The sequence below is a fragment of the Bidens hawaiensis genome, unplaced genomic scaffold (assembly GCF_021521415.1).
Source record: "Bidens hawaiensis isolate Kalapana, Puna unplaced genomic scaffold, B.hawaiensis_p1.1 tig00011744_1, whole genome shotgun sequence".
In the NCBI taxonomy this organism is placed as follows: Eukaryota; Viridiplantae; Streptophyta; class Magnoliopsida; order Asterales; family Asteraceae; genus Bidens; species Bidens hawaiensis.
In genome coordinates, this window is record NW_027491930.1 from 67,242 (window position 1) to 139,330 (window position 72,089).

The 72,089-nt window shown below is 34.0% G+C and overlaps 2 protein-coding genes and 2 pseudogenes across 2 annotated transcripts in view; 3 read left to right on the forward strand and 1 right to left on the reverse strand.

Annotated features, from left to right (window-relative positions):
- The first annotated feature begins 6,336 nt into the window (after nt 1-6,336).
- On the forward strand, nt 6,337-8,295 carry LOC143538873 (pentatricopeptide repeat-containing protein At5g66631 pseudogene; annotated as a pseudogene).
- A 7,961-nt stretch (nt 8,296-16,256) lies between these two features.
- On the reverse strand, nt 16,257-24,727 carry LOC143538852 (vacuolar lysine transporter YPQ1-like). The gene is made up of 13 exons (XM_077032306.1): nt 24,459-24,727; nt 24,029-24,071; nt 23,922-23,948; nt 23,720-23,830; nt 23,502-23,614; nt 22,883-23,054; nt 17,350-17,442; nt 17,173-17,268; nt 17,062-17,082; nt 16,932-16,990; nt 16,772-16,862; nt 16,553-16,680; nt 16,257-16,370 (listed from the first exon to the last, which is right to left on the reverse strand). Exons 1-12 carry the CDS (start codon nt 24,725-24,727, stop codon nt 16,579-16,581), a joined length of 1,197 nt encoding a protein of 398 aa, XP_076888421.1. The 3' UTR covers nt 16,257-16,370; nt 16,553-16,578.
- A 30,511-nt stretch (nt 24,728-55,238) lies between these two features.
- On the forward strand, nt 55,239-55,849 carry LOC143538853 (putative calcium-binding protein CML41 pseudogene; annotated as a pseudogene).
- A 12,712-nt stretch (nt 55,850-68,561) lies between these two features.
- Nucleotides 68,562-72,089, forward strand: part of LOC143538874 (uncharacterized) — a 13,726-nt gene continuing 10,198 nt past the window's right edge. The window contains exon 1 of the mRNA XM_077032324.1: nt 68,562-68,567. Coding sequence (XP_076888439.1) covers nt 68,562-68,567 — 6 coding nt within the window. The remainder of the gene's footprint in view (nt 68,568-72,089) is intronic.

Genomic DNA, 72,089 nt, shown 5'->3' on the forward strand with positions numbered 1-72,089 from the left:
TCAGATATGTTTAATAATTAGTATATAAACTTATATAAATCGATTATTATGGCCAAACCGGTTTGAAAACAAAAAAAATTATGGAGTTCAGCCTAATCCGAATTCAATTTGGGTAAGAACCAGAATTAGATTTGGTTCAAATTTCATATTTTCTCAAGTAATATTGGAATAATTAATAACACCACAATTTGATAACACCGATAAAAAAAAGGTCACCTAATCAAATATAGTGTTAGTAATACTAACATTAAATTTTCTATGCTACTTATAAAGCATATTGGAAGAACAATAATGTAATTTTATATAATTTTAAGACATTTAAGACAAAATTTAGCATGTAAGGTACAATCATATATGCAAAAGTTTCTAATTTACTTTAATAAATTTCACCCATATAGTCTTGAACTCAAGACCTCGTATTTTAAACTAAAGATGTTTAGCAACTATTCTTAAATGGTAATTATGCTAGATTTTTTTTACTTAACAATATAAATATTCATTATCTTCAAGTATAAAACTAAAATCATATTTAATGGCGACTTTTCAATAATTCGCATATATACAAATTGTATAATGTTCAAATGATTTATATCTTTTATATCTTATTCTTATTGACCAAGTCAAATAATTATTATGCTTTAATTAAATTTATGTATGTAAAATTATCCGTTCGTATAAATATGACATTTACAATTAATTAAAATATATTAAATACACATATATATTATGTCTTCTTTGTTTTTTTCACCTTTGTGTAACACGTGTAACTAACCTAGTATATATATGCATATTTAATAGTAATTGTTACTATTACTATTTAAATAATATTAATAATAACAACAATATAGTACCCAAATATAATCAGGTTTTAAAATAAATCGTTTAGATTTAACTCTTACGTACCTGTCAGTGAAGCGTATGGAACCCACTAGTATTGATGTTATTCAAATATGCAAAATAATTAATAATCAATAATATCAATTCCTATGTCCACTTTTATTTTTAGTGTAGAAAATTGGATTAAAAGCCCAAATCTGGGCTTATTGTTTCCCATACTCATGTGCTTGTTGAATTACTTGTTCGGCCTAATACTGACATTCTAGGCCCAAGTGCCCGACGCTACATAATTTTTTTTTCTTTGAACTGCACTCATTTTAATTGTATTGCCATATTGGTATATTATAACTATTAACTAATTCATATTCTTTCACTTTGTTATATTTAATTAAGCTATAAAATTGATTCTTTTAGTTTTTTAGGTATATTAGTTTGTTTAACAGCCAAGATTCTAAGTATATAAATTTAGTTTTATATTGAAAAATGGAAAGTGAATTAATTTAACTATTTTCCCGTTTTTTAAGTATATAAATTTAGTTTTGTATTTGTATTACAAAAGTTCCTTCATAATCTCAATCTCTATGAGTGTCTTTAATAAATTTCATAATCTTAAGGCTGTGCCTTGTGGTCTCGCGACCACCAACTTCAACAGGTGGCGCACACCACGGCCAGCCGCGAGTGGCGCCACGAGCGAGTGGTCACAATAATGCAATTGTATCTATCTATCTATCTATCTATCTATCTAAATGCCTAATCCTATGTGTCACTCTCTAGTTATTCTTCACCCATCTCAAGCCACAGATTGCTTGATTTGTGATTTGAAGCTTCTCATTCGTTTAACCGAAATTCACAGGTATGAATCTCACTAAACCATCCCCTCTCAAGCCACCAGATTGCTTGATTTGTGATTTGAAACTTCTCATACGTTTGACCCGAATTCACAGGTATGAGTATCACCAAATCTGGATGGTTGTTAAATGAGTTATAGCATCTAATGTATTTGTGAAACTCTTTCATAATCAAACAATAATTTCCGTGGGCCATGAGTCTCACTAAACTCAGATAGCCCTTAAATAAGTTATAACATCTCATTTATTTGTGAAATAACCCTTTAATCATCAAACAATAATTTTCGCGTGTCATGGGTCCCACTAAACCCGAATAGCTTTTAAACGTGTAATTATAACATTTAATTTATTTGTGAAGCTCTTTTATCGTCAAACCCTAATTTAATTTCTCTAATCTATATATTTTCCATCACCGGTGTATCATTTCCATCACCAATTAACTACCGATTATCACCCACCATCATCAACCTCTCATCTCATGCATCAACTACCATCATCACATAAATAAACTCCTGTAACACTTGGAAGAGGGCCAGGGGGTTAAGCTAATATTTTATATTTGGAAACTTATCTCTATTAACATTTTTTACCTTAAATTAGTTACTCACGTACCACTAAAACTTTAGGTAGCGTTTGGTATGCAGGAATGGAATGATTCATTGTGTGGGAATGAGAAAAGTGGTGTTTGGTTGCTCAATGGAATGGAATCATCTATTACACATGGAATCTCATTCCATCAAAACCATTCCTTCCCACCCCCTTCTTTTTTTTCATTTCATTCCTCCTTCACCCTATTTTCTCAACACCACCACCACCTAACAACAACAACCACCACTACTATCGCCACCACCAACACATGTCCGTAACTGTCGCCACCACCACGGCCTCTGCCACCACCACCTTACCACTAGTGCAACCACCGCCACCTCTGCCACCATCGTCGCCATAACCACCACAAACATTGTCACTGTCGCCACCTGACCATCACCGCCACCACCACTGTCGCTGCCTGACCACCATCACCGTCGCCACCACCCTATCATAACCATCACTACCAATGCTACCACCGCCACCCCCACCACCACCGTCATTTGCGTCTCCAGAGCTAACACCACCACTGTCACCATTGCATTTTTTTTTTGGTTAAAAAAAATATTTTGAGATATGAGTGTTTTTTTTTTGTTAAAAAAAATATTTCTATTCATTTCATGCATACAATTTTCTTGGATACCAAACAACATAAAGTAATAATTCATTTCATTCCCTTAGGTTAACCAAATAAGACAAATGAATGATAATGATTCATTTCATTCCCTTGTCCATTCCATTCCTTCTCTCATTCCATTTGTCACACCCCAACCTAAGGAGGAATGCCGGGGCGTGATCCGATTGCTCACAGCTCGAAGATACTATCATAAATAAAATGTGACAATATCTAATTAATTATTTTAATTCAAATGTACACACAATAATCAAATACAACAAAACAATTCAAATAAATAAATACAATCAATTAAATTTAAGTTTGTCTCAAATATAACCTATGGTTTTGACTACATATCCATACTTCAATCTAAGCAACCTGCATATGCGTAGAAAATGGAGTTTGTCAACAAAACATGTTGAGTGAGATGATCACCAATTTTGAAACATTAAATAATAGCACATATATATATATAATTGATAAATGATAAATGACAAATGATAAATGCGCAAACCAACCATGTGATATAATCAATCAAATCATAACAAACATGCATATAACCAAATCGCGTGTGCCAATGAAATCGTTGCCAAGCGAATCGGGCATTGATTACAATAACTAAGGTTAAGCGAATCGGGCTCCGGTTATTAAGACGGTCGTATGATCATACCAATGAGAACCCTCTACAAGGGGATATGTTGGACCTCTCTGAAACGTTATCAAGTAAACAATTAAACATGTAGCAACTAGCAAATAACATTCAACTGATATTCACACAATGATTATATTTGCGATTTTGTGTATATATATAGATAGAAAATATGAATAAGTACGCATATGTCCCCAAAACGTTTGAAAACGGTAGATAAAAAGGGGAATGATCAAACTCACCTTAGACGGAAGGCAAGTGATTAATAAATTCGACAAACGAACTAATGATTTAAGCGAGTCGTCCAATACACGTCCAACGAGATTAATGATCAGAATCCGAAACTTTGCGATATGAAACTATAAATAAAAACAAACTTAATGCCGCTGGAATCAATCCAAACGGATGGGTAGAACTCTAGTTATGTTGATTTTAATGTTTAAACGAGTAGAGTCTGATCAGAATCCGAACTTCGAGTCGGGAGTCGGGTTTTGGGTAGAACCCTTAAAATTTAATTACGAGAAGAAAGTCTTCTGGACCGAACATTGAATCCGACCAGAAGTATGAGAAAACGAGAAGTCAAAGTTGTTGATTGTTTTACCCTTTATCGGGTTTTAAAGCACTTGACCAGTCAATACCCTTCAATCTCAGAAATTGATTGAAGGTTATTGACTAGGGAATATGTATGAACAATTTTACAGTTTACAACTTACCCGGAAAGTGAAAGGATCAAGAGATATAACGAGTCAAAGATCAATGTATAAACAAAGTCAAACGTCAAGGCTTGTGTCTTTAACGAATATGCAAAAACCGAAGGGTTTGAGAATGAGCAGAGGTAGGTGACGGCTTGAGGAGATGTAGTAGGGTTAGGTTAAGGTTTACAGCAGGGAATTATGATGTGTTTATATAAGAATAGCTAAAACGAACAAAATATGGGCTTTTTGGCTCATTTAAGCAAGTATATGCGATTTAAGGAAAGAATCTTCGATTTATTCACAAAGATCTGATCTTGGACAAAGAAAAACGAATTAGGAATGGTATTTTAGTTGTATGATGTTTACTTGGACCTTAATTCACTCTAACATGCCTAAAATAAACGATTTTATACCTTAAACGAACTAGAAAATGAACTAAGGCTTAAACGATCTGTGCAGGTACCCCGTCGCGCCACGCGGCCACCTAGGGTGGTCCCGTCGCGCAGCGCCCCGGGCCACAATGCGGAAAATTTCATTTTTTGCATTTTTAGTCCCTGTAGTTTGATATTTGGTCCATTATTGAACTTTTTATATTTTAAATAAGGATTTAGACATTATATAAAGTATGAGAGGTATAAATTGAACATTAGAAACTTGAATATATTATTTTTGTTTAATAATGAAAATCTAAATTATTCCCGCTCGGTTTAAACGTAAACGAAAAATCCGAAATGTTACACAATTCCCCCTTCATTCCATTACCTCCAACCAAACATACCCTTAGACTTCATAATAAAGCAATTTTAAAATAATGATAATAAAAGAAAACTACATTTTAATAACTGATCGATAGTTAACTTGACATTATGTGGCCTCATGACATTGAAACCTCATGAGAGTATTTTCATGAGTTTTTCATGTGTTTGTCGTTAGGAAAAACACACTGATAATCTAACTAATGACACTCTTCTTTCAATTATGTTGCAAGGGCAATCTAACTCGCATAGTTTTTACAGATTTAGCTTGATTTCCACTCTGCTTTGCTCACATGAATAATTATATGTAAAATAAAAAAACGTGTATTCAATTTAAGCAAAATCGAATAGAATCAACTATAGTTCAATTATAAATCTACGACGCATATGTAAGTATAATTAATGATTAAATTGTCGGTAGAAACTGCTATCAACCGACGAATTATATTTTAAATTATGGAAAATTCCCAAAATAAGCATTTATGAAAATAAATTTCAAGTTTTAGGTACCATTTGCAAAAAATTCCAGAGTTTGTAGTTTGTCGTGACGAGTAGTTTGTAGAACTAATTAAAACTTGCCGCGTGTCCTTAAACTAGCCGTAACGAGCATGCTCACTAATTATTTACTCACCATGACTAAATAAGTTTCATGCATTGTAATCAACGCCCACCGAGTAATTCATAAGTCCTTTAGTCGCGACGACTAGTTTACCTGGTTTACATTCCCTACACGAATAGTTTATTAGTAGTTATCTCGTTGCAACTAGTTTAATCTTATAATCTACTCGTCGCGACTAAAGGACTTATGAATTACTCGTGGGCGTTGATTACAAGGCATAAAACTTATTTAGTCGTGATGAGTAAATGACTAGTGAACGCACTCGTTACGGTTAGTTTGAGGACACGTGACAAATTCTAATTGGTTTCTACAAACTACTCGTCACGACTAGTTTACAATACTTATTTCTGAAATTTTTTATAAATGATACCTAAAACTTGAAATTTGTTTTCATAAATGCTTATTTTAAGAATTTTCCCTCTAAATTGTTAGAATCTACTTTGTTTAAAATTATTAAAACTCAATGTATTTTAAAAGAACAATAATAATATGAGCATATAGTTAATTGTCACATTAGCCATTCCTAATTTGATGGGGTTGTAAGGTGTTTACTAGGCTATTAACAGAAGGTCAGGATTCAAATTTAAAATATTTAGTCGTTACTGATCCTCAACATTACGAACCGGGTAAGTCAATTTTGATGTCGTTACTAAAGAAAGCAGGATTGCACACCAAGTGTTCGACATAAGTCCTATAAACCTCCCGCCTTTATAACTTGTTCAAATCATCATGCCCATACATCACCTGCTCAAATTCTATCGTATTAATATCGCCCCTCATAATTCTCTCGTAAAATTTGCTAATCTTCAAGCTCACAACTTTTCAAATAAGCCTTCGAAAAACGCGGTATCCCTTTACCTGGAACGAGCAACACTCATAGACCGAATCCGTGTTATCCTCCGATCAGATTCCCAGGATTCCCTCGTTTCGGTCTTGAACGATCGTGCTCTAGACTCTTTTGTAGTCACCAATGCGCTTAAATCCGCCCCGTCACCGGACTCAGCGCTTTCGTTAATCAAATCCCTTAAAAAAATCCCAACTTTCAATCATACCCAAAATACCCTTTACGCGTTAGCGAAAGTCCTTGCGAAATCCAAACTAACCGGGAAACTAAAGGCCCTCATATACGGCATAAACTCGAAGAAATTCAAGAATGTTGCTAGCATCGGCTTTATTGTTCAAATGAAGCTATTTGCAGCTGCGGGTGATCTTGATTCCGTTCTTAATGTGTGGCACGAGTGGAAAACATCGCAAAAATCCCCGAATGTTGAGTCGTATAATATTATTATGAACCTATGCGCACAAACGGGTAAGGATTATGAGGCGGTTAAGACTTTTAATAGGATGATTGATGAAGGATTGGCTCCTAATTCAAGAACGTACACTGTGATTATCGAACATTTAGTGAGTTCTCGAAAGTTAGATTCGGCATTGGAAGTGTTCAACATGTTGCCATTGATGGGTGTGAAGCATACGTCAAAGCAGTATTCGGTTTTGGTTAATGCGTTTTGTGGTGATGATCGGTTCGACTTGGTTCAAATTTTGCTTGATAAAATGCAAGCGGATGACGTTTATCCTACTCGAGTAATGCTCTCGTCACTACAGCGTATGCACGATGCGGGATACGTGGAAGAAACGTTGGAATTAATTAAGGAAATGTTGCCTGATAAGAGGATTCAAAATGTAAAATTGTCTTTTGATGATGATGATGTGGAGGATGATGAGGCGGCGACTGATGAGGTGGCGAATGGAGTGAAGTTAAGACCATGGTTTGACCCGACCGTTTTAGCTAGCTCGCTTCGTTTTTGGAGACCAGATGAAGTGTTAGCACTCGAGGATGCAAAGTTTGTTTGGACCACGCGTGTGGTTTCAAAGATGGTTAGGAGCTTCGGGTCTGCCGAGTCAGCATGGGATTTTTACTGTTGGGTTGGTAATCAAGATGGATTCCGCCATGATGTTCATACAATGTCTAAAATGCTTACCAAATCAGCTCGTGAAGGACAGATTAATATAGTCGAACAACTCATATTTGAAATGAAAAGTGAAGGTATTTGGTTGTCATATACTACTGCAAAAATGGTTATTGATTATCTTGGCATTTCAAAGAACGGTGAAGCTGCGTTTAACGTTTTTCAAAACGTTAAAACCCTTTGTGGGACGTTGTCAAAACAACAGCTTTTGTGTCTGTATTCATCTTTTTTGAAAGCATTAGCTAAATGTAAGATGGATTCTAAGATGTTAGATACACTAGACGAGATGATATTATCTGGAACTCTTCCAGATATTCAAATGTTTGGTTCGTTAATGAATCATTTTGCGGCTTCGGGGGATGTTAAAACGCTTCAGAGGCTGTTTGGGATGGTTAAACAGAGTGGTTTGGAACTGGATGGTTATATGTTTAAGGTTTTAATATGTGGTTATTGCGACTCCAATAGAGCTGTTTTGGCATTTAGAGCTTTTGAAGAAATGAAAACGTTTAATGCGAGGGTTGATGGTTCTACAAAGCGGTTGCTTGTAAAGAGTTTGTGGAAAGAAGGGAAGTTTAGGGAGGCTGCTGAGGTGGAAGAAACATGTGCAGAAAGCTATGACGTTTTTAAGGTTAAGCTAGGGGGCGCAGCGCGTGCTGCGGATATACAGAGAGTTTATATGGTTTATTCTGGAAGTTTTCCAACTATTACAGAGAGTTAATCGTGTCAGTGTTAGCGGGTTAGCAGAATGAAGGATTTCAAGTTGACGGGTTTAGTAGATGTACTCGAACACAACGTTGCCATATGTTTACTTGTGTCAAAGACATCAAAACTAACCCAGACACACTTAAATTCGCGTTGTTTTTTAGGTCAATTTGTTTAATGTCCATTTGTGAAAACGAGTAATATCTGGCGACTTGTTAGCAATTTTAACAACCAATCAGTCGATACCACACAATAATTAGCTGACGAAGAGGATCTACACAATAACGTTGACAACGACTAAAAACTCCAAACAACGCCAATATGACGCTTAGAAATTCTTTGTTTTATGCTTTTAAGCTTAGAATGTATTGCAATTTCTCTTTTACTTTTCTTAATTTCCAAAATAAAAGAAAATACAAGAACTACAAACAGTTTGAACTCAATTTCGTTTCACTCGGTTTGGATATTTTTTCTAGAAACCGGTTTCAAAGTGAAGTGGTTTGGCCCCAGCTCGGTTTTGACTTACAAACCAGTTTTAAAACTCATCCGGGTTGGCCCAAACTCCGGTTTGTGCACCTCTACCAAGAAAGAATCAGTATGATAGATTCATCTTGATTCATATTGTAGACGGTTCCTTCTTACGTGATACAAGCCGATTTGAGATGGCTAATTTTTCAAGGAAAGTAGATCAGAAAGACTAGACTTGGGAACAATTTTATGTATTTTTTCCTTACAATACATTTAGGAGCTAACTTGCTTAAAAAATTAACCAAAAGAATTGCAGAACTAAAAATATGAAATATCAGCAGGGAAAGAAGGATCCGTATATGTTTTTAAACAACTCAAAAGTGGAAAAGTAGAGGTGGGCATAAAACCCGTTTCCGGAGCCGACCCTGAACCGGACCTTGCTCTACCACCACGGGTACGAACCAGGTTTCAGTTTCTCCCCGAAACCGTACCTGGACTTGGAACTGACCCGGACCCACTCTACCCGGTCAAAACCCAATAAGAACTCGGCAAACCGGTCAAAACCCGATAAAAACCCCGACTATATCTGGAACAGGTTCCTATCCGACCCGTTTTCTGACTTTCGTTCATCAGACCCGGTACCAACCCGGTTCCCCCGTTTGCCCACCTCTACTAGGGGTGTTCTTCGGGTTTTGGGTTTTTCGGGTCGGGTTATTCGGGTTTCAAAGTTTTAAGTCCAGACCCGAAACCCAACACAAATCTCTCACAGTTTCTTCGGGTTCGAGTTTTTTCGGATTGGGTTAATCAGGGTTTCGAGTATCCTAGAAAAAAAAACTGGATTGCTAAATTTAAATGTAGCATATTCTTCTTTGCTAGTAAAGTAAATAAACCAATAACAAAACAAAATAAACAGATAAAACATCATAAAAAGAGTCAATTTGAGTAAGAGTTTTTTCAGGTTGGGTTTCGGGTAAAAGTGACAGTCCGAACCTCTATGCAAAATAGTCACTGTTTCTTAATTTGAACACTTCAGTTAATGGCCCAAATTAATAATCTTATGATTATCTAGGTGAAATATTTGTGTAGCCCATTATAACCCTTGTAACTTGTAAGTTGCAACTAAGTTACAATTTCAAGTTTGACTCGAAAATAACTATTTTATTAATTTATGTCCAGTTTATTCGTGCCCTGTTAGAATCGGCTTGAATCAGTTCGAAACCGGTTTGGGTATACAAACTGGTGGTCTGATTGATTTGAAACCTGTTTGAGGAGAACCGGTCAGGTTACGAACCGGATTAGGTGATGAGAGGGGTACTAATATGTATAGTTTGGGTCCGGTTGGAATCGGTTTGGCCAGAGCAGGATTTGAGAATTCACGTGCCCCGGTCGAGCCGGAAATAATATGCCCATTAAGTCTTAACGTATTGAATAACGTAAACACATATTTTTATACGTCGATTAAATTTATGGTAATAAACATAACAGTTAGCAAAATCATAATATTAGATTGAGTTTTGACATACTGAAGATGCTAATAGCTAATTGATAATTTGTGAAGCTCTCCCTAGCATTCTTGATAGCAAACTGGTGAATAACTTTCGCAGTTTATGCTCTTTAATATTCCGTTTTCGATAGCTACCATTGCCAACACGCTAAGTATTTCTTGGGGCATCGTGGATCGTATATAAGATTTCAGTAACTATAATTTCAAAAAACTCCTTTCTGCAGATACTACCGTGACTGCTGGTGTTCAAAGTTGACTTTGTTGTTATCCTGCTAGCTATTCGTTTCTTTTTTTTTATTTAACTTATATTGATCAATTAGAAGTAATAGGCCTTTTTCAATTTATACTTGGCAAGTCTTTGGGTAATCTAAAGAGGAGGTCTAAAATGTGTTTAAGTATTATAAAAATAGTGAGATTATAAGTATTCGGGTACTCTCTCTCTCTTTCTATATATATATATATAACATCAAAAATTTTTAAAAATTTTAGTGCCCTCCAAAAAAACATGTCCTGATCGGGCGCCCATATAACACATCCTTAAAGCCATGGCTGAGTTTGGCTGACACCGGTTTTATGTACACCTCTAATATTAACCATAACCATTATTCATCACATAATAAATACATATATTAAACAAAAAAGTATCATGGTTATATAAATAATAGTTTCGCTAGTCTAATCAAACTTGGTTTATGGGCTTAAAAAAGAAAAACTAAACTCTTTCATAAACTTTTTTCCCTTTTGTTTTTGATGATCTGAAAATACTCTTTCGTTACATAGTTTTCCGTGAGTCATGAACAAGTAACCACTAGCCACAAGCTAATATAAAGTACAGAAAAAAAGATCATCAATTAGTTCAACACCAACTGCTATAATATTCTACTTTTAGCCATTAAAACAACCGAACGCAAACATGAACTACATGCCAAGAACATTGTTAGACGTTTGATCTATTTGTTTGACACAACAACAAAGCAACAAGCATTGCAATCTTCATCCGCAAGTAACCCCTCTTCTTAAGCAAAAACAACTTGGTCTTCTTAATCAAGGTTCTATTGTCAGGCGTTAACGGGTAACTTCTGAGGTATAACTGTCTGGCTCAAATCAAATCAGCGTTGCATGGTGACGCCATTGGCTGCTCATGTCCATCAGCCATCAGATTCTTCAAGAAGAGTTTATCTGCTTCATACAACTTGTATGTGTTTTCCACGTGCATGGTGATCGATCTCGGTGATTCGACCTAGAAGAAGGTTAAGGATTGATCTGGTTATCTTTTGTTTTGTGCATTATGAAACAGGAATAGGTTAGGTTTTTATAGCAGGTTGTAAGTCGGTAAAAAAAATAATTTAGTTGGGGGGGTTCTGTATAATGACTAGATTACCCTTGATTAACACAAGAAAAGATAAAGATAATGGATGATCATAGGGGTAAATGGGTAACTAATGAAAGAATGATGAGGCACGAATATAGGGTTTGGATGCAGTTTCCTTTCAAATTTCGAGTTTATACTAGGAAAATATATTTTGAAATCAAAGATTTATTATTATACTTTATCGTATTTTTATCCGATTCACTAATAAAGTAAATATATTTTTATACCAAATTTATATCAAACTTTAAATTTGAAGCTGCTTTGAATATAAAGAAAGACCAACGACTTTAGATCGTCAATCACCTTAACATGCAACTCTTGTTGGAGAAAACAGTTTCTTTCCGAATTTTCCAAATATAACTATACAATGAATTAAATTAAGTATAATCCCTACCTTAAGCAATCACTCGAGAATGAGAACAAAAAAGGATCAGCAACTCGTTGTATGGCTTTGCTTTATAAGATGATTGGACATTAGCAGGGCTTCGGAACCTCGTTTCTTGTACAAACTCCGAGAAAACAAGCTGTCGAAAAGCCGGAAAGCTTAGGGCACGGAAATCTAGGTTAAGTGTGTGTAAAGACAGTGTTTTAGGGATGATTTGGTTCAAACCCATAGCTGCCCTATTTAGCCATGTCAAAGCACGTGGCTTGTACAATCATGCCACGTGTTGACACGTAGTTGAACACGTGTATCAAATTACTTAGCGTGGTTTCGCGTAGCGCGAAGGACGACTTCATGCAACGCGAAACATCCTTATCTCGGTTTTTGTTCCAGCTATTCGCGTAGCGCGAAATAGATCACCTGTCAGCTTCGCGTAGCGCGAAGAATTAAAAATTCAGAATTTTCATTTTTGACCTCTATCTTTTAGAATTGACATTTTTAGCCCAAACTTAGATGGGGTATTTTCATGGTGTTACAATCCTTACATGCCACTCACTGTAGTAAAACGATGAAGAATCTTAAGTTTGGGGATTTTGGAAAGGTTCGACTTACAAACGATGATATTCTAAAGGTTACGAGTTTGGGAGATGTTGATTTGATAACTTCAGCAGGTACTTCCTGGACTTTGAAAGACGTGAGGGTTATTTCAAGTTTGAAGAAAAGTTTGATTTTAGTCGGGCAGGTAGATGACTAGGGGCATAATGTTAGGTTCGGGAATGGGTAGTGGAAGGTAGTAAAAGGGAATCCCGTGTTGGCAATAGCAAGAAAAGAGATCGTTATATATGGCCGATGTATCACTGGGAGAAGATGATCCAGTTCCGATAAAAGATAAAGTCCGGTTCACAGAATCTCGTGGGCAGAAAAAGGTTCATTTTACAAGTAATAAACCCAAAGCCATAGCGAAGATTCAAGATGAACGAGCTAGGAAGTTAAATCGGTCGGAGGACATCGTGGCAGTGGGAGCACAGGTCGTGTTTCAGTTACGGCTCTAGTTCGACAGTGGATTAAGAAAACCAGTATTCCAGCTGAAAAAGTCTTTCCAATAGATTACTTGCTGAATATGGAGAGTATTTGTTTTCAGAATATCTCAGGATCCGTCAATTCGTTACAGTGAGAGCCGGTAGGGACAGAGAACGATTCAGGGACAGTTTTTGCCATGATTGATGTGTTGGAGCTTTAGGGAGCTTCAACGGGCCATCAGGTTAGTTGATGAGAGGCGGTGACGACTAGAAGAAGTTTAATATTCAAATTACAAAAGTACTCAGGAGCGCAAACGAGTATTCAAGGGCTTTGAGTGGAAGATTGTTGGGTTCATAAGCTTTGTTTGGCCCGTTTTATGCAATAAAGTTAAAAGAGGAGACGGGTGCGGATAACAGGCCCAACCCTAGCCCGGTTTAGATTTCTTGGTTAGTAAGAGCAAACCCAAGACTAGTCTCCCTCCCTCTCTCTCTCTCTCTCTCTATATATATATATATATATATATATATATGATGTTATATACTTGTAATCATTTGTCACTCAATAAAAATACCTAGTTGTCACCCGTGGACGTAGATCATTTTAAAACGAACCGTGTTCATTTATTTCTTTCATGTTTGTGTTCAGTTTGCGTGTGTTTAAACCTAACTAATATAAATTCTGAATCAGAATAATATTAATATATGGGATAAATTCACTAAGTATGATATAAACTAAAGGAAAGTATAAATTCACAGATAATTCAAAGCTAAATAAACATTAATCTAAGTATATTATTAAAGAAATAAATATTTTGGATAAATGGCCTCTTTTGATTGGTCAATCCCTATTACTTCCATATATATATTAAGCATTTTTAGATTTTCTTTATAATTAAATAATTCAAAAAGAAATTAAAATACATATCAATTTTTATTTATTGATAATTGACTTCTTATTATTACTAATAGATTTAGCTTGTAACTTATTTCCTATGATACATTGTTTTTTTCTAAATTAATTTTTTTAAGGAAACCTTTTGATTACGTACATTTGAATTGTACATGTTGTCTTCATTTTTTTTAATTAAGTTAAAAAATCACGAAACATACTTTTCATTTTTACTATATCTATTGAAATTCATTTTAAAATAATTTCATAACATTTTATAGGCTCCATCATGTTATAAATGCAATACACTCATTTAAACATTAATTCGTTTTGAATCATATGTTTTGTGATAATCCATTAGGTTTATCAAAACAATCCCAATATCCAGGTACATTATGTTGTTCCATTCATTTTGTAATGTATTCGTTAAAATTTTTTTTAAAGATTTGTGATTTGTTTATAATTTTGTAAATTATAAGTGTAAATTAAAGTTACCACTTATATAATTTAAATAGTTTAACCCATGTAAGTAGAAAAAAATTACTTAAGGTCTTAAGTATAGATTTAATGGTTCCTTGACTCTTTCAATGTGGTCATCATATTTTGAGTAAAAGTGTCAATTTCAGCCCGTTTACGAACGTCCGATTTTGGTAACATGTTGATGAGCCAAAATAAAATATCTATTACTATTACTGTTTTTAAATCCGCCAAAATTGGCTCATTCAATTTTAGGTTGGGTTGGGTCATGTAGGTTACTTCGGTTACGAGCCTGCTTTGGTTTCATGCACATCTGCCAAAATCAAAATCGTTCCATTCATAAGTAAATCAATTAGAAAACTAAAATACTATCTTATGTTCATTTATATTTTTTTATTTTGTTTTTTGCAGCATGCTTTTATATGGTCAAGTTAATCACTTGTGATAACGTCAACATTCGACTATTATTTTAATAGAAATATCAAGGTATTAGGTTACATTTTGTTGTAGATGACGGTCTTTACCCGTCCTTAATACATTTTAACGCTTAATTCCGAAATCAAAACTTTGGTTGTTTTTGTTAACCTGTAATAAATAAAAGTGTAACATAAGATATAATAATGCCACCAACTTAAATCCAACTAAATTATTATGTTTATTTAAGTGAATGTGGTGAATACTAACTATTAAAATTTTAAAGTACATGGTTTAGATATTTCTATTTAAGTTATGAATTTTTAGAAATACATTATGTTCTACAGATTCTAACACCGCATTAGTTTATTTTCCTCGATACAATCGACAACATTTTTTAGGTCCATTATAAATACTTAGCCAATACGTCTAAATCCAATTACATTATAATTTCATCAAGTACATGTATCTTTACCTATTAACCAATTTCTAAACACTCCGTTAAGTGTTCCGGTCGGTGGAGCGACTGAAAAATTTCAAAGGTTTTTCCTGAAAATTCACTTTGATTCTCTATCAACCAATAATGTGGGACCATTAACATGGTTAAAGCTAAACTGTTTGTCTAGAAATGTCTGCGATTGAGTAAATAGCTCTAAGAATGAATGGATTGGACCGAGTTGGAAAATGACGCTTTATGCCCACTTATTACGGATAACGCTTGCATCCTCTGTATTACCGCGACCCCTTTGCGCAATTCTTTTGAATTTCTAATATTTATGTACTTGCTCATGATCATTATTTAAATGGATCGATTTTGTTGGAACTTATATAACGTGTACGTATTTTTCGACATGATGCTTCGCAAGAACGACCTACATGATACGTTTCAGTTATCTTTTTGACAATAAAATTTCTTATGTTAAGTCCTTAAGTTTTATATTATAGGGTTGTTTGGGATTCCTTATTTTTTACTCCTTATGACTTATAACTTATTAAAAAGTTAAAAAGATGTTTGAGCTTGCTTAATATGCGAGAGAAAAGTTTAATAAGTCTCAAGATTGTAACTTATAACTTTTACATAAGTCATAAGAAGGTAAACATAAGGAATCCCAAACACTGCCTATGTGTTTGCAGTATTAGTTACAATATTTATTTGTGAAATATATATGTTTTTAAATGTTTTTTCATGTTTCAATGATTTTACATTACATTTAGTGTATTTAAGTTACATACGTAATAAAAATCATGTTGTCGTCCCAAAAAATATACTACAAATTATTGTCATTTAAAATTATATATGTATGTCAGACGATTTCTATATTTCCACCTGTCGTTCACGGGTCAATAACCTAGTTTATAAATAAAGCAAAGAAGTTCTTCACATGTGAATTTACCGTAAGTTTTAACCACAAGAATGCCACATGTGAATTTACATAAAGTTTTAACCACAAGAACGCCACCTACAAGTTTACATTTTAACCACAAGAACGTCACCTACAACAGTGAGGCAATGATGGCAGATGATGGAGTGACGAGAAAGCTTAATACTATGTTAACGTGGATCAACTATTTCAAATTAACAAAGAACCAAATGTAATAGATTAGCCATTGAAAGAGTTTTGATAATAACTGACGGTTGATATATACATACCCAATAAATAAGTGAAGAACTCGAAAACGATATAAGTTATACTTCCTAAGAGTTCCCAGCCAACTTGTTTTGTTACAAGCAAGTGCTAATGGAATACCTGAAGAAACAAGGCTCTTGTTACATTCAAGACACTTGGTTTTTGTTGGCTTCTGAATAGTCACCATAGTATTCGACATCATCGGTTCTCCTTCGCATGTATCTATAGTACACATACTGCATAATTATCTGTACAAATTACATCCGTTAAGGTCAAGCCGTGATTGGTAAGCATTAATGGTTAGTCTTTAGTCCAATGCAGTAAATGAGAAAAGGATACAAATAAATCAAGTGCCACACACACAGCCGCGTCAAGTAGCCAAGGCAAGTTGGCTTTAATCTTTGACCATTCTGTACTTCTTACAAGTATGCTGCACTCAAATATATAGCCCGTCAGTACACGCGACGAGAGAGAGAAAGATGTGCATTAGAGAGAGGACCTTCCGACATAAGTAGCATTCGCAATAAGAGCGAAGATGAACATGAGTGGATTCAGACCCTGAAGGTAAATTTTGAGAAGTTAGAAATTTTTTAACAGATGCAATATAATTAGCCTCTACATGACCTCACCTCAACGCTGCCCCGTTTAATCTGTCAGTAAAAAAACAAAAACAGAAACGAAAAACAGTCACTTTAAGATTGATCAGATAACAATCGAGATTTTTAAGAAGCGCGGCTTACATTCAATACAATTTGAGGAATTCGACCGCCCATATAAATAGCTGCCATCATCCAACCTAACCACTGCCCATACACAGTGCTACTTCCACCACCCTCCTGCAAAACTAACTAATTAAGCAACACATTTTCTTGATTTATTTTGAAGAAAATGATTGGTTCAATTAGCAGAATTCATACTTGTAGCAACTTCCTGCCAACATAAACTTGCATCAAAGCCTTCGTATGCGAAGGCAAGTTCAACGAGGTCGCCAAGAACGCTCCGTAACCCGCCTGCCACATTTCAAAAACATAAAAGTTTTAGATTTTTTTTACACTAATATATATTTTCTTGACTTTTAAGTCTATAATTGATTAGGAGTTGATCCAAGAGCTGAAAGACTCTTTCTTATTTAGACAAGCTAGACAGAAGGAAATATGACAGAAACAACACAAATTTAAAAAGAGCATTACTTGGGCAACAAGAGGAGTTATGGGGCCCACAAACAACGGAAAGAAATATCTCAATGAGCCAGATTATGTGGCAAAGGATGTGAAGTATTATGTGCCACGTGTATATAGTTAGCTTAGTTGTTAATCTTAGCCAACCGATTATTATGTGTATTAGGAATAGATTATGTTTAGTTATTTAGAGATAATCATTGTATTTATTGTATATATCTTTTCCTTATTTATTGGTTGTATTCTTCCCTATATATAGGGTGATTATTTTCTTAATAAAGATCATCGAAGATTTCAACCATATTTGCTTTCATGGTATCAGAGCCTTCTCCTTAATTTTTTTCCGATCACACCCTTCCCGGATACGTCCGGCCATCGTCATCATGACGAAAACCGACTCCGCTGAATCATCGACCACCAAACCCGAACCCCTTCATCCTGCCTACTCCGTATCGAATATTCAATCCAAGATCCGGACTTTGGACGGAATCAAGGTTACTTATTCGGCATGGGTCCGGCTGTTTCGCCTTCATGCTGTTGCATATAAGGTATCCCACCACATCGATGATTCAGCCCCTCCAGCCGAAACCTCACCCGAATACGCCCAATGGAAAGAACTCGATGCATTGGTTCTTCAATGGATTTACAGCACCGTTTCGGATGATCTTCTGAAACGCCTTATCAATACGACTGTAGCTCGGGCGGCTTGGACAAAGCTCGAAAAGATTTTCTTGAGCAACAAAAAGGCTCGCGCAGCGGCGCTCGAGACAAAGTTTTGCACTCTCACACTGGCAGCCTGTTCATCTGTTGAAGACTACTGTCAACAGCTGTCAGATTTAGCAAACCAACTGGCCGATGTTGATCAGCCCGTTTCTGACTCCCGACTCGTTCTTCAGCTTGTTCGCAGTCTTCCGGTCGAATATAACACCACTGCATCTCTGATTAATCAGCAGGGTGTTGATTGGGACCAAGCTATCACCATGCTTCAGGACGAAGTTATTCGGATCGAGGCTCATAAAGGATCTCAGAACACTGTTTTGGCTGCTACTGCAGCAACACCCTCTGCCGGCTCCATTCACCAACCAACAGACGCCTCCTACTCCTCCAACAATCGACGTGGCAACAGAGGCAGAGGCGGGGCTTCAAACCGTCGGGGCAGAGGCAGGGGTCGCTTTCAGCAGCAGCAGCCCTGGAATGCATATCAGGGACAGCAGCCTACGTTTCCTCCGTGGGCTTGGTGGACACCTCCACCATGTCCGTACCCGACCCAGCAGTAGCAGTGGTCTGCCAACAAGCAGCCTGACCCTCCCTCGGCTCCCCAGGGTCAATTCACAGGGTTTACCTCGGCTGCCGGGTACTCTCCGGCTTAGTTCACCCCACCCGGCTTCAACCAGCCCGTGTATAACCCTCTCTGCCCAACAGATTTAAGCGCAGCAATGGCTAATCTGCAGGTTAACTCTCTTAATATGGCCTGGAACGCAGATGTTATGGATACAGGAGCCGAGACCCACGTCACTAAAGACCAAGGTAAAATTGTTATCCCTGACTCTAATCCTGTGTGTCGTAATATATTGGAAGGTAATGGTATGTTTTTACCAATTAACGGATCAGGTACGGGCTTCCACTCTTTACCAAACCGAACTTACATCCTCCCACATATCCTTTATAGCCCTCAAATAATTAAAAATATTATTTCCATTAGACGTTTTACTCGTGATAATCAAGTGTCTGTCGAATTTGACCCGTTTGGTTTTTCTTTGAAGGACCTCAAAACTAAGAAGACACTATCTCGCCACAATAGTACCGGGAATCTTTATACATTCACGCCGCCTCAAGCCGCCTTTATCGCTTCTCACCACCTACCTTGGCATGATCGTTTAGGACATCCCGGGGCGCAAGTTTTAGATATTTTGAATCACAAGTTTAATTTTCGATGTAATAAAAGTTACAATCTTTGCAATTCCTGTCAACTTTCAAATAATAAAAGATTGCCTTTTTATTCATCTAATACATTTACTTTTGCACCGTTTGATATTATTCATTGCGATTTATGGACTTCGCCAATCACGAGTACAACAGGATATAAGTATTATATGGTGCTAATTGACAATTTTTCACATTTTGTGTGGGTTTACCCCCTAAAATACAAATCCGAAACCTTCCAAACTTTTGCCCGATTTCATCAATTAATCTTTACACAATTTAACCGCAAAATAAAAACCTTTCAATGCGACTTAGGGGGTGAATTTGACAATTTATTATTTAAAATGTTTGCCCAGCAAAACGGTTTGCTTTTCCGGTTTTCTTGCCCTCAAACATCCTCTCAAAATGGAAGGGCAAAACGTATTATTCGACGCCTAAATGACATTATTCGTGCTCTGTTAATTCATGCGAATCTCCTTCCTTTATTTTGGGTTGAAGCCCTACACACAGCCACTTATCTTCATAATATATTACCAACCAAACGCCTAAATTTCTATACACCCACCTTTGCCCTTTATCTTCGTCACCCAGATTACGAACACTTACGTGTGTTCGGATGTGCATGTTACCCTAACACATCCGCTACCCAGCCTCACAAACTTCACCATCGGTCTATCCGATGTATTTTCCTTGGTTACCCACCCGACTTTCGTGGTTACCGCTGCTTTGACCCCACCACAGGCAAGGTTCACATCTCCCGCCATGTGACTTTTGATGAGCACGTGTTCCCGTTTACACTCCCTAATCCTCCTACCTCTTACAATTTTTTGGAGGACCCCACCCCACCAGGTTTTACCGTTTATAGGCCCATTACTCAGCCCACTTCTAACCCGGTCACGGCCCCATACACATTCACATACTCGCGTCGTCCTCGTCCTGCCCCACCATCGACGACCCAATCTACCGGCCCATCCATACCACCACCTGCCCCCACACCTATTCCGGCCCAAGCCCAGCCTACCCAACCACTCCAGCCCACCGTTCCAATTCTTAACCAACACCCCATAACCACTCGTTCCAAAGCTCGCTCCAATCCTTCGGCCATACATAACACTCTTTCCCTTTCTCTGATTCCTACCTCTTATGCCAAAGCTCTAACTGATCCTAATTGGTTGCATTCCATGCAAACCGAGTATACGGCACTACAGGATAATGAGACATGGGAGCTTGTTCCCCGTCCACATGATCGTCCCGTGATACGTTGCATGTGGCTTTTTCGGCATAAATTTAAATCAGATGGCTCATTGGAACGTTATAAGGCTAGGTTGGTGGTTAATGGAAATTCACAAACAGTTGGTGTAGATTGTGACGAGACATTTAGTCTTGTGGTCAAACCGGCCACTATTCGCACGGTTTTGTCTCTTGCTGTGTCACGGGCTTGGTCTATTCATCAACTAGATGTCAAGAATGCTTTTTTGCATGGGGAACTACATGAGAGGGTATTTATGCATCAACCACCGGGTTTTTATGATAAACGCTACCCTAACCACGTGTGTCGTTTGAAGAAATCATTGTACGGTCTTAAACAGGCACCAAGGGCATGGTACACTCGTTTTGCTAATTTTATTACCTCAAAGGGGTTTCGTAGCAGCACATGTGATCAGTCTTTATTTGTTTATCAACAAGACCCGTCTAATATTGCCTACTTATTATTATATGTTGATGATATAGTTCTCACAGCCTCTAATGACCGTCTGTTAAACAACATTATTGATACACTCTCGAGGGAATTTGCCATGACTGATTTGGGCCGTTTACATCATTTTTTGGGAATTAAGGTTACTCAGCAGAAGAACGGTATTTTCTTGTCACAGACTCAATATGCCAAGGACATCATCGCCCGTGCTTCCATGTCCTCGTGCAAACCATGCTCAACCCCGGGTAATCTTTCATCTAAATTAAATGCTACAGATGGAGATGTATTCTCGGATCCGACATTATATCGGAGTTTGGCGGGTGCATTGCAATATTTAACTTTTACTCGTCCAGATTTGTCTTATGCAGTTCAACAGGTGTGTCTCTTCATGCATGAGCCCCGAGATCCTCACTTTGTTTTTATGAAACGTATCATCCGTTATTTACAAGGCACGGTCGATTATGGTATAAGGATCATGTAATCCGCGTCACATGACTTAATTGCTTATTCCGATGCTGATTGGGGCGGTTGCCCAGATTCGAGACGCTCCACCTCGGGTTATTGTGTTTTTCTCGGTGACAACCTCGTATCATGGTCTGCTAAACGACAGCCTACTGTCTCGCGATCTAGTGCTGAAGCTGAGTATAGGGGAGTTGCAAATGCCGTTGCAGAAACAACTTGGATTCGGAATCTACTACATGAACTTCACACTCCCTTAACGCGCGCATCAGTTGTTTTTTGTGACAATGTTTCAGCGGTCTATTTGTCCAATAACCCGGTTCAACATCAAAGGACAAAACACATCGAGATCGACATACACTTCGTGCGAGAAAAGGTGCGTCTTGGGCACATTAAAGTTTTTCATGTGCCATCTTCTATGCAGTATGCGGATATATTTACAAAGGGATTATCTCGTGAACAATTCCAATCATTTCGGTCCAGCTTGAGCGTCTGTCCTCCGCCCGCTCAAACTGAGGGGGTGTCTTAGCCAACCGATTATTATGTATATTAGGAATAGATTATGTTTAGTTATTTAGAGATAATCATTGTATTTATTGTATATATCTTTTCCTTATTTATTGGTTGTATTCTTCCCTATATATAGGGTGATTATTTTCTTAATAAAGATCATCGAAGATTTCAACCATATTTGCTTTCAGTTAATACTTAATTAATATCATAGTGATTAGCTAATCATTGTATACCGTAGGGCTTATCATGTTCAGTTCGGTTTAAAAACAACCTCTCACGAGTACAAAGGCCATGGGCGATTTGGTCCAACTGTCATATGTGAATTCGATCAATTAAGGTGATTTCATCGCTATTCTTAAATTTTAGTTATTTTCAATTATATCATTTTCTTAGCTTCAAGCGTGTATATCACATCACTAGTTGTCTTAAATTACAAGTTTATTTTGTCATTACTTCCAATATTTACATGATAGGTTGTAATTTCGAAAATTTGGCAACTCGCATAAAAGGGATCCTCACGTGAAATTGAGAAATTATTTTTGTTTTTATTTGCGCTTCCCGTATGCTTTTTGCGCTTAGCCTTTTCTATATAAGGATACAAACAACAAGTGAGCCAAAAAAACACGAAAACAAACAAATTAAAAGACACCATCAAATTAAAACGTATAAAAACGAACTTACAGAGCGTGGGATAGGCTTTGGTTGGGTCGCTGGCTTGGGTATTTGAACAGCTGACTCATCTTCTGAAGATGAATCATCCTCAACCACCATTGCAGAAGCTGGACCGCTTCTTGGTGTCCACAGATAAGACCGATTCGGAGGAGTTGCACTTCCAGCCATTGATCTTGCTGACCTGTAAACAGACAGACCTCACATTCAATTCTTTCATCCAATGTTTTCAAACCCGAGAGTGAGGACCGGTGTTTATAAATAATATATATATATATATATATATAAAGAAGAAATTTGATGTTTATTTATGTTTTATGTATTGTCTTTTAAATATATATGATTTATGTTTGATCAATAAAGACATTAATAAAGCTTGGTTGATTCGCTCATGGAGTAATTACTAAAGCTTTTATCTTGGAAATGACCAAAGTTTGAATCCCGGTATGCGCATTTCAATATGGAGTTAATGAAAAAATAGGTTTCACCTGTTCACCTGCCGGGTCCGGGCCGACAGCCAACCGCAAAACCCGGTCGGGTTTTTAGTTAACGGCCCAAATACCCTGACCAACCCGGTATAGGTAAAGAAATAAACATAAACATGAGCATAAACATAAACATAAATACATACGTAAAGAAATAGTCCTGTCTAGGAGACGTTGATCGGATCGCATAACCTCTTGAACTTAAACCGCGCGGTTCCTCAAAACTATGCGGTCTAAGAGGTCTCTTGACTTCTTCCACCTAAAAAACTCATAAATTTTGGTTCAATTTAATATGTAAAAAAAGAAGATACATATGGTGAATTGGTGGAGTTATTAGTTATTAGTTATAGATTATAGTGCTAACCTCTGTGTTGGCATTAGCATTAGCATCAGCTTTCCTAGACTTGAACCATGTGTAGATGTGATCATAATACAAGCTTTGCAACACTAAGATTATCGTACTTATAGTGTAAAGCTGTGTTTAAACATGAATTATACTCCATGATTAACGTTTAAAACATGCTACAAAACTCATTCAAAAGGGTATTAATTAATTTAAATATTACCGCAGCTGTGTAATACTGAGTCGGCAACTGCAACCACAAGAATAACAACGTTCAAAGTTTATACAAACCGTAAGAAATTGCAAACAAGACATTAATTAAAGGTTTACCGTTGCGGGTTCAAGAAGACACCCAACAAGATTAAAGATATCCCTGCAAAACATCAAAATAACCAAAATAATAATAATAATAATATATTCAAAATAACATCAAAATTTTCTAGTACACAATAATAATAATAATAATAATAATAATAATAATAATAATAAAATAAAAATATTATTATTATTATTATTATTATGTACAAAATTTGTAGTACAAAATAACCAAAATCATAATAATAATAATGACAAAATATAACAAACTTCATTAGGCATTAATATAAACACCGGCAAAGCTTGACTATGGGGCGGACTGAATACATATAAATATTTTTGAACGAAAAACGCTTAAGTTTACACTATTGAGAGAAAAAGAAAAGACGGGTGGGGCCCGGGTCTCTTAGAAGCTTCGCCCTTGAACGTAAACATTAACACCTACCCCGCAATCCAAGTGAGGAGGAGCAAAAGCGAAACGCCGTGGCTGGATTTAGTGCGAAAGTTGGTGATGATTTGCGGGATTTCAGCAACACCCCAACACACAAGACTCGCGATTCCTAACCCGAATGATATTTCATCACTGAGGTTGCACAAACAGTCCTTGAAGTACTTGTCAACCCACCCGATACATGGTTTGCTTTGTTTCACACAGTATGATGTTGAGCTAGAGCTAATGCTTTCGGTGTTAGTGTTCATGAACAGCAGCTTCATCTCTTTGATGGTGGTTTGGTTGGTGTTTGACCCGGATCCGAAAGCAGGTTGTGGTATGGGATTTTGTGTATGTGTGTGTATATTATATGTGTGTGTGTATATATAGAGCCGGGAAAGAAGGAAGATATAGATAAAGATATAGGAGAGTAGTTGCACTTGCAGTACTGGTTAGTTTTACGAAGGGGAGTGAAATTACGAAAATAGCCTTATGTGAAATTGAATATGCGGTGGTCCTTGAGATCTTGCTCGAATTATTCGGACCCTGACTTTTTAAATAGCATTATTTTTTATTTTTTTTTATTTTTTAATTTGCTTATAAGAGTGAGTTACAAAGAGGACAGGACCAATGATTTATCCATATTTCATTATTCATCCTTGTGTATTATAAGTTACGGATGTCGTTTGCATTGTTTAAAAAGTCGTCGTTTTATGATCAGTAAGTTATATGGTCGTCTGTATTTTACGTTAGATTTATAAATAAATAAGTTTAGAGTTTAGACCCTTACTTAAAAATTAAGAAGAAAAACGGAAATCAAACGACTGTTCCTCAAACTTTCCCTATCAGTACTAGTCAGTGGTCACCATCTTCGATCATCAACTCCAGCGCCCTATTTGGTTGTCTTCTCCAATCATCTTCTCTAGCAAATCAAGAAAATGAAATCATTGGTTATTCGCGGTAGTTATTTATTTAAAAAAATATGGCTAGTGATTTGAATCCTTCTCCCTTTGCCTTGGCATCATTGTTGATAAATAGATCTAAGAATCATTTGCATCTCTTTTTGGTGAGTGACTTGCAAATCAAATGGGAAGTCATAAGTACATGACTGATGAAGTTATAGCTTGAACAGTAACAATACAAATTGTTGCATTCAAATCAAAATAAAATGTTTCAGATTCTCTCTAACAAAACCAAAAATAAATTAAAAATTTAGAATACATTTTATATCAAATTCAATAAGTGATTTGAGTTAAATGTAGAAATTGAGGGCTGTATGGATGACGATTTGGGTCAAGATGGAAAGTTAGTGGCAAAAACTACATTTTTGGAATTGATGTGGTGGTTGTTGGGTGGCCAAAAAATGGTTGTACCGGAGGTGAAACTAGTCGTTGGTTAGATTAGTGTTGCGATGGAATGGATTAAATGTATTACATGTTTGAAAGCTATCACGTGTTTTAGCGTAAATTCGGTATCAGTTGAATTCGTCATGATAAAAGTTTCGTTATCAAAGTTGAGATAGCAAAATATAAATATGCAGATTGAAAGATTAAAAGTTATATTACCAAAATTAAGGGACCAACAAATATATATGTGAAACATTGTGGCAGAAGTTTAATTAACTAAACTTTGTAATTAAAGTAGAGGAATAAAGAGTATATTTATTAAACATGTGTGACACAAAATTAATAAACTAAAATTGGTTAATGGTTAATTAAAGTAGGAGGCAAAAGGTATATTCTTTCAACTTGGATGGCAAATGCTTGATAAACCAAACTTGCGATGCTGCCTTTTAAAATATTTTTAAAACGATGACTAACTTGTATTTAGGCTACTGCACTCTTCAAATTTGGAGAGTCCTGATGTTCTACTATAGGCAGACTATGGTGTCTTAACCGGTCCCATGCAGGCTTCAAAGTTTGGCTTGGGCGTTCTCCCGGGAAACATGCCGCCGATGCCAACTGCCACACGACAGTCATTGTGCCATCACAAAAGCAGAACTCCCTGACGTAACACACGGTGTGACGAAAGCCCGGGAGGACTCTGGGTTCGAACTGACAACCTTTGCACAAGGTCTAACTTAAATGAGAGATTACCTAAAAATGACACAAGTGAGATTTTGAACTTGGATCTCCACTGGAGAACCCAAGCCTCCTATCACTAGGCTATAAGTGAAGTATTGCCTTTAATAATAATAATAATAATTGATGGACTGCCTTTTAATAATAATAATAATAATAATTATTGTTATTATTTTTGTTATTGTTATTACTATTATCTAAAATCCTATTTTACAAAATTGAAAAGTAAAAACCTTAAACATACCGATTTTAAAACTTAATTTTGAACTTAAATTGACGACTAAAATTGACAATATAAGAAAAGACAAAAAGATAGAGTCGAGAAGCCTCGTCTCTGAAATAGACTTGAAAAACCACGTACGCCACTGACCACCAAATTTATAAAGACACAACCCTTGACTAGTTGACTCCATGTATTCACTCTCTTCGCTACAGATATTATTCGTATACACGTGAATTCATAAAAACATCAAGGTGAGTCAAGGACATCTGTTCACATCTTGAATTTTCCAGAAACACAAATAAATAAATTCATAATATATCATATTTCTTAGTTAAGGTAAATAGAAAAATAGTTACTTTTGAAAATGAAAAGAGGAAAAATTCTCAGAATGATTTTTTATGAGAGAGATCTACAAAATGTCATTCAATTTTAAAAATTCTCAATTTGTTCCCTTTAATAGACTTGACGATGTGTTTTACCAGTAGGGCGACGGAACTTCAAATTCAATTAAAACCTGGCACGTGGCAAGAAATCCAGCGACAATGACTGTACTTCCAAAAGAATATGGCGACGCGTTTGGAAGTTGATCGGGCGGCTAGGGACGACGATGCCCAATTCCTCCTTTTGGTGACCTCGAATCAGTTGTAATAACCCTTTTGATATTTCGTTCGAATTCAAAAACCCATATCATATATACAAGTTTTTTGAATTATTGTCCCAATTTGTTTATTAGTTGCACTAATCGGACGGTTTGGAACAAAGGTGTGAAGGTTGTTTCCGAGAAACCCACGATTGAAGTTCCAAAAGAATTCGGTTGCGGAGACAATGCCTAATTCCTCCGTTTGCTGACATTGATACTTATTGTATATACAAGTTTCTTGAATTGTCGTCGTAATTTGTTGATTAATTAAAGTAATCAGATGTTTGTTTCCAGGAAACCCAATTAAAGATTACTTGCAAAAAACGTTGTCATGCCTTGTTTGGCTTCCAAAATCTTAGCTAGGCCTCGTTTGGCTTGCACACACGTCAGCATGCAATCTTTGGTATGCAAACACATCGGCACCACGAGTTTGAAGCGGATATTTTTGGAATTTGAAATTTTGGAGGATAAATTTGGATTCTCTCTACCAAGAGAATATTTTGGGAATTAGAGCATTCTCAATCCATCTTCTAAATTATGTGAGTGTGGTTCTTCATTTTTTGGAGGTGGTTTTGTGTGATGGATAGAAAAAATGTTACTGTTTATGAGTTAATTTGGAGAAATATTGTCCGTGCTTTATAAGTTTTTAATGTTTTTTTTAAGTGGTTGCAAGTAGGGATGAGCTTGGGATGGTACCGGTACCGATCCCGAAAATTCCAATCCTGAAATTCGGAAATAGTTGGTACCGGTACCGTACCGTATCGATACCGAAAACTCAAAACTTGGTATCGATTCGGTACCGACGGTACCAAATCGGTACGTACCGGTACCGATCCCGAAAATTCCAATCCTGAAATTCGGAAATAGTTGGTACCGGTACCGTACCGTATCGATACCGAAAACTCAAAACTTGGTATCGATTCGGTACCGACGGTACCAAATCGGTACCGAATTCGGTACTGATACGGTACCGGTACCAATCGGTATCCGTACCGAAAACGCTCATCCCTAGTTGCAAGTTGAAGCGAGAGAAAAAAGTAATGATAACGGTAGAAATATATTATTTAATTGAAAAAAAGATAGAAAAAATTATGTTTTTAGTGTAATTTAAGCATCCCTAGCAGTACCGATATCTCCATCCCTTTGATTACACTAAAAAAACACTAAATTTTATCTTTTCATTTCAACTAAATACATTCTCTCTCTTTTTCAATTATATAATATATTTTTTTATCTTTACGTTTTATATTTCCTCCACTCACAATCACTTTCCATAAACATTAAAAATTATAGACAGTTAACAATTTTTTTTTCAAATTTACTTATCACCAAAAAAGTTTTTATATTCTCCACTTACAATATTCTATATAAAATAGAGAACTCAAAGATAATTAATTGAGAATACCCTTAGCCAATTGCATTAATTGTACCTCTTCCTTGGATGCATCTGCTAGGTACTACAGAGTTCAGAGTACGAGCGACAGGGAGAAGCATCTACCAAATAATATTCGTTTACTTAAGAGAATATGTTTTACATATTCGAATATAAATTTTCTTCCTTATTGACGACAGTAAAGTATTTTTAATAAAGTTGTTGAATGCCATATAATGATATAAAGCTACGAGACAAGACTAGCATAAGACATCAATTGTCTTCAAATGTGTATTATGATTGTCGGAAGCCATTAATTGATCTTACTTTCTTCTAACATGTTTTTGTTAAATATAATAGCATGTGATGTGTTGTAAAACGTACGTATAATTTTCAATTTCATTAATTCAATGATTTAATAATTGTTTTCTAGTTATTATTAGATATATTTATATATTCAATTATTCTTTTTTTTTTTTGTGTAAAACCATCATATTTCCTAGCATAAGCGGAAGATTTTAAATGAAAGTGAAAAAAAACGTGGAAAAAACGTGACAGAAAGCAAGAAACGAAATATGTTTGAGAAGAAACTTAGTCTGACGTTTAAACAAGAAGAATAATGTACACATTGGATTAAAGATTAAAAAAGAGATTAAACATGGGATGTGGATGTATTTGGTTACCATTCACGTCCAGATTCGTATTGACTGTGGACAAACTGAATGTCTAGGTTCATCCAGGTCGCAAAAAACCTAGAGTATGCCTAGCGATGCGCGAGGAATGTGAAATCTGGGAAAATGACCAGCCAACTATTTTGTTCTATCGACATGTGATAAATCAAGATCGCTCATTCGCAACGCTCGAAAACCCTAAAATTCGGCTGAAACCCCTAAAAACTGATCATATATGTTTTAACGTATTATATTCGAAGGAGTTTGATTCCAACTGTCCCTTTGGGGCTATTGGGGTGATTCTGAGTTGGAGGAGGCATTCGGGATCAAAAATTGAAAATTAAGACCACGAATCTGGTAGTTTTTGCTTATTTGGTATATTGTTTTTGAATTTTATTTTTTTATAAGACTTGTCCACGTTATAATCAGTATTATTATGGCTTGTTTTTTTGTGTTTGGACATGATTGTTGTCTAAGTTCCTGTAGCTACTTTCGTTTGATGACTATTTGTTGAGTTTTTAGTTATTTTTCAGTTTATAGATTCGTATTGATGGATTAACGTTATTGCAAACAACTTAATTGCAATTGATCTGATGTATGCATATCTAGTTATGATTTATAAATGATTATTGTTTCATATGTGTCTTGTTGAATGTCTTTTAGTATGTTGCAAACAACTTAATTGCAATTGACCTGATGTATCTGACAACCATGAGATAGAAACAGAACAAACAATGTAGGAGGAACATGGTGAGCCACCTGGAGATAAAACAACACAAGAAATGATGGAAGGATACGTTCTACCACCAAGATCCCACAGAGGAATCCCGCCTAAACGGTACTCCCCAAAGAAGCAGACTAAGTCGTCTAGGTATCCCATGGCAAGTATAGGTGAAGGGAACCTATTTGATGCCAAGGCCTTTATCTATTCCCCATATGCTGAACAAATCCCGACTTCTGTGGAACAAGCCTTAGAATCAAAGAATTGAAAGAATGCAATGGAAACAAAGATGAGGGCACTAATGAAAAATGACGCATGGGAAAAGTGTGACCGTCCACCTGGAAAGAAACCAGCAGGATGTCGATGGGTTTTCTCAATTAAACATAAGCCTGATGGAACTATTGAAAGATATAAGGCACGCTTAGCGGCTAAAGGCTATACCCAAACTTACGGAGTTGACTACTCAGAAACATTCTTTCTGGTAGCCAAGATCAACACAATCTGAGTCCTTTTTTCTATCGCTGCAAATGAAGGATGGTCTCTTCATCAATTTTGATATTAAGAATGCATTCTTACATGGAGAATTAAAGGAAGAAGTATATATGGAAGCTCCTTCTGGATTCACAAAAAATTTCAAGGCAAAGGAAGTCTGTTGATTAAAAAAATCACTCTACGGGCTTAAACAATCTCCTCGAGCTTGGTTCGGCAAATTTAACCTAGAAATGAAAGGATATGGTTTCGCTAAAGCAACTCCGATCATACGCTCTTCGTTAAACAAAGAGGTAAACTTGTAACTTGCTTAATTATATGTGTTGATGACATGATCATTACAGGAAACGATAAGGAAGAAATGAAGAAGTTAAAGGCAATTTGTTTACAGGATTCGAAATGAAGGACCTAGTAAGACTTAAGTACTTCTCTGGATTCGAAGTATTAAGGTCTAAACATGGGATCTTTATATGTCCGAAGAAGTATATTCTTGACCTTCTAGCTGAGACAAGAATGATCGATTGCAAGCCTATCGACACACCAATTGCGATAAACCATAAACTCCATATGGAAGAAGATGGGAAATTGGCAAACAAAGAAAGATACCAATGCTTGGTAGGAAAATTGATATACCTCTCGCATACTCGTCCAGATATTGCATAGTGGTAGAGGTGGTCTACAAGTTTATGCATCAACCTCAAGTAAGTCATATGAAAGCTGTAAGGAGGATTGCTAGGTATCTCAAAAGGACAGCAGGCCACGAGTCCTCTTTCAACCAAATAACCACCTAAAAGTTCAATTGTATACTGATTCAGACTGGACAGGAGATAAAGATGACGGAAGATCAATATCAGGATACTTTACCCTAGTTGGTGGAAATCTAGTTATTTGGAGAAGAAAAAAACAGAAGGTATTAACATTATCTAGTGCTGAAGCAGAATTTCAAGGAATTGCACGGGGTGTATCGGAGGTTCTATGGATCGTAAACTTCTAACAGAAATTGGGTTTCCCCAAAATGAAGCTAGCTAGTAGGATCATGTGTGACAACAAAGCTGCGATACAAATTTCAAAAATCTGGTTCAACACGATCGTACAAAACATGTGGAGGTTGATATCATCAAAGAAAAGCTTGATTAGCAAGGATTATAGAACTATCGTTTGTTCGATCAGAAGACCAATTAACAAATATATTAACAAAAGCCGTCAATGGAAGAATTTTCAGTCATTGTCTAAGCAAGTTGAGTATCGGTGATTCCATTACTCAACCTGAGCGGAAGTGTTAGAAAATAATAATAACAATAATAATATTTGGATCTGCAAATACATCATTCATATTTCAGAAGATTTTGATAGCCATACATCTTGCAAAATAAAGAGCCGTTGCTACACCAATCAAAGGAATCACCAGCCATTTTTATATGATTGTATTACTATGTTTAGTGCAACCTTTTCCTATTTGTTTTGTCTCCTTCCATTGTAACAAAACCTAATTATTCAAACAATATAGAGCAATATCAATACAGTTTAATATTATTTGGATCCTCTAGAAAACACATATTACCTATCTACTTTTTGTAGAGGTACCAAAAATATATCGACACGCAGGTGTTGAGAGCGGCTAATATACGCTGCATTACATTCCACGTGTGATGTGCATTCCTTTACACCCATTCCTCTCTCTTCTACGAGTTTAAATAATTTATTTCTAATATCATTATTTTCGTTAAAAAATAAAATAACTTTTTTTAAAACTTCACTTGTTTATTGATTGGTTATGATCAATACCTTATGCTAACTAATGGAATATTAATATGAAATTGTTCGTTATTAATATCATTAAATCTATATATTCCTAAAGAAATAGAACGATTTTTCTCGTACGTCAATATATGTAATTTTATCGAGTGTCTTAACACAATTATGATGTTTAAATTTGTAATCTGTAAGTTCAAACATATTCTATGTACTAAGGAACATATATGTTCGAATCTGATTAATTTGAGCCACGAGAGTTAAACATATCAACTGATACGAAGTTGCAGTTTTTATTTTATAATTGAACCTTGTCCATAATCTTAATGCGTGTACAAATGCAAGGTTATATTTTTGAACAGCAAACTTTCATTAACATAACCAAAGACCCTTCCTATCAAGGCAATAGCAAGGGCCGGCAAAACAACAAGGAGAACAAATTACAAAGCCATCATAATCTAAATTCAAACATTTGTTCATATTTTTTAATCCATAAGTAGCTTAAGACCTTAATGTCTCCAAGATTGTTGTCGACTTTTAAAGGCTTATTTTATAAAATAGACTTGTTATGGGCCTTCCACATACACCAAATATAGCCACCATAATAATCGATCGGACCATTTTCCTTTTATGCACTCTTTCTGGGACTTGCTTGAAAACTATAAGAACTTCACTAACCGACCACACATCAATGGGCTGAATATTACACCACACGCTAAAGCGTTGCCAAATCACACCCACAATATAGCAAATGTAAGGTTATATAACTGATCTATATCTTTTAATGTTTAAGCCCTGCTTGCGGTGCGCACATATGATGTATATATGTGTGAACCCTCGGGTGGGCAAAAGTGAAATTGCACTAATTTTGACGTTATTTTACTAATCTCGTGAAAATAACGTTAAAAGTGACGGACGGTTAATCAGGCATCATGTAGTGGCGTTGATAGCCGAAAGACAAGGGTACATGCACCGATCAGCCGGTGTCCCGATGATTGAGTGCTATGTGCCTTATGTCCAAGGCTTGATGCAAAACTACTATCGAGCCGGGGGTCTCACCAGAAGCAGCCTCTCTATCCTTATGGGGTAGAGGTAAGGCTGTCTACATCTTACCCTCCTCAGACCCTACCATAGCTTTGCTATTGGTGGGATATACTGAGTACGATGATGATGATATATCTTTTAATGTTTGTGAATCAAACTAAAAAATGTTTTAGTTTAGATATTTATTCGGGAAACCTAAATATTTCAATGAAGCAATTCATAAATGAGGAAACAGACAAGCACCAAATCATGATAACAGACAAAGAGACTGAAAAGAGCTGCGACGGTGCGCTGCACCTCACTTCTCTAAATCATTATTGTTTTTTCTTTTTCTATTGGATATTTCTCTTATCTCATAAGGCTTCGTATTGACTATTGACGGGGATGCTTATCCTCAAACATGCAACTACACTTTAATGCTTTATAGTTTATCTAGATCTAGATTTAGAATTAGGAGTCTCAGGAAACAAAAATCAATTGATAAGATAATAAAAAAAAAATAATAATAAAATAACAAACAAACCGAGACATAAATTGATGGTTTGATTTTATGTCTTTGTAAAATTTGAACTTTTAGTTTGGTATCGTTTTTGCGTGTAATTAAAACAGAAGAAACCGACTTGTTTTATTATTTCAAGTTATACGTAATTCATAATGATTTAATATATACTTAATGTAACCTAACTTTTTTTAGTTTAAATATATAATAATTGGTTTGTTGTTAATTAACAAAAAGATTTAGTACCGATTTTTTTCTTTTCAGCCTAATATTTTTAAGCCCACTAGTAAAACCAAACCGAACTGAGCGTAATTCAAAAACCCAAAATTTAACAACTTAAGTGGGTAATAAGATGAAAAGAAAAATGAAGATTTCTTCTAAATTATGTCTATCAAAGATTAGGTCACATTTCGCAAGAAAAAATGAATCGACCTGTTAAAGATGAAGTACTACCCGAAGTCGATTTTTTCTGATTTTGAGAAATGTGTTCCATGCATTAAGGGTAAATAACCAAATCAAATAACAAAGATTCATCAGGATTACACAATTCGATCCATATGAACATCCGAGGTCCTTTTCTTGTAAGCATTGGAGGGAAAACTCATTTATCACTTTCACCAACGACTAATCATGTCATAAGATCATATCAAGTCGAAGTAAAAAAGTCGAATAAATCATGTCCTTTTCTTGATATGTTTTAAGTGTATAAAGTCGAAGTAAAAAATAATCCCGGTCGAAACATTAAAGTCACAAGATCATCACTACTACAAAAACAAGCATTAGCTACAATATTTTTGCTACGAAAAAAAACCGTTGCAACTTTGCTACGTATTAGCTACAAATTAGCCACGAACATATTTTGATACGGTTTAGCTACGGATATTTCATTGCAAATTAGAGTTTTAGCAAAATCCTTAGCAAAATCAACAAAAATAAAATTTGTAAGAGCAATTTAATAAGATTCGTAACAAATCCGTAGCAAAACTAGAAAACGGTTTTTTTAATAAGTTACCAAACGTAGTCTAGCAAAATCTGTAGCAATTTCGTAGCAAAATCGAAGAAAAAGAAATATAAAAAAATACCATTTGTTAAAATATATAAAATCCGTAGCGAAATCAAGTAAAATGAAAGAGGAAATAAATTATTTAATAAAAGTCAATGCGAATATTTAGCAAAATCTTAAATAAATATCTAAAAAATGCAAGTAAAAGTAATGTAGCCAAACCCGTAACAAAATCGTGAAATAAGTATGTAATCTTTTTCATAAGATCGTAGCAAAATCTCTAACAAAATAAAAACATACAAATTAAAAAACAAATACTAAAAAAATGCCTACTCGTATTCTAAAAGGTACAATAAATCATATAAATAAATCTATATTTTATTTTATTTTCTTAAAATGACATGGAAATATAATATATACACATGTTTAAAAATGTACCATATGTGTATATATTGGATACATTTAATTAGTATAAGAAAAAGACGGACTAGATTATTAAGGTTATTTTTTGCCAACTACGATTAGTTAAGGGTTTAGGGTTTAAGGCATTAATTTATTTCATTTGTATCATTGTGAGTTTCTCATACACTTTATAATTTAGTGCTAACGTTTTTTGTAGTGTTGTTTGAAATAAGTGTCACACCCCGACTAACACAATTCGGAAGCGTAAAACGGGAATGCAACAGACACATCTAGTATCAACACATTGTTTATAAAGAAACATTACAAACTAATTTACAATATATTACATTTCCTTGTTTTGTCATCGTTTTACAGTCTAGGTGATACAAACCAAACTAGTTCGTTAACTATACGATCTTACTACTAACTCCCTTGCTTCTATTCACATAGCATCAACCACACACATCACCAAATCATTCCGATTTAGGTACACCTGAAAAGCAGTTTAAAACGGGTCAACTACTAGAGTTGGTGAGTTTCACGAGTTTCAAGAAAACAGTTATGAGTATTCACAAGTTAACACTTGTAATCATGAAATAAGTATGTATGTATGTAAACGATGTAATTATGCTAAGCTACAGTGAAGCCTTGACTGTATGTGTTGCGTGCATCCATTTCCCACGCTCAATCAACCACTGTGGCTCCCCTTCTGCCCACAACATGCCCCAGTAGCTATGTCTAACACTACATAGCCTGTTTGTATAAATATAGTCATGTGCAAACGACGCTATGTGACACGGCAACCAGGCCTATTCCGTTTGGGTTTGTCAAACCAATAGTACTATTCACAAGCCACCGGCTCGAAGTTAATCATTATGATCGTGGGGACTTTTGTGTGTTAGCACTTAGATAATTCACATCAATACATGTTTCAGGTATGTATATGTAATCAAACATGCTTTTCACCCCAAAAGTTCGTAAAACAGTTTAGAAGTGGGGTCATGAAACTCACTGTTTAGTAGATAATCAGTAGCATGTCGGTTCAAGGTTTGTATAACTTGCAATCACGGTTTCCTATAATCAATATTATAATAATATTAATATTTTAATATTATTATAATCTCAATACTAAACTGGTCTGTATAACTAATCTGGGTATAGTTGAAACGTCCAGAAAGTGGCAATAGGCTTAGGTTGTGATGTTGTTCAAGTTGTTCGTTTACGCGTTCAGAAAACAGTTATGGGAAAATAAGCTTGGGTAAATGTATTGGTTAATAAAATGATTAAGTTATAAAGAAGGATCACATACTTGGGTACCGGATTAGCCACGGAGCTCGTTTCCGTTTATTCAGTTTGATTTAAGAAGAAACGCGTACAATCTATCCGGATTGTCCAGGTTTCTCATAGAAAAGTTCATTTTTACTTAATTAATCCAAAAATATGATTTTTGATCACTCTTGGTGTTTTGATATTTCCGCAGGTTCGTTAGTCGCGAACTTGCCGGTTTTTATGAAAACTGAATTTGTTTAATATTCAAATTAGCATAATTAATTAACCGTTAATCATTAAATTATGAAAATTTAGCCACTTATCAATTAAAATATTTAGATTTTTATAAAAATATTTCTTGAATTATTTACTGATTTATTAATTTATAAAAATTCATTTTATCAGCTATATTTCGCCTGAAAATCGTCCGTTTATCCCAAACAATTTCCAAAAATTTCACAAAAATTACTGAATACTCAAATCATGTCCCAAAACAACCCGTATCAATTCCAGAATATAAAAAGCTCGTGCAATATTCTTTTCGGCTATAAAAATTCACACGAACGCATATACACAAAACACCTTTAGACTTCTCCAAATGATCCCAAAATTCATATGTGATCAAAATACATTAAATCTCTGAGTTTCCAAAAAAATTTCATAATTTTTGGAGCATTTTAACTATTTTTCCCCATTAAACGTCCCAATTCGGTAATAAATTCGCCAAATATTCTCGGATGGTCAAAAATTTACCAAATTTGAACAGGGTATCAATGACATGGTTCCTTATGTCCCTGCAAAATTTCAAGGCCTGATAATATGCACATCACAACGTTAACCTAAACAGCCCGTAAGCGAGTGTTTCGGCATTACCTTAGCGGTTTTGGTTCGTTTCCGCCTTTCTAATCAACTTTTCAAGCTCTTGTGCTCCTATGTAGGCTAGATACAAGTCCTATATCACAAACCAAGCATGTTTCATCAATAGAACAACCCTTTAACTTAGGGTTTCGGCTAGTGCACAAAAACGAACTTTTGAACCGTAAAAATGCCGTTTCAACCCTTTAATCCGTGTTTATGGCCAAAAAAACTATCAAACCAGGTTCCTTACCATGTGTATGATCAAAACATGTTTATGGACCATTTTTAGGATTTTTACATGGTTAGGAATGATTTTTAGCAATTAAGACATGTTTTTATGGTATTGATCAAGGTTAAACAAGTATAAAAGTAGCTTATTTAAGTTGTTTACCTTAGGGTTTAGAAGGTTTCTGGAAATTTTGGTTGCAGCTGCTTGGACCTCAACTTTTTATCAAATAAAATGAATAAACAAGCTTACATAACAAGTTTTATAAAAAAAATGGGGGGGGGGGGTGGGGTGGTGGCCGCGATCGGGATTGCTTATGGGCCCATTGTCACACCCCGACCAATGAAGGCGGAAACGTCGAGGCGCGACATGATTGCTCATTGCACAATGACACTATAAAGTTACAATATTTAAACAACTCATTTAAATCCATATCATCATAAATAACACAACAATTGTTTATACAAAATGCCAAATAGATAGATAAACAAATAATTTGTTCTTTTATTTTTTAATATCCTAAAGCCAAGATAATAAGTTTCTTCAAGTAATCCAATCAAGCTAACATCAAAGCTGTAACATTGCATAAAATAGAGTTTGTCAACACGAAGGTTGGTGAGCAATTTTCATAGTTTTGGACAATAATTATATAGTATGAAATCCACAACTAGTATATGAAAACAATAAATAATAGCAACAATTTAGATAATAAAACAGTCAATAAGAATACATTGACGAACCGTCAATAAGAATACATTGACGACAATAATGAAATCGTCAATAAGAATACATTGACGACACCTTTCTATATGGGAATACCATATATACTCGGAATTAACGTATGATCATACTTTGATGAGGCTACCCTCCTTAGCATTCAAGAGGCTACCCGCCTTAGCATTCAAGAATTTGCACATAATCATGTAAAGCATATAACACCAAATCGAGTATTTATTTAAGTAAACATATACAATACGTGTTGTGGTTTAAGATTCAAGTATAAATCATTTGAATTTGAATAAGTATGCAATGCCACCCCTAAAACGAAAGATGAAAAACGGGGGATGAAAAAGTACTCACATTAACAAGTAACTTGAAAGATAGTGTCGTGAATAATCGGAGAGATCGGTTTAACGAGCAAGACCTATATTAAACAGGTCTTGTGTTAGTAGGTAGTCTTGGAAGGGTTTAAAATAAAATACATGACAAATAAAGTAAATAAATAAAGTTTAGGATTTAAAATGTAAATATTTGAGAAATTAAAGAAACGAGTTTTGTAAAATAAGTTTACTCGAAACCGGGTCTCGGTATTCTATTCATTAGTTTTTTTCTTTTTTTACTCAACTTATGTTAAGTAATAATGTGGGTTAAAATGCGATATTGCAAAACTCTTGGTTATAAACGAGGTTTAAACGAGTGTTCGGGTTTGTCGGTTCGAGACTTGATAATTGACCAAGCTCACAGTTAACTTCCCAAAATAATAAATGTTATGAGATAACTCAATAAAATCAAAATAGACTTAACCAAGTATGTAGTTCTATTGTGAAGAACCTTAACGTTCGTTAAGCGAGTATACGACCTTATCGGTTCGAACTTGTTATAAGATCAAGTTGGTTACCGACATGCCAAGTATGTTTAGAAATTAACTAAAATTGATTTAAAATATAATCTTGAAGAAAAATGTGAGTTTTGGTGGCTAAAAACACACTTGTGTGTCTTAAGCGAGTGAACTCGGTTTAGTTCGGTTTTTGGTTGGGTCCTTGACTCGGAATAAGACCGAGGATAGTTACCACATACCCAATTACCATGGAACTTGTAAAATAACTTATAAATAATAATACTCAAGTTTCACATTCAAAAAGTTAACAATAAAGCTTTTAAACAAAAGTTCGGTTTTTGGTTCGGTCCTTGACTCGGAATAAGACCGAGGATGGTTACCACATACCCAATTACCATGGAACTTGTAAAATAACTTATAAATAATAATACTCAAGTTTTACATTCAAAAAGTTAACAATAATGCTTTTAAACAAAAGTTCGGTTTTTGGTTCGGTTCTCAACTCGGGATGAAACCGAGGCTAGTCACCACATACCCAATACCATGGAACTTAACAAATATGAACAATAAACTAAAATATGTAGAAGTTAAGCAAGTATAACAAGTTATATAGTTAGATTTGTTAAATATATAAACAAGGACTACAAAGTCCTCCATGTAACCTTGCCTTACTAGCCCGACATTTCAACCGGCCGAGACCGGAGAAATGAAAGACCGAAGGTAAACAAGGAGTGTATATTTATATATGTTGTCACATCAAGCTTTAAGTATTGAGAAGTTAGTTAAAATGAAAGATTAGCTTATGAAGAACAACCTTAGAATTCAAGAATTTGATAGAGAAATGAAGAAATGAGCAAGCACAAATAAAGAAGATGGGTGTGTATATATATGGTAAGTTGAATGGGTCTTTCATAAAGGGTGTTTCATGAAAATGGGTTGGTTATAGACCCAAGAAAGCACAAACTACAAATGGGTCCTTCAAGTCTCCATTTTGGTAGTTTTAGTCCTTGGAGTTCGTTTTGAGCGTTTTCGGGGAATTTTAAGAACCAAAAAGGGTGTTTTTTTTATCCAACAACTATAAAACAAATATTTAACATACAATTCATCATTTTGATAATATCGAAAGGTTCGGGATACAAAACGGGTCGGGTTTACATTAAGAATACAAGTATAAAATAACCCGAAATTGACAAATGTCACACCCATTTTGGGCTATTTTGGCCCAATGATCTGGTTATACTAGCCCAAACACGAAAAGCCCCGTCCAAATTTAGTTCGGGTTCGGTTTTTGGCGCGAAAAACTTATCGGGTGCGTTAAACAGTGCGAAAACGAGTGTTTTTCGGTTAGTTTTGTGTAAAATTATAAAAACATACTATATGTTTGTAAAAATCGAAAATATTTTCATGGATCGCTTAAAACATTTCAAATAAGTGTTTGGTAAGTCTTTTTCGGCTTAAAGGATGATACAATGCTTGGTTTGTAGCTGTCTTTCGCGTTTAAATCTATAGCGGGTAGTTAAACGAGCATGTTTTCGTTTAACTTGTTTGCTATCGAACTAAGGCCATATTACTAATATTTTAGCTTGTATTAAACGTATATCACTTATAGATGGCCCCCCGGGATTTTTGGGTCATAACCCGTCCCGTTCGATTAATCGTTCGTTTGTTACGCAAAAGGCGTTTATTTGCTTAATCGATAAATACGTACTGAGGTGTACCTTGTTTTGGCTCAAATGTCACAACAATGTTCGAAGATGCTCACCAATTGCTCGATGAAATGCTTCAACAAATTTTTCAAGTTGCTGATTACTAGCTTCAAGGATTTCAAGTTTTACATTACCAGGCCCAACATAGGAGCCAACACAATAATGGCAAGTAACTAATACATAGGTAGCTTTACTTGTTCTTCTGATTTTTTATGTAGTTCCTATTTAAGTGGATCTTGATATATTTTTATCTATGTTAATTGCATAATACAAGGGTACTTGCCACGTCAGAAGTAACATGTATAGTTTGCTTAAAAACTGTAGTATTCGTTTGGGGCATCAATTGCCTAATGGTAGTTAAAACCAACTTATCACCTCAAAATGCCAAGTTGAGCGAGCTCAAGTTCAATAAGTGAAGCTTAGGCTCGGGCTTGTTTATTAAACGAGCTTACTTTTAGAGTCGGGCTTAGGCTCGTTTAAGCTCTGCTTAATTGAGCTTTTTCACTAACTGATCTTGAGTAGCTCGCGAGCAGCTTGACTTGTTTGCACCCTATTCACGATATTGTTTTAATTGCCTAATGGAATGGAATGTTTCGTAGTTATTTTGTCGTTCTTATAAGTTAAAAAATTGCATTCGAAGGAAAACTTAAGGAATTGAAAAAGAATGAAATAACTTTTTTTTTACTTTTCTTACTTATGTCATATTATCGGCTCACATTATGTTCAAAGAATAAATTTTATCTATTATGTATAAATCGCACTACCTCTTTATTGCAAAAAACTTGCAACAATTTCCTTTTTGTTTAACAATTTATGATGTTTTATTTGGTTTTATTTCCTTGAGCATATACCAGGTCTCTAGTGCAATATTAGCTGAGAGGTGGCTGAGGTTGGTGATTTATGGTTTTTGTACTAGAATAAATCTACTGCTTTTTTATGGTATTGAACAGAATTGAAGATATGTGCTCTACCAACACTTGATTCTACTCATTATGGTTTCGTTTTAATTGATTTAGAATATTTAACGTATCATAGAGGCTATAACATGAAAACTGAGTGGTTATTTAATGATAAAATTTTAAGCATCCTTGTTTGGTGATTATTTTAAGTGTTTGAACGATCTATATTAGTTTGTAATTTGTTAAGATGGCATTAAGAGTTGCTAATGTGATTGATATTCATGTATTATTAACAGTCCAAGAAAAAATAGCGAAGTTGGAACAAGATAAAGTAGAGAAGCATGATACGATATCACGATGGAGTAATTTGAAGACATTGTGAGGTGATAAGTTGTTATGATTTAGAGATTTTAGTTGTAAAACTCAAGTTAAGATACGAGTTTATGTTGGTAAACACAATAATTCATATACACATGTATCTATTTTTGGATATTCTGGATCTTTATTTTGTTACATATAGATAAGTTAGATATTTCGTTCATTGGGTATTTATCATTGGTGAGATTTGTAATTTAAATTTAGTGTTTTAAACAAATAAAATAATCTAAAAAATTTGTAATAATCTGAACAAAATTGGTTGCAAAATTTGTAGCTAAAACCTTTCAAAATGCGTAGCAAGATTTGCAAAATATCATAGGCTAATATGTAGCAAAAACCATAGCAACAGTTGTAGGCAAATGTTAGCTAATTCATAGCAAACATTTTTGTAGCAAAATCCATTGCAAGCGCTTCTTCCGTAGCTAAAAATTCGCAGCAAACAATTCTGTAGCTAAAAATCTGTAGCAAACATTTTCATAGCAAAATTCGTAGTTAAAATAGCAACGGTTTTCTTTTGTAGCTGAAGTCGTTGCAAAATAAAATTTCGTAGCAAAAATCGTAGCAAAATAAATTAGCTACGAGACATAACTACAGACCAAATCCATAGCAAATTCGTAGCAGACACTTGTTTTGCTACGAATTTGCTATGGATTTGATCGTAACAAATACTTGTTTTTGTAGTAGTGCATATCAAGGTGGTGAGTATTACGGTCGTCACACGGATGTGGGTAAAACTCCAGATGCCTGTTCATTGAGTTTTGTAAAGTACACGGAATTGTTAATTAATTCCTGCCATGTACACCACAATAAAATGGTGTCACTGAACGACGAAACCGTACCTTAGTGGATTTGGTATGAAGTATAATAGCTAATATTAATCTCCCTAACTTGAGGCCTTAAAAGTTGCCTATAACCATGAAAGTCGACCCGAAGTAAACAACCTAATTACCTAAACCATGAAAGACGAGCTCAGTTGGATATCCATAGTATAAAATCTAAAAGATAGAGCCTAGGGATGAAACTATTGAAGTCCTTGAGATTCGAACATATATGAGTTTATAATTACCATGATGTTCAAATTGACTCTCAAGAAGGTGAATTGGTTTTACGAAGGCCACAAAGTCACAAGGAGGCCAATCTATTATGACGACTTCATAACATATCTAAATGAGCCTGATTATGACTTGGGAAAACTTGGCGATTCGCCCTCCACTAGTAAAGCCATTAATAGTGAACAATCAGCAGGCTTAAGGCCATGAAAGACGAGCTCAAGTGTATGTGTGGGAACGTACAGAATTTCCTCAGGATCTAATCCAGTAGGGTGTAAGTGGGACATCCAAGCATTTTGATGCAACATCAAATACCAAATTAACCAAGTTTTTCAATTGATAAGTTCTTTTGTGTTCTTAAATCTTCTTGAATTTAATCAACATGTATAACTATAAATTCTTTCATTACTGTATGAAGTGTTCAAAAAACTCAACTTTACAATTCTCTAAATTCCTTAAATCTTCAAGTACGAAATATTATAGAAATATATACTAAAAAATCATTCGTCAGTATAAATACTATCATCCTTTTCAATTTACAAAATTCTAATACATCACATTTGTTAAAATTAGCATCGTTTGATATTTTAAGGTTAAGAATAAGTTTACAAGAAACATAGATTTGTAAAATCGCATTTAAAGCCTTTTGAAAATCTTTTGTAGTTTAGTATAAAAATGATTTAATCATCATTCAAACGTGTTTCGTGATCCCTCTAAAACAATATATAAATCTGCATGATTTCGGGCTAGAGAACAGGCCCACTTCTTAGCAACCCATTTAAATTAACATGAGAAAGTCTGGGAGAAGTTCAAAAGGAATTAAATGAACAGTTTTCCTCTCGTTTTTTCTTTTGTTTTTTTTTTTGGCAGATTGGCCACATACATATTTATTCGTTACTAAAAACAAGTTTAAAGAACTTAAAAAAAAATTGTCAATAAGCTTTGGCTTAACGGACTTTAAAGTGGAAGTTTGGGACATACACTGCAAGGTCTAAAGTTTGAGTATGATCTCAAGCGGGTTTACTAAAACAGGAAATTATGGGCTTGGGCTATCCAGCACCGTTTGCGATCGCGTATGTATGAGGTCGTTTTTTGCATTGGGTTACCACCGGTAGCAAGGTTTTATTCGTTGATCGTTCAAAAATTAGAAAGGTGTATTGGTTTTAGATGATCTCAACAATCACCTTTTGATCACTACTGGTCCCAGTCAACGAAATGACTGGTAACGGTCACATTTTATCTTTTTTTTACCAACGAATCTTGACTAACAAGATCATAATGTCATTTGTTTTTTTATGACTTGGAATGTTTGCGTGCCATAAACTTGCTTATGGGGCGCATACACTGCGTGCTTTTGTAGCAGATTGCACCACGACCACCGTGGCAGGCGTCACAACCACCACGGTCACTGCCACCACCTCCACCACGACAACCAACACCACCGCGCCATTCATAAATTAACAATTAAGAACTTAATTTATGATAAAATCAAAGTTCTAGCTTCAATTAATTAAAAAATTAACATTTACAGCTACAAAATGAAATAAGGGTTTTAAGGTTTACGCTATTGGATGGATGGAGGATGATGATCTTGATTGGCGTTTATAGTTAATTGGATGTGAAATTGAACCATCAATGTTGTTGAATACATCTCTGAACATCCAAAATTAAAGATGAAAATGATTAATTAAATTTTGATAGAAATCGTAATTTCTAGGGTTTTGAAAACGGTGAAAATTGGGGCTTTTTGATAATACCCTATGGGCTTCGATTGCTGCTGTTGTTGTTGTAGGTAGTTTGGAAGTGGTGATGGTTAGCTAGAGCCATGCCGGACTCTAGTGGTTGGTGCAAAACGTGAATAGAGAAGGTTGAAGTTGAAGACAAAAGATTGTTGTTCTATTAGTGGTGTTTGCAATTCCTTTTAGTTTTAATATCCAGTTAGGTTTGATGTTTACAAGTGCTTAACTTGGCGGCCCTAGTGGTGGTGGCGGCGGCGGCCGTGATCACTGCCATGGTGGTGGTGGTGGTGCAGTATGCCACATAAGCAAGTTTTTGACACACAAGCATGTCACGTTATAAAAAACTAACGATTTTAGGATTTTGTTAATCAGGATTCGTTGATAGAAAAAAATGATAAATGGTGGGACCGTAACTAGCTATTTCGTTATTTGAGACTGGCAGTCATGCAAAGATAATAGTTGAGATTATTTAAAACTTATACAACAAAATAAAAATAAGATTTAAAAACGGTATATAATAATAATTAAAAACTAACAAAGCATCTTTAGATTTCTTGTACAGCACCCCAGGGCTTCCTTCACTTGTTTTCTTTACAAATGATTCAATTCGCATCATATGCTGTAAGGTAAAGGTGACGATTTTTTCCAACAAAAGTAACATGATGATCATGAAAGTTATTAATTTTAAAGTTAAGTGCCATTTTAGTACACTTGACTTGTTCAATTACACAACTTTAGTGTCGTTTTTGAATTTATTGCAAATGAATACTTCATTTTTCTAAAACTTGTCAATTTAATACTTTTTTCTAACCCCGTCTATTATGTCCGTTAAGTCAGGGGTAAATTGATAATTTCGTTTATTTTATTTGTTTTCTATTTTGAGCTAAGTGTCATTTTCATACCCGTGGTTGTTCAATTACGCCACTTTAGTACCCCCCCCCCCATTTTTTTTAAATATATTTGGATCCCTTTGACTAGTTTTGGATACATAGGCAAACCAAAAGATACATTATATATTACATATTACAATTAAAAGGCACTAAAATACATGATAGGAGATGAAAAACAACCATGAAATGCATAACATGATATTTAGCCTTTTGTTCTTGATTGTCAATTTTCTTTTAGTAGCTTCAAGACCTAAGTTCATTTTAGCCATTGTTCTTGCGTTTTTTTCATGTACGTTAATTTTGTTCAAGAGTTCGGGTATGATAACAGTAAGTCCGAATAGGATAATAGTAGCTATTTGACACATCGGAGGATCAAGCCAAATAACAATATCACAGCTTCGCACCTTTTAGTATAACATCAATTATGTCAGAAATTGGGGAACCAACATCTATTAAATAGGTTAGAAGTGAACAAAATTAGTATTTTAACATAGCTTTCTACCACAACAATAAAAACGTCGACCAGGGTAAAATGTTGTCCAAGATGTTTGAATGATGGTTGAAGAACCACATGGGCAAAGCACCAAATCACAATTCATTAAACTTGAGGATGAGCCGGGGAGGGGGGAGGGGTGATCCGTTCATTTAGGTTAGAGATAACCTTTTAATTGTAATATGTAATATGTAATGTCTTTTTCGGTTTGCTTATTTATCCAAAACTAATCTAAGTATCTAGTTGCAATAAATTCAAAAAAAGTAATAAAGTTGCGTAATTAGACAAACCACATGTATGAAAATGACATTTAGTTCAAAATAGAATATAAATGAAATTACCAATTTACTCACGACTTAACGGACAAAATAGACGGGGTTAGAAAAAAAAACAATAAAATGGCAAGTAAAAGAAAAGTAAAGTAGCCATTTACAATAAATTTAAAAACGGTACTAATGTTGCGTAATGGGAAAAACCACATATACTAATATGACACTTAACTCTTAATTTTATATTACTTTTTACAAAAATAGTAACCAACCCGAATTGGATGTTTTTTATTTTTAAAGTTCTAAATCATTGATTACGAATTCAATTCTGTGTGATTGTGTGGGATGTGAATATATACGATGTATATGTATATACGGCGTAAATACTTATGCGCCGTATATATATATATATATATATATAGTTTCACTACTAGAAAATTGAGCAATTGCTACCAAAATTTGCTACCGAAAAAAAACGGTAGCAAATTTAGCGACCGATTTAGCAAATTTGCTACTGAAAATGTGAATTACTTGATACGGTGGCTAAGCGGTCGGAGTTTTTGCAACCGTTGGCTAGGCGGTCAGAGTTTTTGCAACCGTTAATTTTCGGTCAAAACTGTTAATTTCCAATGAAGCGCTGGTCGGAGTTTTTTTGCAACCTGGTCGGAGTTTTTGCAACCGCTCTCTCCATACGCTGTATCGATCCCGAGCTCCACTCGTTTAAGTTTTACAACTTGGTCGTTTGATCCCGAGCTCCACTCGTTTACACCCACAATAAAGTTACACATAATATAAAAATTTGCCCCTGCAAAGATTTGCAGGTTTTGTGCAGTGGCAATGGTGATTTTTATAATTTGTTATAAAATATTAAAATTTAAAATGCAGAGTGACCAAGGAAAAAAGAAGTGCTGGTGTGTTGGATAACTTTGTGGAAGGGGAAAGGTATGCAGAGCATGCGATAAGGAAGTTTGTGCGCAACAAGTCTCCGGAAATTATGCCATCCATTAACGCGTTCTTCACAGACCCGAAATGAAGTGATTTTGGGATCCAGTATTCATCAAAATAAAGTTGTTTTGAGATTTTTTTTAAAGATCAAAACGAAATTGTTACCGGGAAATTTTTTTAATAAGAACAGTAGGGATTTACTATGGATCACCATAATTGGTGATATGATTTTATTTTTGTTAAAAAGACTTGTATGGGAATGTTGATATCATGATTTAACATATTATTGTAGTTTACAGGAGATGTGTTATTTTGGAAGTTAATATACATGTATGAAAAGATTATAATGAGTGTTATGTACATTTAATTAGATGACCATACAAGATCAGCATATCAATGAGTGAAATTGGATTGATCCACTCAGTGGCGAAGCTTGGGCTTCGCCATGGCGGTGACCGAAGTCACGGACCTAAAAATTTTCGGGTCGGCGATTCGGTTCGTGTCGGTGGTTCGGGTCGGGTCGGATCAAACAATATGACATCCATATATATAAATTTTTTTTTCATTCATTCAAAACGATTGTTTTCACAACTAAAAAAAACTAGACCTAATTAAGAAGATTCAATAGGGTAAGTTAGAGTAAAATTTCATCATACAATACCTATTACAAGCTTAATTGACTAATTTCCTAAATCCCCAATTCACAATTACATACCATCGTGGCAGGCGTCACAACCACCACATGGATTAACGCGTTCGGAGCGGGTAAATGTGTCCCGCGTTGCTAGTTCGAAGCCGGTAAATGTGTTCGGCATTAGTAATGCGTCCAAAACTAGTTAACGAGTTCGGCACCGGTAACATATTCGACGCTCGTTAAACATGTTCGAGGTCGGTGTTTAACGAGTTCGAACCCGGTAAATGTGTCTGGCATTAGTAACATGTCTGAAACCGGTTAACGAGTTCGGCACCGGTAACGCATTCAACGCTCGTTAAACATGTTTGAGTTCGGTGATTAATGCGTTCGAAGCCGGTAAATGTGTCCGGCATTAATAACACGTTCAAAACCGGTTAACGGGTTCGGCACCAGTAACACATTCGACGCTCATTAAACGTGCTCGAGGTCGGTGATTAACGCGTTCAAAGCCAGTAAATGTGTCCGGCGTTAGCAACGCGTCCGAAACCGGTTAACGAGTTCAGCACAGGTAAATCATTCGATGCTTGTTAAACGTGTTTGAGGTGTTCGAGGCCGGTAATTGTGTCCGGCATTAGTTACGCGTCCGAAACCGGTTAACGAGTTCAGCCCCGGTAACACATTCGACGCTCGTTAAACGTGTTCAAGGTCGGTGATTAACGCATTCGAAGCTGGTAAATGCCCCCCCCCCCCTCCACGTATATGAGAATTCCCATATATAATATTATACCTGAATACGCGTATTGTCTCCTTTTAAGTTTTTACTAAAGGAATTCTTTTGTAATTATTAAAGCAAAATTATATAAAATAATCAAATCAAAATTCATTCTAACCACTTCATCTGCACTGTTCGTTTTACCAAAGGAATTCCCATATAATATTATACCTGAATAAGTTTTTACAAAAATTCATTCTAACCTGATCGCTTCATCTCTCCGACGATCACTCCTCCGACTGCCATCGCTCCGACGATCATCTCCACCGCTTCATCTCCACTCCTCCGATGATCATCCCACCGCTTCATCTCCACTCTTCGTTTTCTGATCACTCCTCGGTTAATTAGGTTTTTCTAGTTTCATCGATTAATTAGGCTTTGCTAGATTCATCGGTTAATTAGGTTTTGCTAGATTTAGAATGAATATTGATTTTAGGGACCGAGTGTTCTGTTGTTAAGTCATAAATTTTGATTTTAGGTTTTGCTAGATTTAGAATAAATATTTTAAAACCTATTTTTATTTTCTACACCAACAGACACTCTTTTTATATAATATATACTGATTTCATGAAGATACGTTTCAGTAATCACATAGTGATTAAATGATTGTTCGATCTGAATTGGATTTGAGTTGATGTTCATCTACTGTTTACACATTCTAGGGTTTTAGAGACAAATTTAGTGATTCTGTGATTGTTGAATCTAAATTATGTTTTAAAGGTTACTGTTGCCACCAAGAAAAAAATCAAAAGAATTCAAGGAGCTAATTGATATCTTGCTTAGTTATCAATTTTCAGCAAAAGGTATGCAAACTATTATAATCTTCCTTATCATTGTAAATCATAAAAAGTGTATATTTTGCTGAATTTGTTCCCCCTCTTTAACTGTCAAGTTGGAAGTTTCATGTGTTTGAGATATACTTTACAATGAAAAACTAAAAATCCATTTTTATTGCAGCTCTAATTGCCATTTTTATTATGTATAGGAGTTAAGTTGCAGAAGCTAGGGGCTCAATTTGAGTTCATAAACGTGTTATTTCACTGCCCAAGTGCCCATCATGAACAAAGGTGCTTTCACTTGTTCTTAATTAAAATTTTTGGTCAAAGAAAAAAAAGAAAAAGATAAATACTTTGCGAAGGCCATTATGTATGCTGCTATATTGGTGGACCCTAATAACCTATTTGTTCATTCCTACAGACACCCACTCTAGAACAAATCATCATATCTATACAACAAACTACTGGCAATTGTAAGAACTTTACTCTCAATTCTCATACATTTTACCCTTTTAAATGATGCAGTGGTAACCACATTGCATCTGTTAAATGTTTTCAATAGATAATTGGAAAGTTGTTGTATATTATTGATATTGCAGGAACCTCATTTATTTAGGATGGGCATAAAGTCAAACATGAGTTATGGGTGTTCAAGGAAGTTGAAGCAAGAAGACATGGAATGGGATGCGAATCTAGCATATTCTCATTAATTCATTTGCTCTCTTCCTTGTATCTAGGGCCATTGTTAGGAATCCTCTTATCTTGATCCTTGATGAACCCACCAGCGCTCTAGATGCAGAAAATGGAATACTATTTTCAGGTTTAAGCTTTTGGCTTCTTTCTTTATTCGTTTATTTATTTGTGAATAATTCGAGAGGATTCGGCATGTCTGTTTTGATTAAATATATCATGGTCTCATGGTTGCAGAATATTGAAAATATGAAACTGGCACCAAATCATCCAATCCGACTTGGACAGGCACTCAACTTCTTTGTGTTCTACTATGAGATCATGACTTCTTATCGCGCATGCACTCTTGGAAACAGGTGAGAAATTATCTGTTTTATTCTTTGGTCATCTAAACCTAGGGGTTGGTTGTAAGTATAACTTATTTTTTTGTTATTGTTTGCGGATTAAATCCCATTGTAAGTATAACTATGAGATCATGGCATTTTTTTATTTGGCATCTCATGTTACACAAGTACGATGTTGATGTTAAATGTTTCTGTATTTGTTATATTGTATCATTAGAGTTAAAACACTGTTTCCTTCATCTTATTTTGAGTTATTACATGTATTTTGAATTATCTTATTTTTAACTGTAAATAATATGAACTCTTTCACTTGATAGTTTTCTAGGGTTTCATTTTAGGCCGCTACAAAAAGGAAGATCCTTGATGAGTAATTGAAGATCTTGGTTGATACTAATGTTTCTTTATTTAGTTCGACATATATCCTCACCAATACCACAAGGTACTGTTTTGTAACTCGTGAGATAATCAACATGCAGAGTGTTTGGTTACTCATTTTGTTGATAAGGTAATTATGTTTCTAGCCTATTTAATGGTTTTTATTACATGACTCTGTGCAATTGGTAATGTTGACTTTTCGCTATTGTTAGGTTGACCATGGTAGGGAGTTGGATTGTCATTTGACTTTCTTCGTTGAATGTTATGGAGCTTTCAGTGCATAAACTCATGAAGCTATCTAATGTTCCAGTTGATTATTGATTACGAGACAGAGCGTTATCTTTCAGATGATGAAAACTAGCACGCGCATGTGTAATGGTGGCGGTTGATGGGAAGACTGATGGTGCTTTTGTAGTCACTGGCCTGGTCAAACCCGAGGTTGCAGACTTGATTTTTTTAATTTGTTTTCTTAATTTTGTTTATATTGAACATGTTGGCAAATTTTTAGCTTGATTTGTGCTTGTATCTATATTTGTTTGACTTTTTAATTTTTGTATATATATATAAAAAATAGTTTTAATAAATTTTGTTGCAAATAAATCGTGACTGGAATGCGACCAAGCAATAGTATGCAAATCAAGCCATCAGTTGCAAGATCAGCAACTGCAGCAGAGTGGTCGCAAGACAGCAACAATGGTTGCAAGATTTGCCACTGCAACGGTGGTCGCAATATTTGCGATGGAAGTATTAGTTGCAGGATTTGCAACTGCAGCAGTGGTCGCAATATTTGCTACTGCAGCAGTGATAGCAGAGTTGTAACAGCAGTGTCGGTCGCAAGGTTTGCGACGGAGCAGTGGTCGCAATATTTGCTACTGCAGCAGTGATAGCAAAGTTTGTAATGGCAATGTCGGTCACGAGGTTTGCGACGGAGCAGTGGTCGCAAAGATAACAGTCGCAAAGTCGTCGCAACAGAGTTTTTCCAACCACATTTTCGGTGGTAAAACGGTTTCAACAAGGCAATTGCGACCGTTTTGCGACCGGAAAGGCTGTCTCATTGCTAAGTTTTCTAGTAGTGTTTGTAATTTTCTTTTTTATAATTTTTCATTCTGATTGAAATAAAATTTCTTCCTTACTTCTTTATCTTTTTGTTCCGTGTCATCGTTCTTCAACGATTACATGGGATGCTATTGTCCCGCCGTCCATTTGTTGCAATTTTAAAAATAATCCAGGGTTTAAGACCCATGATTGAAGATTGTTTTTTGTGTTTAATATCAGTCAATAACATACAACAAGTGAAAACAAATGAGTGAATGACAGACATCCCATACAATTATATTTAGAAAGAATTGCACAGATAGTTTTGATTATAGTTAGATTACAGTTTTGACTTTTGATTCTTATATTTGAAAAGTTACAAGTTTGCTCCTCAAACCTAGCGACCAAAACCGTAATCTGAACATACTATTAACCTTTCCGTGTAATTCTTTCTTAAATTAGAATCTTTAGTTACATATTAATCATTTTAAGATCAAAATAGATACCAAATTAACAACCTGGTTATTATATCTAGTTTTAAATAATAAAAAGAATTGCCATTTTTAAATAATTTCAAAAAATACTATTATAAACAACAATTAACGAATCTAGTATGATACTATGATTTCACTAATAGTAGAGTTATTGTTAGGGCCAATAAGAAGTCTGATAGGGACAAACCTTATCTCTGTCTTAAAATTTAGAGAATCTGATCCCTCTTATCCGCTTAAAAAAACTGGAAGAAAAAAAATCATCATCGTATAATTAAAAATTCTAAAGCGACACATATATATACTATTATACTAGGATAAGATGGAGGAAGGCAAGATAAAATAATCAAATGAATCTACTATATGACAATTTCATATTAATATACATTATTATATAATATATAAATCGTTTTCATAGTTGTTAATTATAGTCAGTTCTCATTTGTAAACCATAATTTTTAAAAGATTTAATTAACGGATTAATATATTGATCGTTTGATCATAAAATGAAAAATGTAGAAAACTTATCAAAATATTTGCTAAGTAATTAAGTATAAAGAGAAAACCTTAATAATATGATTAGTGGATTAAAGAAATTAATGAGTCATTTCCTTGAGCAATACACCAAGTACACGTTAATGCATCGTTATGTGTAAAGTGACCCGTTTTAGAATACATCAATATATGCCAATCGGTTCATCAATTGTACCGTAGTTGGCAATGCGATTCTCTTGTTGAGGGCAATGAAATTATCTGTGAGTCTACCAAATGGAGTCATAAACTAGCTGTTGCGAGTGACGGATCTAGGAATTTTTCACAGTGGGTTCACTGTTTTTAAATATTCTAATTTTGTATGACTAGGCGTAAAAATCTTCAGGTCAGTTCAATGGTTCGGATTGTGTAAGTTTCAATATATAATAAAAGTACGATAAATTAATAAAAAAACAAACATCTCATAGAAACAAAAACATACATAAAAATATATACAATTGTCTATATAAGGTAAAAAAAACTACCTATAGTTGCTCTCTACAAGTTTTCATGTTTTGGAAAGTTGCATTACATCTTTGACCGAAACTTGATGAAGAAACTCTCTTTCAATGTAACATATGCATGGAAGATCGTCAAAATCTATTTTCGAGGATTGTTTACTGCTTGAACATGATTATTGAATGTTTGACGGTTGACTTTGTAAATGTCTCTTAATAGTCATATGCCTACAAATCAAATTTAAACATCACTAATTGTCTAATTCAATTCACCATTCATCTGTCTTGTTTGGTTAACATATGAGAATAAAACAAGTTATTACCTTGTGACCTTCGATAGCCACAAAAAAAACATATGAATAAAATATAAATTATAAATATACTCATCTCAACATATAAAAAAAAACTGAAATAAAAAGATGGCAATTACGAAAGTGGTGGCGGCGGCTGCGACATCAATGATGGCGGTGGTGATGATGATAGCGGTCAAGTAGTACCGATGGCAGCGGTGATGGTCAAGTGGTGGTGGTGGCTAAGGCGGTGGTGGTGGTGCCGGTGGCAGCGGTGGTGGTAGCTCAAAACAGCATATCCAAATAAAAAGTTTTCTATAGAAGCATCCGAATAATAAGGTTTCTATATAAGATCATAATGTTGCTGGATGTTGGTTAAAAAAACTAGAAAAAAAAAAAGAAAAAGAAAAAAAAGAGAAAAGAACAAAACACTTACACCGTAAGCTGTTAACAAAAAAGGAAAGTTAAAAAGAAGCTGTTAACAAAAAAGGAAAGAAATAAAGAATAAAAAACAAGGCTGAATAGTGGAATAGATGAGCTTGGAAACCGGGGTTGGTGAATTTTGAGAATTGAAAGGAAGGGATTTTGCTAATAGATCATAATTTCATTTTGTATATGGGTTCACTGTTAAAACATATGTGGGTTCACTTTCATAATTTATATAGGTATTCTATATAAATTTCGAAACTCAGTAGGTTTCCGTCAACCCGTCCAAAACACCATAGATCCGCCCCTGGCTGTTGCCTGTGAAGTATGGAAGCAGATCAAATTTGAATTCAACTATCACACATTACCTCTTCTCATGATGCCTGATGATCACTCGTCTTGAATGACTCGTTAACCAACCACAAACATTAAGTTACATAATTAACTTCACGAGTATTTAAAGTCCAAATTGATGTGAAACTGCTAAAAATAACGGCGCCTAGGGCCCCGGTATAGAACCATTGAGAGTGAAAGTCGACATACGTCCTAAAAAGTCATCAAGGAAGTTGCCATGCAGGTTCCTTAGGAACCAAACTTCACGCAATCTACGATCCACCACACCTTCTTCGAAATTTCCAAAATACTTTTTGTCTCATGTTTTCTTCCCAACATTGCATCACAATTTCCATCCATTAATTAACATTAACTGTACGTCTTTATCTTCACTTTCACCTTCTCGAGTGCGTATATATACACATCTTTCTCATTACATATTTTTCATCAATATTTATAAAGATATGGAACCTACAAAAGTTAAAAAAACATTCAGTTGGTTCTCACACAAGAGTCTCATATTATTTCGTTCCAAGAGCAACACCAACACCAACACCAACACCACATCTCCAACGTTACTCATGTCTCCTAAATCCCCAAAACCAAACACCAACAACCGCGAGCACGAGTTCAAACTAGTTTTCACTCGCTTTGACGCGGACAACGATGGAAAGATATCCGCTCTAGAGCTTCGGTCATATTTCGGTTCCATTGGAGAGTACATGTCACACCAAGAGGCTCAGGGTGTGATCGATGACTTGGACACTGACGGTGATGGGTTTATAGACTTTCAAGATTTTATGAAGCTGATGAAAGTGAACGATGAACGGGACGACGTGAGGGCGGCGTTTGAGATGTTCGAGTACGAGAAAGGGTGTGGACAGATTAGCCCAAAGAGCTTGCAGAAGACACTGAGTCGACTCGGGGACCGGAAAACTTATGAGGAGTGTTTGCGGATGATTAAAGTGTTTGATACTCAAGGCAAAGGAGGTGTTGATTTTAATGAGTTTCAGCAGATGATGATGGCCTGATTCGTAACATGAGTTGTGCGTATAAATTGCTGTTTGAAAAAATTGTGAATTAAACTGAAGGTGTTTGAGACATAATTTGATATTATAAGTTGCAAAATGCAAATGTCATATGATTCAATTGTTGAGTTTCCTTAATTTTAAGGCACGCAACAAGCCAACAACAATATATACACATGTGTATACCTCCCTTTACACTTAAATTTTTCATAACTAAATTATTTGTTTTAATATATTGTATATACTTTTTATATGAAGTAGATAAATATAATAAGTTAAAACTTAGATATATTATACAAATTCAATTTAACAAGTTTTAGATTTACATTTATAGATAATAACAAAGTATCCAACTAGTTGCGTAAATATTATCTCCGTATTATGGTTGCACTTAACACGAAACTTTTACTTAAGAATTATGTTTATTGCTATTTATAGTAACTTGATGTCATCAATTGCATCCCTTGGGCCATATAAGTTGGACTCTCAAAATTAATGTTTTAAAAACCGTTACGTGTTGGCCGGTTAAACCAGATTTTTGTAAAACGACTGGTATTTAGAGCTTGGAATATTAGGGCGGTTAGCTAAAATGTCATACCGCCAGTTTTTTTTTAAATATCGGTTTAAAGTGGCAAATCGGTTTCAAATCCAAGAGATTTTTAATATTTTTTCGGCCCTTATTTGTTAAAAATGATTTTAACGTAGCGAATAACATTGAAACAAGTAAACACGGTACACGATGATTCGTTAACTAACATTGGATGAAATTTCTTTTTATTTTAACGCTTTTGGGTACTTTGATATTAAAATGAAATAATTAGTTATTACCCCTTTATTAATTTAGTGTCTTTGAGTTATTTCTTTTATTTTAACATAGCGGATAACATTGGATGAAATTTCTATTTTAACGCTTTTGTGTACTTTATGAAATAACTAGTTATTGCTCTTTATTTATTTAGTGTTTTTCAGCTATGAGCAATCTAAGTCATGCCCCGACATATTCTGTCATAGGTTGATGTGTGATAGCCTCTTAATAACTATTAAAAGGCTACCAAACAGCCTCTTGAACATATTACATGTGTTAATGTAATATTGGTTGAAATGTATTAGACTTTTGTGGCACCGTTAACTGCGTAAAAATGATTTAAGTTTTACGTAGAAAGGGTTCCCTGTTTTTTGTTAATAAAAGATACTGTAATAGTCAAATTAGTTTATTAAAACTAAATTTTAATGTTGTTTATTGATAACTAGGTTAGATCCCATCCCGTGTAACACACAGGTAGAAATATATAAAACTTCATATATATATATATATATGATTTGGTTTTTTTCAGAAGTATTTTTAGTGCGAGAAGTGATCAGAACCAACCATAATTTTACTTCTTATTTATTTAATTATTAATTATAAGGGCATGTTAGTCAAGTGAACAATTTTCTTTTTGTGGTAACTATTAATTACTATTAGTAAGTTACAAAACAGAATATTATAACTTAAATTTTATTTGAATATTAACTTGTATTTACTTTATTTTGTTTGTTAGATGATACATATATCTTACATGAATTTTTTAATAACCATTATAAAACTATCGAAATTATCGTGTATATTCCAATTATATAAAACTCATCCGTATGCCATACACTTTATCAATGTATGTATTTACATAATCACATAGGCATATACACGCGTAGGCACGTAGGTACCTACACATGTAGGCATATAGGTATATCCGCACATAGGGACGTATGTAGGTACGCATCTACGTATGTTTGTGTGTATGTGCGTACGTATGGGCTTACACACGTAGGGACGTAGGTACATACGTACCTACGTATGTGTATTCGTGCGTACCTACACTTCATATGAATACAAGAGGTTTTTACCATTTTCTTCACTGTACACCTGCATATAACAAGATATTCATCATTCATAAGCTTATAAAGCATTTTGTAAGCCTTCAAAATGATAGTACACCAAAAATATTAAATGATTTTCAAAAGAGAGATTTAGTTGTGGCTTTAATGGGAAGATTTAATTGACTATTAAGTAACTATGAGTTACACATTTGTTTTTAATGATGACACATAAAAATTACTAACATACCCTTTTTGGTATTAAAGTTCATTAAACTAGTGAAAATAAATTACAAGAGTGCCATTTTAAGTAATGACCATCGATCAAACAAAATCAATAGATTAGATTCACTTCTCGCACTTCTCTATCACTTCTCGCAAGATCTACCCCCTATATATATATATGGGAGATTTCAAATGAAAACTCCTTTGAGTTTTAAGAACTCGAAAGAACTTAACGTAACGATTTTTTTCGAACTTTTTTTACACATGCGTAATATATGTAGGTTACATATACGCAAAAAAATTATAGAATTTTTTACGCACCGAGTCGACTTTTTAGACATGTGTAACGGACGTAAAAGTTAGTGTAATCACTTACATCTTTATTCTCTCTCCTACTTTGACTTTTTGGTTAGATTTAATCTCAACCATATATTCCAATCCATTTAATTAAATGTGTGGTCAAGAATTGAGTTCTTAAGTTTTTAAAACTAAACATGGTTCTCAAAATATCCCTCCCCTATATATATATATATATATATATATATATAGGGTAAGGTTAAAATGAAAACCCATTTGAGTTGTGAAAACCCGCAAAAACCCTATGTAACATCGTTTTTTTTTGTTACACACGTAATATATATATATATATATATATATAGGGGAAGTATAAAATGAAAACTTATTTGAGTTGTGAAAACCCTATGTAACATCGTTTTTTTTTGTTACACACGTAATATATATATATATATATATATATATATATATATATATATATATATAGGGGAAGTATAAAATGAAAACTCATTTGAGTTGTGAAAACCTTATGTAACATCGTTTTTTTGTATTTTTTTTGTTACACACGTAATATATGTTGTTACATTTAATACAAAATATCGAAAAATCAAAAAAACATTTTTTTGCTATTTTTTTACTAATTTTTATATATGTTTTCAGGAGAGAGAAAATGTTATATATATGTTTACATTTTTTATTAACTTTAATTGTGGACCACAAGATTTAAACTTTAATTAAAAATATGTGGTTAAGAATGAGTTTCTAGAGTTTTCACAACTCAAATGGGTTTTTATTTTAACCTAACCACATATATATATATATATATATATATATATATATATATATATATATATATATATGAAAAGTGATCTAATCAAATCTAATTAAAAATATGTGGTTAAGAATATGTTTACATTTTTTTGCTATAGGATTGAGTTTATATGAAAAGTGATCTTAATGTAAGAAATACGATAAATAAATCTAATCAATAGTACTTTATATGTTTTGAGTTTTTGATTTATTTAATTATAGGAGTATAATAGTAAGAAGTATGTTTTTCTTATATTTGGTAAGTCATAATATCTGACTAAGTCACAACTCAATTAGCATAATTCATATATGCACTTAATTTTATTTTATATTAATTTCAAGTTCTTTATCCATTTAATGGATCATCTGTTCATATTGTCGTAATATTCGAATACTCCATGAAGTATATCAAATATCAGTGGGTTTTAAATTATTATTGAAAATTTTGGTTAATGACATCTTCATTTTAGTTCATTCACTTTTCTTTACTGCTTAATTAAAAAAAAAAGTTATTCAACAATTGTTGCAAACGAAAAAAACAAAAATTTTGAAATAGAATAATATTGCAACAGCGTGACATTGCTGACTCTTTGCTTAATTTCGAAATTGCAAAAAGATCACGCCATTGACAATTAAAAAATAAAATAACATAACATAAAATTCGAAAATTTACTACATCAAACGCATTCCTTCATAGGTCTTTGTAAATTGGTAATGTTGCTGTAGTATGTGTAGGCTTATAAATAAGTTGTGTATGTGATACTACCGTATATAAAAAATCAACTATTTTATTATAGACAAAGCTCCATTATACCACCACCATTGATATGTGTATAGTTATTTAACAAAACAATTGTACATATTACAACGTTTATGTTCAGGTTTTTATTATAATGTGTTTGTACTACACAAGCAAACATGAAACAAAGAATAATCTACCTACACAAATTAACTATAGAATCCTACACACTATTGTAATGTACATATAAATAAAAACCTACACATAAAAATAACAACCTACGCATATTAACAAGAATCAACACATTTAAATAGCAACCTACACATAAAAATAACAACCTGCACATAATCATTACAGCGAATGAATAACTACCTACACATGCAAATATGTATCACCTAATCACTATCATTTCACATATACATAACTACACGCACATACAATTAACAACCTATACATGTTTATAAAACTACAACACTACTCTTATACAGTAACAAAATTAGTCCTACACAATAAATCAATGGATAATAATAAGCAATAACAAACAATTCCAAAAATGATCTTTTAGGTTACTCCAACACAACGTAATAAAGTTAAAGCTAAACTATAACATTTTTTTTTTGCTATATTAATTATATTGTAATAAGAAAACACTAATTTTATTACGAAATACAAATTATACATATATTCTTAACATAATACGCTTTTAACATAAAAGCCTTATTTTAAATCCAAATAAATAGATTACCAAATTGATATTTTAATGCAGGTATTCAAATTTTGAAATTGTTTTGTCAAATAAATTATTCCATCAATAAAGAACAAATAAAATAAAAAGCAAACCCTTAACCATTCACTAGATAATAACTTCACTGTTCTTTCGAAAAAATAAAAATAAAAAATAAATTTTTAATTATCAAAAACTAAATGGCATGATCTATTTAGTTAAAGAGTAAATGAGTGAAGTAATTTTTGGAATGTTTAATATTAAAAGATTATGCTGGCTAAAAATTTTTAGGATAGTTAGATTCAAGCCTGACTCATATACAAAAAAAAAAAAAAAATACTAATATACCCTTTTGTCTTAAATGACGTTAATACAAAGAAGCAAAAAATTACAATATTGTCATATTGATTGTAGTCCATAGACCATTCTTAATCAAGAGTTATAATTTATTTCTTATACTTCTCGCACTAAAATTACTTCTCTCCTGAACCATCCTGTATGTGTGTATGTGTATATATATATATATACTAGTTTTAGAACCCGTGTATTATACGAGATTTGTCAATGTTTAAGTTAATAAAATGAATTTATTTGAAACAAACAAAAAATAAATAAATAAAGTTAAGAACTTAAATACAAATATACTCAAATATATACTCCAAATAAAAATAATAAAAGTCTAAAATTTATAAATATACCCAAGTTGGTGCCATGTTTTAAAGACGTGTCTTTCTAACATACCTAAATATTGTTACTTCTAATGTTTATTAAAAATAAATTTGGTAAATGGTTTTATAACATGAATAATAAAGTATGCAACATAAAGACTTGCATTCTTTAATCAAGGCATATTTGATCACCCATTGTTGCATCAATCTTGTTTCATCTTCAAACTCATAATGAGCTATCTTGTAATTCTGTAATTGTGTTCCTCCTAGATAAGTTCTTGCTAACACAGTAAGCTCCAATACCATTTACCAAGACATGGTCTACATACTAGCATCATTCTACAACAAAAAGCCAACCATTTATTATTTATTAACTATAAAATGCATTCTGTAAATTACCAACAACAAAATCCAAGTTACAATTTTACCTGTTACCATAAAAGTACAACTTGGACTTGTAATCTGTGACTCATTACCATATGCAGTCTGTCCCATTTACAATCTGATATGTTAAATACAACTTGAAGTCTAACAATTACCCTCACATATGCAATCTGACATTCTGACCTATAGTTGGTTTGTACTGTGATCACTATAAAGATCCGCCTAACCTGAAAACACTTTGGATTATTTAAAAGCATAAATTTTAGTTAAGACCAAATAAAGTTGGCTAATAAGTAATAATCAACTGATTGAATTATTTACCATGATGACATATACAGACAACATGACCAGATGGTAAGCTTCATCCTTGATTTCGTAGTTGAATAGTTTTGCTTAATCCTATTCTGAAAAAAAATGAAACCTTGGCGGTAAGCTTTCAACACTAATTCCATGTTACAAAAAACTATCCAAAAGATATAAAGATATACGGTGAGAATTACATTACTTATGTATAAACCGACTACGATGAAGACCGGGAATCCCACACCCAAATTCGGTAGCTGATTGATATCCCTTTCTGAACCCACACCTAATTCTTCTTGCTACAAAAGAGTAAACAATCTAATAAGCATAAAGATTAGAAGAAATGACAATGTCTTCATTAACGTCACTACCTGCTCTCGGTTTGTTAACCGGGCAATCATCAGTTAGCGTTGCTTTAAACCTTATCAGCACATAGTCTTTCCACAACAATCTAGTAACGCTAATGAAGCTCAGCTTGAAACCTTATCAGCAGTTGAAAGATCAATCAATAATCATTAATCTCCACCGTTGACCTTTGCTTCAATGAAAACCATTAATAAGACCTTTGGAGATGGGGTATTATGATCTGCTTTATATATTCAATTAATGTAAAGAAAATAATGAGTATGAACTTTGAGAGACATATACCTAATATGTGAAGTCTGGTATCCATGACTAATAAAGTCCAAGCACAGTGTCTTTTGTTCTTGCTCATCTACGTATTAAAAACTTTGAAATAATCAAATGCCATAATTTTGCAATATTAATCATAAAGCCTTTTGACTTACAGAAAGCCTTCATATTTCATAGTAATACATGACAAATTGAAATACACCAGTAAAAAAGAACAATAGTTCCAAATATATGTAATTTATTATTTGTCCTCCCAACAATAATTAACATCAATTAAATTCTTCTTTACATAGTCCTATAGTGAGCAGAAGCAAAGTGCTCTGTAAACACACACAACTATAAAAAAAAATTTCCAGATCTAAAAACCTTAGTCAGTGAGCACCTTCATAAGTTGTGTAGAACAAAATAATAAGCAACCACCAAACAAAACTCCAACAAATGGAAAAATTAATAAAAAAAAACTAACAATACTAACCCAATTCTCGTGCGTTTCCAAAAAATATTTGTTGGTGTTCTTATGCACATTCCATATATAGCCAGCTGAATAAAACACAAATAAACTGAGAATTGAAATTGAAATACTAAATCACCAGATACATTTGTTAAAACAGATTTCAATTCCTAGATCAATTGCAGTTAATCTCTTCACTAAAATCGGACTGTTGGATTTACATTGAATATGAAGATGGCATACCTTGAATATTGAAGATGAAGGCAGAATCAGATTGATATAGTGAGTGGTTGAAATCAATTAGGGTTTAGGAGCATGTTCATAACAGACGACGATAAAAACAAAATAGGGTTTTTTAGACCACGTAAAAAAATTTTGGCTCGTAAATTTACTCTCAGCTAAGATTAGAAGAATGAGCGGGAAAGTTTTTCCTAGAATGCATGTGGAACTGCCACATCGAATGCATGTGGAACTGCCACATCGATCATCAGGATTTTCTTTTATTAGTATAGGTAGATAGATAGGAATATATATATATATATATATACTAGCTTTTAGCTTGCGTGTTTCGCAGGTTTATTTAGATTCTTTTTTATATTATTTTAAATATATAATTTTTAGTTATGATGTGTTTAGGTTTCAACATAAACATAAACTTTAAGGTGTAGATTTTGTATGAAAATCAAAGGTTACATGGATCAATAAATTATGTTGATTATATTTTGTTAACCTTTTGGTCTTTCAATTGAGATGGGTAGGTTTATAGTTTATTTGAAGTTTTAAGTTTATAGTTGGGGTCTTTGGATTGAGATGTATATGTTTATAGTTGGAATTTAAGTTTAATTTGTGAATTTTTAGTATGTTTGTATGGGCTTGTTGTTGCAGGCTTATTTTGGACATACATGGGAATATAGTTGGTTGGAGTTTAAGTATAGTTTTTGAACTTATGGTAGTTTTGTATATTTACAATTTTCTATTTGACTTTGTATATAAAATAGGAATTTTTACTTAGTTCAATATATTCCCAATATATTACTTTATTGCATTTCTCATTATATTCTAGTCAATTCAATTGGTTAAATTCTTGTTTATATTGAAAAGAATTGAGATTTATAAGGAGTTCGCTAATGATGCTCGAACATGTACTTGCTTTAAGTGCTTATTTATTTTATATTGGTCTATATGGATTGAATACAAGTCGAAATATGGTTAGGGCTCTTATGTATCTTGAACTTATATTAAATGTGGTGAATCTCAATTTTGTAACATTTTCTGATTTTTTAATAGTCATTAAATAAAAGGATCCATTTTTTATATTTTTGTAGCATATTCCTTTTGAAAGTAACGTTTTCACAAAAATCAAGTAAATATCCAAAAGCTAAGCGGTAATATACATCAAATTGTAATTGCAATGAATATATTTGGTGAATCTTCCAAATCATTATAAAAGTAAACGGTGTACCATAAGCATGAAAATGAACTTTTAAAATTGCATAAAAGAGAAAGTGTTTACTCCAATAATCTTCTCGAATAGCTTCCTTGAGTGTTCCTCAACCCCGTCCCTGAGAATCATTGAAAATTTTTGGGTCGTCCTTTGAGTGTCTACTCCAATCATCATGAGCTGCTAAAGAGGGTTTTATATACATTGAAAATGGATTTCCTTCTGCAAGCTATAGGTGTCAACTTGGTAGGATTCCTGCATGTCAGTTTTTCATCACACATTCAAAGCTTGTTTTTCACCATTAGCCAGGAAAAAAAAGTTGTTCGGGTTCACCTTCATGGAAACACCATAATAAGACTCGTTTCCACCAATATTAGTCACGCTTCGTTAGATGGTTCAGATTCAGTTCAGTTCGCGGTTGTGATGGAAAGTTGGTTCTAGTCTGCACCATTAACCTTTGTTGCCTAAAATTTGTGCCAGTGTAATTCATGACTAAACCCACATAAAATTATATAACTAAACTAAGGATTAAAACCTAATATTAGATGAATTCAACATAAACTAACATTCTAAACTAAAAATTATGAAAGGAGACAATCAGTTTTGTGGTTTTGAATTCCCTGCACAACCGTCATTATCTTTAAATTGAAATGTAATCTTTTTCAATCCTAGTTGATTGATTAGCCAATGAACAAATTGTACCTTTTTATTGTCAATATCCAGATACCTGTTGGATTCTTTTCCTCTTGTTGTATCCAGAAGCAAGATCATCAGTTTAGACATCGATCTCAAACCAAAATGCCCCTGCACAGATTTGACTAAAACGCCCATGCAAAGATTTGAGCATAACTTTGCAAGTCATACGAATACATACATGCACATGGTAACAAAACAAAGAACAAAAAAATGAACCATCTAAAAATCCTCAAGCTCGGTCTCCTTCAATACTCATTGTCGATTTCCTCTGTTTATAAAACAAATTTAATTTACTAATTAAAAACTATACATGAAACCACATATATTTTATAAAATTTTTGTTCATTAATAACCTAAAAGAGAGCCAACCATGCAGTAAGGGAAGTTGCTCTGTTTGGAGGGCTTGAACTTTCCTCTCAATATAAGCATCACGGGCAACTTTCTGCAAATTAGTCACATTATGAAAAACTAAACACAAATTAGTATTCAATAACGAATTATAAGTCTACTTACCATCCGAGTTGAAAGTCAATATGCCTTGCTACTGTGATTATATCTTCTTTATCTTTTAAAGCCTAAGCTCATTTACAATCAATCAACCAATTCTATCTCTTCATCTTGTAGATCCTATGTTGAATTTAATTAGAACTAATTTTATAAATATGAAATGTTTATAGCATTTAATCTTCACCTTAAACTACGTTCTATATATTGAAAGTGCTTCACATTAAGCTTTGTTCTGGTAGGAAACCCACGCGATGCTATGGCGGCGACAATTTGCAACAATGTACTCATTTTTGTTAGTTTATCAATTCTCTCATGATGTCTTAATCCACATAGTCGTTGCATTCTTAATAGCATACGTTCTCTTTCGATTCTCCAAAATCACAACACCTGGAACACACACATTGCATCAGTGTTTCCCATCACCACCCCTATTTTTATACCAATCTGCTGATCGAGTATTTTTATGTCAAAATCGATTTAAAAAAAATCAATTAGATATAGAAAGTGTGTGAATATGTAGTTCTTAAAACAATATAAATACGTAGTTCTAAATTAATATTCATAATGTGCATGAAATATCGATACAAGAGCAGCCCGGCACAAACTACTTATTTATTACGATTTATGCATAAGAAACTTACTGCTGATCAATACGATAATAAAGAACCAGACTTCTAAGTAGGAGGCGAAACCTGATCCCCAGCTAAGTTAACCTGCCAAATTATTTGTTAAAAAATGAAAATCTTTAATCCCAAGAACCATAAATTTCTTTAATCTGTTAAATGAAGGCAACATAAATTTAACTCATGAAAAATATTTTAAAAAATCAGAAAAGCAAAGGGACTTGTTTTGACCCGCCTCCATTTTGTTGGAACACATTTGGACCCGAACCAAGTTGACAAATTTTAGCATACAACCCATTTAAAAAACCAAAACGTTACAAAGGAACCAAGCTGACCCTTTTTAAAAACGACATTTATACCCGAACAACCAAGGAAAATATAACTAGATAATATAAAGAAAGAACTGGATAATAAAAAGAAAGAAAAAAGATGTTATTTTTAGAATATATAGAATCTAAAAAATGTACCATTGGATGATCACTATCAAAAAATGCTTCAAGACATATGCTGCAAGCATCATCACAAGCATCCTGAGCTCCGCCTTCAACGAAAGCCGCAGCTGATATCAGATGATCCTTAGACTTGGTCTCTCCTCCATTGCAGATACAAAAAACCTCCGGAAAAAAAAATTCACTTATAAGAACCAAAAGAAAACCATTTGACATCCAAATAAAAACCCAAATTTTAACCTAACTTTAAACTAACAACTTATATCAATATTCCACTACAAATGAAATATCCTACCACGCCAAATATTATTGTAATCATTATGACAAACCTATAGCAATAATTAGCTCCATCTGTATTTGTACATTTCTAATAAACATTCAAACTTAAAAAATCTTGCAAAAAAAACAAAAAAAAAGTAATCAAAAGGAGCAAAAGTCGCAGCACGTATACAATCAAAAAATCTTCAAATTCACATATTACATAAGCAATCAAAACAAACACAATCAATCATTTCAACTCAATTAAAACTAAATCTTTTCACATAAACACAATAAGTCTATACAAACGATATCTGGTTATCACGAAGTCATCGTAATAAAATTCAAACACAGATAGATTAAGGTAAACCCTAAGTTGGAACTAACGGACGAAAAGAGAATGAAACATGACAAACACGATTATTCAAATGAAATGAAAGGAAAGTAAATCTCATGGCATAACCACAATAAGTCAATAATCAATCAGAAACCTAATCTATACAAAGAGAATCTGCTCAACACGAACTTAGACGAAATTAAGGTGAAACAGCCAGCATAAAACGTTATCGGAGATTGATTGATTGATTGATAGGATTGAACCGGAGGATGATTCGGTGGTTGAAGTAATCGGTGAGAAAAGGATTAAATGTTCAAGATAGAAATTACAAAGAAAGAAAGAAAAACCAAGTCGTTTTTCAATCACATGCTCTACTAACACCATTTTCGATGATTAGAGAAGCAGATGAAGAAGAAGAAGCGAAGAAGTAGAGGTGATGGCTGGATGCAGAAGGTTAGGGTTTGGTTCAACAACACAAGGCTAGGTACAAAAGGTTCTAACCCGTTTTTCTAATACGGGTACCCAGACCCGTTGATAGTACCCATAACCCACGAATTTTTTAGATTGAAATCAATGAGAGGTCACCATTTTGAAATGAAGCAATCTGGTGGCACGAGAGGGGGTAGGGAGCGACGTGAGGCTTCCAAATGTAGACAATTATATAGATTGATATATATATATATATAGGGTATGCGGGTTAGGTTAAAATAAAAACCCACTTAAGTTGTGAAAACTTTAGAAACCCATTCCCAACCACATGCTTTTAATTAAAGATTAAATCTTGTGGTTCATAATTAAATTTAATAAAAGATGTTAACATAAATATAACTTTTTCTCTCTCCTAAAAACATATAAAAAAATTAGTAAAAAAATGGCAAAACAATTTTTTGTAATGTTTCGATGTTTTGTATTAAATGTTACAACATATATTACATGTAACAAAAAAAACCGATGTTACATAGGGTTTTCGCGGGTTTTTACAACTCAAGTGGGTTTTTATTCTATACTTCCCCTATATATATATATATATATATATAATTGCAAATCTAGATATTTAATTTTTAAAAGTAGGGTAGATTGCATATTTGCAGAATACTAAAATCTGAATAGAAGACATTGGGCTCCATAGTGTCAAAATAATTATTACAGGCCAAGCCCGTTCATCGTCTATTACATCTAGCCCATTTCACCGTCATGCAATATTATTTGAATATGCTTTCTTTTAGCATAGATACTATCTCAATTCTCATCCCTCTGCAAAATAAAAGAAGATGTTTTGAAACACTTGTCTCCTCTCATAAAATGTGGTGTTGTGTTAACATTTGAGACCACTTGCTAGGCATTATGTGTATATTTAATTGCAATGGAGGTAGTTATTTACATTAAGTAAAATTTAAAATTGGTGACTAATCGCTAGGCTTGGCTTGTGTTACAAACGAACACAAACAGAGTGTTTTCATGTTCGTGTTTAACTTTAACTATATAAACGATTGAAATGAACAATACAACATAAAAGAGCGGTAATTTTTTCGTGTTCATTCATTAACAGTACAAACAAATGGTTCATGAATGTAACGATTGAACATAACTAAACATAGTTGAATGTACATAATTGAGCTAAAACATGTTAAAAGTAATTTAAAAAATTATGTGTTGGGCCTAAAAACATATTAATGGACGTAAGCAAACGAATGTAAATGGACATAAACTGACGAAAATAATCGAGTATAAATAAGTGCACACTCACGAACATAAATGAATGAACGATACATGTGTTCATGCTCATTTGTTTATTAAATAATCGAACATAAACAAACTTTCCGTTTAATGGTTCACGAAATTTTGCGTCAACCTGGTTTTGGGTCAAGATGGGTTATGATCATAAACAAGTCAAATATTTTCAAACTTAAAAGATAAATTCATTATTCATGTATTTTTATATTTTATGTCAAACAAAAAGAGTTAGGCTCGTCAATAGTTCAGAACAAGTTTAGGTCAATGTGATTTATTTAGTAAAATTAGTTTGTTTCGAATGGCTGTTTTAAAAGAGTTTCAAATTGATTCGGGTCAAAACTGGTAGGCCAAAAAGAGATATGATCATAATGAGTTCTGGTTGAAATTAGTACTTTTATCATTACTATTACTAAAATTATTACTATACTATTATTCGAAATGGTAACATAAGATTCATAAATACCTTAGTCGGTTATGATGGTGTCAATAGCTTATCAAAGGAATGTATTCACATAAGTAAATGTTATACATCTCGTATCAAACTTGTTTTAGTTCGCTGAAGCATGAAAGCATTTTGGTAAATGGTGTAAAACGATCAAGGAGTACGATGGGAAGGCAATTATGAAATGTGGTGCGTCAAAATAGTATTGGCATACGGTAATTTAAAATAGCATCGGTAGTCAATTAATTAAAACAACATAGGTAACAATATGTCAAAACAACATCTGGCAAAACAAAACAATTACCATAGTAAAATAATTGTGGTTAAGAACATAGTAAAACATTTACGTTTAAATAGTAGTAAACTGATTATGATTAAATGATTTTTTAACGACTATCGTAACACTTATTCATATTCTATTATCTCTATGAATTTTTAGTGCTCTTATGATCCATCCTCTTTAATTAGCACCTTGTTATATTTATATCAATGTCAAATAGTCTGAGATGCTCCTTAATTTCTCAATTGATAATGCGAATTGAATTATACGGGGTTACAGTTCTACAATTCGATATCAGATTTGCATTTGAACGAATACTAATTTGATCTTAATTACGTGCATCCTTAATAAAGTGATCTGCAACACCAAATGATCCCATCTATGCAACACCAAATCATCTTCTTGAAATCTAATGTCTACATTTGCCTCTAAGAACAATGAAGCCCTCTTTTTATCGCATGATTGCGGACTTGAGTCAGTAAGCTTATTCTATATCCATTATGCTTCTTCAGTCATTATATGTGTTAATTGTTTTTGCTTATGTGATTACCTAATTACAAATTTATCAACGATCATCATTGTTTCACATGCCAAAGGTTAAATCAAATATTTCCATTAAGGATTTAATTCTTTAAAGGCTCATTATGTTCTATATAAAACCATAGCTTAACTAGGTTAGTTTGACTAGAATTTCAATATTCCTCTGTCATGCTAGACATGTAACATGTCAATAGGGACCCCAGACTGCTTAGATGGCGCAACCCTATAAACTAATATACCAAGAATTGGACGCATTGTAACAGCCTCTAACTCACCCAACCCAATATGTCGGTGTGAAATGTGAACTCACATGGCCGGTTAAAAAGAATTAAAAACGTATATATCATATCTTAGCATAGTTGTCGTCGTCATCATCATCGTACCCAGTATATCCTACCAATAGCAAAGCTATGATAAGGTCTGAGGAGGGTAAGATGTAGACAACCTTACCTCTACCCCGTAGGAATGGAGAGGCTGCTTCCGGTGATACCCCCGGCTCGATAGTAGTTTTGCATCAAGCCTTGGACATAAGGCACATACACTCAACCATCGGCACACCGGTCGATTGGTGCATATACCCTTGTCTTTCGGCTATCAACGCCACCACATGATGCCTGATTAACCTTCCACCACTTTTAACGTTATTTTCACGAGATTAGTAAAATAACGTCAAAATTAGTGCAATTTCACTTTTGCTCACCCAAGGGTTCACACATATATACACGTTATATGCGCATACCGCAAACAGGGCCGATATCTTAGCATAGTGAAAGAAGAATCACTACTACATAAAGCATCTTTAACAACGGTGCAATTTGTTCATTTAAAATGATTGTATAAAAATCGTTTTAAAAGGTAAAGAACCGATGTAAAAGGTGTACTATTTAAAACACTCAATATTTAGAAAATCTTTAAAAGAACAAATACAGCGTATACAATTTTTAAAATGGTTATTTAAAATGGTTTTTAATTTATTTAATTAGACCGTTTTATTTGGGTAAAGTCATTTAAAACGATTTAAATTTGACCGATTTATTTGGTGTTATTTTGTATTTTTAATTTTACATTAACTTGCTTATCTAAAACGATTAAAAATTGACGTTTTATTTGGTATGCTATTTAAAATGGGTTTAAGTTATTTAATTAGACCGTTTTATTTGGGTAAAGTTATTTAAAACGATTTAAATTGGACCGATTTATTTGGTCTTGACTCATTTATAGTTTACACCCTTATTCAAAAGACGTGTTTTAAAATATTTTGATTATTCATGCCCTTAATATTGTTCACTCCACCCTAATTTACTTGTTTCGAGCTCAGGTATTAGAACTTGAGGTCAACTCGTGAGTAGTTGTTAAGCTCAATCTCGGTTCAGGATCATCTCATTTATAACTTATTAACTTGGCTATAACTTATTTATAATTTATTAACTAACTTGAACAGGCCAAACCATTTGTGAGTTATTTGATCAAGCTTAAACGAGCCAAATCGAGATGTATGCAAAAATCAATTAACCAACTACTAAAGTTTATACGTATAAAAAGCAAACAACACAAATAAAACTAAACAAAGATCATAAACAGAAAGAAAGATCTGGACAACTTTACGAGAAAAGTAGAGTGATGAGTATTTGCTCCAAGTTAATAAGTTTACATATATGAGATTTGATATCCATAAAATAATACAACACAAAACAAATAAAGTCTTATATCTTGTTTATAGTATTGGGGTTCGCCTTGGGGACGAGAGAGGGGTATTTCAGTAGTTTATGTTTTAGGGTGACTTATAAATAACTTGAAAAGAAAACAAAAATCGAATCCAAAATACAAAATAAAACGACCCAAACTTAAACTGTTTTAAATAAAAACATCAAATAAAACGATCTAACTTACACTGT

Excerpts from the sequence above, each read along its gene's own strand:
- LOC143538852 (XM_077032306.1), bottom strand. The coding sequence starts at position 24,727 with ATGAAGCTGCTGTTCATGAACACTAACACCGAAAGCATTAGCTCTAGC. Across the intron at positions 23,055-23,501 it reads AGACAGGACTATTTCTTTAC|GTCAGCAAGATCAATGGCTG; the intron begins GTATGTATTTAT and ends GTCTGTTTACAG. Across the intron at positions 17,443-22,882 it reads CAAAGCCTATCCCACGCTCT|GCGGGTTACGGAGCGTTCTT; the intron begins GTAAGTTCGTTT and ends GAAATGTGGCAG.